Raw genomic sequence first — 72,089 nt, forward strand, 5'->3', positions numbered from 1 at the left:
TTCCCCACTCTCCGATGGGAAAGTGCAAGTCGTGTGTAAAAATAGAGAACGATCGTTCATGGGTTTCTAATTAAATTTTGCCGTCTCATTTGCTAGTCCGAGAGTTAATTAATGTAAAGATTTTTTTCTTTTCATCAGCGGTTATTAATCATTAAATCAATTTGTTTTCAAAGGTATGTTATCCATTTCCATGCACGGTCGTCTGCAATTAAACGTCTTCATGACTTTGTATTACGTGTAATCTGGGTCTTCCTTTTTCTTTTTCGTTATGGAAGGGTCAGACAGGCCATGTAAAACATCATTCAAGTCCGAATTATCACAAATAGTAACGCTGTTTAAGATGTTAAACAGTAGGAAATACATTAATACAAAATGTTTAATCAGTTCATAAACCTTTCGTTAGTATTAATATACGGTACAGTCATTTTACCGGTAACGAATCAGTATGCGGTTTCGTCGTGCATGCGACTATTATTATCGGAATTCCAAATGTTTTTATTTTTCGTTTAAATCACGTTTCTTTGTCCTTCTAAATTCCATTATCAAACTTCCGAAAATATAAAGGATGAATTACGGAGATAGTAATTTCAACACCCCCTCCATTTTCCTAGTTTCGAATACGTTTTCCAGTGTCGAATCAAGCGCTCTCTATCACTTCTGACCGAATATTTTAGGGCGGATTAATTTCAAAAATGCACTATATAGAGGTTCATGTCAACAGACTTATAAATGAAGAAGGATAATAATTGTGGAAATATGTTATTTAAACAAATAATATGATCATTATTTTTATCGTACAGTTTTCCCGTCAAATTAAAGCTGGACTTGAACAGTTTTCATTTTGCGTCACTTTATGTAATTGAATTTCCATGAAAACACTTTATAATAGTACAACGACTGTATCATTTTAGGTGTAGGTTTAGTGGGTTTAATTCGGACACAAAAATTCTGGTTTATTTTTTTTTAATTAAGCAAGTTACGAGCATCCGAGTGCGATCGTTGGTATGTTGAAGTGCAACCTTTAATTACGTATTGATGGAATCATTGGTTACGAAGTAATGTATCCTTGAAACTGCCAGTTGTGCTAAATCCACGAGAGTTGATGACCACAAATATCAACGATACTACAGTAACTTATTGTGTGCTAAATGCAAACCCAAATATTGTACGCGCAAGGCATTTCCAGTGCCCGGAAACGTAAAAGTTTATAATTGAGTTTGTCCACAGTTGGATGAAGGGCAAAGGGTATGTGATCTTAGGCCTAACTTACGTTTAACCTTTTGGTAACGTACTTACATGTATGTCAAGTATCGCCTAAACCCGTAACGAGTTTTAACGTAATTAGTTACATGTACGTTTGCTTAAAGGCCTTAGGGCTCATTCGTCGCGTTTATAAATACTGTTTGGAAGAAAAAAAAACCTTAGCTGTTGTTGCAACTGCGCAGAGAAAAGCAGGTTTACTAGAAAAAGCACAATACATTGAGTTCTAGTCTAGCTCTGGGAATTGGTAATAGGAATTTGAGTATAATATTGGAGATTAGGAGTTGTCTGGAAGAGATAATTGATTTAGATGATCCACTGGCTTAGCTGTTCTGATTTTCTTGTACAAGAATGTGCAGTGAATGTTTTATCGAAATAATTTGATTTGTTTTGGGAATTAAATATTGTTCTTTAACTGTCATAAAATAATGTAAATAAATTTCAATATCAACCAACTCGATCAATATTCGAATTAATGAATGGTCTTTTTTCGGAAAGGGTCTTCGAAAAAAAAAAACTAGAAACATATTGTCTGTGCAATTTCATCATTCAATCTACAGACAAAAAGGCAGATATATTCATCAATTATTATTAATATTCAATCGATATTTGAGATTTTCTTTCTATCCAAATCGGATTCAATGTGGTTTTTCATTGAAATATTGCTTTGGAATGTATTGTTATAATTTTTCTAGAAAAAAAATTACGAAAATGAAATCCTTTTGTGATAGACAATGCATGAATAAACATTGAATTTTTTTAAGGAAAAATCTATATAAGTCGTATTTGTGTGGTAACTCCATGGAAGTTGTTCAATATGCGTGAACTTGTTTCCTAGATTGCTTCACAATATGTTGGATTTGTAACAAGACATGTTTGCATACTAATTGGAAATATTTTTTAGGTTCTTTCTTTCGTTTTCAGCTAAAGATCAATAAAAACACCCTTAATAGGAAAAAAATGGAATAGATATTCTTATACTCTCTCTCTCTCTCTCTCTCTCTCTCTCTCTCTCTCTCTCTCTCTCTCTCTCTCTCTCTCTCTCTCTCTCTCTCTTTCATGCGTCAAAACCCTGATCGGACCGTTATCTGAAGTGCCAGACTCTATATCTGCTAAATATACAATATATACTAGTATCGGATTAAAATTTTAGTGTGATTGGACATTGTTTTCATAGCAGACTGTTCATAAACTCCTGACTTTTTTCAAGATAATTAGTCTATATTGAAAATAAAAGGATACCGTGTTGGTCCTTAAAAGCATTAGTATATTGGGAACGTTTTTGCTTAATACAATGTACGTTAGTTGCAAATAAATGCGATTTGGATAGAAAAGAACTTTCAATAATGCTTATCAAAAATTAATTGTTTTCTATGATAAAAATTATATATTTAGTCAGATATTTTACTATTTTTAATTGATAATATCATTTATTTTAACGTAGAGTCATTAGGCTCATCAGTATTACATACACACATAAAACAATATGTAAGGCACGCAAAATGCTAAGGCTTCAGAGGGTAAATGACCTTGAGCGCGGAACATACACAAGAAACGCTGTCAAGTATCTCAAATGTTCTCAACGGGATACAAAACATCAAATGCAAATATCATTAAAAAAAAAGAAAAGATGAATATTGTGGAGGATGCCTTTTACATCATTAATGGGATTTTTGTTGTTTTGATGATTAGATCAGTTTGTTGTGTTGTTTTAATTCATTCGATACATTAACCATGTCTCCACATCCCGCTTAGCATTAAATTAAAACTTTGCCCTACACTTATTTTCGAAAAGTAATCTAACTTTTAATCAAAATGTTTATACTTTCAGAACTCACTGCGGGCCAAAATATGACAGAAACCGTCGACCTTGTAACCTTAAACAAAAGTACACAAGACATGTACTGATGCAACTTTGGAGTAATTTCTCATTCTTCTCGAGTGTTGCAGTATTGAATGGACTAACTGACCAATTCACTCAATATTTTATATCAATGTATTGGAAAATTTTGTTTTATTCAAATCAGTAATTTACTGTGATGATTTTTCAGATTGATTACTCATAGTTATTATAGGCTGTTTAAAATAAAAAAAAAAATGAAAATCTTTATCAAACTTTGAATTATTCATTGGAAAACATAGAATCTGACATTTCTTAGATCTTTATAAATATCGATTGCTCAACTCCCATGATGTAATCGGTACACCGAATTCGGATGTCTGGCTTTTGAAGATTTCGTGTTAACTCAGAAAAATACTAGTATATATAGCCTGCATCTTCAATAAAACATGCAATCATTTACATAAATACATGTATATCACGAATTAAGTTTCTCTGATCTGGAGAAGGTCTTCTTAGGGGTCGGGGAGAAGCATATATGACGTAATGGGCGCCGACTGAATCAGAACAAAGCATGGCGGTTTTACACGTAAACATGCACGCGCGCACACATAAATACGATATTTTCTTTGTTTTTATATAAAATTTTCTATTCAGTGTTTATCTGATGAATTTTTGAGAAGTGAGATGCGGGGAGGGGGGGGGGGGGTGACCGAGAATTGAGGCGGTTTTTTTTTGGGGGGGGGGGGGGTCATTTCTTGCCATTTCAAACACTGAACTTTTTTCTTACTTTCAAATCAGGTTAAAGTTTACTTTAAAAAAATAATTTGAAATTTGCAGTGTATTTTGTGATCATGCGAAAGTTCACTGTGAATGTTGAACATTCAAGAACCAAACTACAGTTTGCTGGTTATTGTCGTAATAACCAATAAATATGTGAACACACCTCCGATATCATAGTAAATAAAAATAAAGAAATGATTAAACAGCAGTTACATAATGTTCTCCTAAAAACACATTTGTTTCAGATAAATGTATCAACAGAAAGGTTTTTTGTACACATAAGAAAACAAATTAAGGTTCGGAAATACAATGTACTAATAGCTGCTGTTTTTGGGGGATGGCATTTGATGAACATGTTTGTCATCAAAGCATGCAAGAAAATAGTAGATATTGTAGATTATCTTCCTAACAAAATGGCTATAAATGAAAATACTATGTTGTGCACATAACCAAAGAGTTTTGATTAATACAAGTTCTAGTCAAAATTCCCCTATTGTCTGAAAGTTTTACCACTTAAAGTACATAAATTTCGAAAATTGCCTTCTTAAAACGTTGTTAATTACACATTTCTAGCGTCAGTTAATGATAATTGAAAACTCATTTTAAAAAAAGATTAAAATCTTTATAAAAATCTAAACTGCTTCATGATCCTGGACTCATGCAGGTATCTACCTAAAGTACTTGATATGATATTCACATTCAAAAATATTATCGGCCTGGTTTTTTTTTTTCCTTCTAAATTGATCCGACCAAATTCCATAAAACAATTTTAATGCCGCATCATCTTCCCTAAATTGAATCTAAGAATTCAATCATCATGGTTTATAGAAAACACGTTATATTTAATTTGTGCGCAGTGTATATGTTTCAAAGACTTTAAATCCTGACAAGTTTATAAAACCATGTTATTCTTAGAACAGGCGAGAATTCGAAGTAATTATGATGTATTACATAAAATAAAAAATTTGAGTGCATGCATCAAGAAAATATCTCAGTTAGATTCTCAACCACTGTTCTCATCACAAGAAACATCTCTCTCTCTCTCTCTCTCTCTCTCTCTCTCTCTCTCTCTCTCTCTCTCTCTCTCTCTCTCTCTCTCAACACAAAAAATGTCAATATTTAAGTGATGTTTAATCATAAATCAACATTTACAGCATAAATCATGTCAAGCTTTGAGTCAATGAATCAAAACAGTACACACCCAACAATGAAATCAACATCAATGAAGAAACCCACGTAATTATGAATATATCTGTAGAAGGAGATAAAGCAATACATGTAACTATAATTCAAACATCTTACAAAACAACATGAAAACCCTGACCCATATAGGAGAAAAAAATTAGAACAAATATTTCAAAAATTTCTGTCGTAATTAAAATGATTTTACACAGGGAAAAACTTTTCAAAGTTTGACAAAATATGCAATTCTAACTTAAATGAACAAAAAAGTTCACTGAAATTTCAACAATCATGTATACTTTTATATGTTTTTGAGGAAAAAAATGATATGTATAAAAGAAAGGGAAGTGGCAGTTGTTTAAACTTTTAATTTTATTTTTTCCTTGAAAATAAAAACAAATTTGAAAAGTTAACATTTCTCAAATCTCAATCATACCCATTTATTTTAAAAACTGTTAAGTAACTTACATTTTTGAAATTAATTTCCTTTCATATATCCAGCACATACAATGTTGTTGATTTCACAGAACTCCTGAAATTTTATACCAAATTAAAATGGTGTCTTATTTTAGTAGAAATAAAAGTAAACTTACAGAGGTTCACTATCAGGGGAGCTGAATAGGGAGAATACGGTAATACCACAGCCAATGATGTTTCTTTTAAGATGCTATGTATCTTTTCATCCATATTGCAAAGTTATATCAGAGCTATTGTAAGCTATCATATCAAAATTGACTCCAAAATGATGTGTTTTATATATATTGGGTTTACTTTCTCATTTCAAATGTTGAATTTTAAAGCTAGCTAAATTGTATTATCTTTTAAGTTACTGTAGCTTTAGCACTCTTTCAATCACATATTGGACATATCGGTACTTTAGTCAAAATGACTGTAAGTGACAGTCAGTTCGTGTATCCTGGTAATTGGAAAGCTTTCTAAATCCTACATTTCTCTAAGATAGCAAGAAGAAGTACATATATATGTATATGTATATGCTTTGATGCACCAAAAAACATTAAAATCTATTATAGATATACACATTGTACATTGAACATCTGCCTATATTCATACCATATTTGATTAATTTTTCATCGACATTTAATGTTCAATTAAAAGAAGCAAATACCAGTTCCTAAGGTGAATTAAGACATTTCCAAGAAAAAAATTCAATATTGATACTGTTATTATATGCACAGCCAATTTCTTAACTAATCTCTTTGATTCCACATAGGACATTGTCTTAATGGGAAAAATTGATGATAACTAAAAGTTGAGGGGTAGGGGTTGGGAGGGAGGTGTAAGCAAATTATTTAATTGAGAATTTAATGGAAAAGATGAGATATATATTAAAGATATGATCAAAACAAGTACAGTGTATAGTTTGTACAAAACAAAGAAAAAAAAAAGCTATACATGAACAACAAAAAATAAAAATGCAACTGATTACAATGTTAGATTACGTGTACTCTAGCTGTCACAAAAAGCAGATCCACTTAATAGTCTTTTTTTTGGTTGATAGCCAAAAAAAAGGATAATATATAAATGTAAAAAAAAAAAATCAATAAGCATTTTGAATAGCACTATAAAAAGAAACCAAAAGCAATTAAAAAATGAGATTCGAAATATTAGGATCATTTACAATGTACCTTCAATATGAAATCTACATGTATCTACTCAGATCTAAAATTTTATGTATTTTTCCACAACATTTGTTACCTGTAAGTAAGGATACATCAGGTGAATCTTATCAAAAGAGGGATTATTAACAGATTGAAAACAGACATAACTGTTATGAAGAAAACTTTTATTTTTGGGTGTATTGTTATATTTTGTTAATATTATACCCAACAGATAACAAAAAAAAAAAAAATAACAAAAAAAAATTTCACGCAAATTGAAGTTCAAAAATACATTTGTACAATCAACAAGTAAAAAGCACATGAATTTCTATTACCTCAACCTTACTTCACTGCCAGGTACAAATATTTGTACAACAAACACATCCTGAATACTCTACCACACAATCTCCAGAAACAGCCACAATCCTTTAATTAATGGTACATTAACTTAATATGAGCAAACTCCAGTCTAAATCATGGAATGTTCACGAAAGCTACATGTATATGCATGAAGACAGAACTTACTGATATGCTTAGTAGATTAAATATAGCGTATTGCTGGGTCAGGCTGACACTGTATGTTGCAATTAGAAGTGCACATATACATGTTCTTTATAGAAACTACAACACAAACCAATGCCTACTTGTCAGATAATCTCACCAAGAATACAACAACACAATGAGTCTTATGAGTACCATCAATGCAACTTTCAAATTTTTTTTTTGTGTCTTTCCAGAAAAAAATCTTTAAATCTAATAGCAAAATGATATGAAATGAAAACTTAAAAAAATATATAATATAGAAATTAGGATCCTATCCCCCCCCCAAAATAAAAATACCGATAAAAAAAGATGAATGGCTCATACAAATATAAAGAGTTGTTGGTTTACAATCATGAATTTAACTGCTTATATATCAAATTGTGCATAAAATGCATTTTTAATAAACATTTTGTTAAATGTCAAATGAAAAACAATGTAAATTTACAGAATAAGTTCAAACTTCAAAATTAAATGAAAAACAATGTAAATTACAAAATAAGTTCAAACTTGTATCACATGGAGCCCACATGATACAAACTGTCCAATCACAGAAAGAGTCACAGGGTGACAACAAAGACAGAATATCACATGACCTACGACCTCCAACATAGCTCCACCCACTGAGGTCACACATGGCACTTTGTTGATGTTCCATCTCTGTTCATTATGCTATCACAAGAGGCTCATCATCAGAAAACCCCCTTATCATGGGCGAATCTTCCTCTTCACCTAAAATAAAAGCAAAAGTTGCAAGTATCACCCTATATACATGCTCCATTCTGATGATTCTATACTACTTGTAGGGATAATACATATTCATTTAATAAAATATAAAAATGAATATAATATACAAATTCAAGTAAATGCACTATCAAATTCAAATGCAAAGAGCCTAAGCATATATCCATCCTTTCTACCCCCCCCCCCTACCCTTTCCCCTCTAAATCAAGAATGGATAGGAGATCAAGCTGCCATAAATTTGATAAAGCTGCCATAAATTTATACCTATATCATTTGCGGTGAAGGTTGTGGTCCCCGATCTAGAATCATAGTGGCTGTTAGCAAACGCCATGAAGCTTCTCTGGAGTCGCCGGTGTCTTATGATGAAAAAGGCAAGGACAACAACAAGTGCGATGACAACCGTTGTAATGGACACGATGATAGCGATCAGATTAGTTTTAGTCAGTGTCACTGTGGTGCTTTGAGCTGCCGCAAACACCTCTGTCAAAAGATAAAATACAGCATCAGTACTTGAAACATTTTAAATTCGAGAAGTAAGACTGAAAGAAACCAATTAAAGGCAGAAACAAATGTTAATATGGTTCTTGGCTACTGCTGCATGAGGTCAAATGCTGCTTCATTATTCAATCTTATTTTGCAGTGTAGAGAAACCCTAACTCAATTTATCAATTTTGCGTATTAAGAATATGAAGTTTGAGCTTTTCCCCTTCGCAAATCTTGCAATAAAAATTAAAATAAAAATTTTTGGCCTGAAAATCTAAAATTTCATTTTTGGGGGACTAAAAGAACCAGAAACAAGCTAGTCAAATACAAGATGGATATCAAAATCCATATCTATTTCCTTTCATTACCACAAGAAATTAAAATCTGAACATCTCCTATAGATATTTAAACCATTTCTTTGTTCCCCTTTGAAATAAGTCCACTCTTTGAATAAATACAGTATAACAAGCAATCAATACACAGTACCTGAGGACAGAGTGTGGTACTCCTGGCTCCAGGCCCCCCGGTACCCATCATTGGTGACCACCCTGACCCTGAAGTGATAGTCAGAGTCCACCTCGATCTTGAAGTCTGCGGAAGTACCACCCAGGATACCATAGGTCATGAAATTAGTCTGGGAGTGACTGCCCCCTACATGGCTCTTCATGTATTGTAGTTCATATCCCTATAAATAACAATGATTATAACTTAAACATCATTGTAAAATATATACATTATCAGTAATTATGCCACTTTTTTCATATTGGCCAAACACATGACTTCAAGAAATTTGATTCTACTTTCAATATTAAGATTAAGATGAGTATCACATTGCATTGTATTGGAATTCTTTTAGTCTCAGATTTTCTTTATTGTTAGTCCATTTTCCTTGAAACTTTTCAACTAACTACAACTTATCTTCAATACAATTCTAACAGGCTACAACAAATCAAGGTTTCTCCATTTCCAAATACTGTACAAATGTACCTTAAGGTTCTTTGAATCAGGAGCATCCATGATGTTGGGAGTCCAGGACAAGGTGATTTTGTTTTCATCAGACTGTGGGGCTCCAATCAGGTTCAGGGGGCCCCCATAGGGCTCTATAACAAATAACCCAAAATTACAAATTTGGCCATTATAAGCAAAACATATCACTGAAAATGATACATACACAATGTAGGATTTGGTTTGTTATTTTATACTAAGGAATTAGGTATTTCCATGATTTAGTATCAGCTATATTTATTTTTACCACAGAAATACACGTATGTTTAAAATAAAAGGAAATTGCATACCTGTACTTCAACGTAAAAATAGAAAGTTGATCTCAAATATCATGTTTGACACTCTATTATTCTCTCAATTTTCCCCCATAGTAATGGAATAAATACAATTTGACATGTAAAATATGGAATTAAACAGCTTATTGAGTGTTAAGGTCAGACGACACCTTCCTCAATTTTAGAAAACTTTTTCCAGGAATTTGTTAATGGTTAACTACTACTTTGACAAGCTTTCTTGCAAAAAATTAGGGTACCTTACCAGGCATTTCTGCAAAATACCAGAGTATGCAATTTCTCATATAATCTTCTTGAAAATACACTTGAATTGCTGATATAAAAATAAATGCATCTACAGCACAGCGAAATTCACTATATTAGAACTATATCTCCGCTGGGGCGGGGCTTTGAACTCAAGACCTCAAGACTATACATTTCTGACATTGAGCGGCCACGATTCTAACCACTCGGCCATCTAGACATATAACCAAGCCACGTAAATTTTGATCATTTTTAAAGTAATTATAAAATTAGTATTTTTTTATTGGAACTCTTTATTACGAGGAGATACAAAAGAATTCTCGAGGAACGTCTCGTCTGACCTTAAGTTAATCTTATGTTAAAAAATATAATATGATCTTCATTTCAAATGAAAATAGTCGGTTCTGAATTTCACAAAGCATGTGAATTTCATATGAAATGTTCACGTGAAATTCATGTAAATAAATGGCACTTTGAATGACTCATATGAAGTGACTTCACTGTACTTAAAAAAGTTTGGAAGTAAGGTGGCTCACTACACCATAAAATATTATCTCAAATCAGCAGAAAATTACTTGATTTATATTATAGATATCATAATGGATAAGAAGTATTTAAGTCTAATAGGCAAAAAATGTGCAATTTTGGATGAAAAATTACATTTTCAAAAACTTATTTCAGTTAACATGAACAAAAGCTCCAGGCGGGTTCGAACTCATGATCTGCGGTTCAGAAGCCCAATACTTGAACCACTGACTTACGACAATATACAACCCAACTGAACGGTATAAACAGTTTAACAAAATATTTAAATCGCCATCTTGTGACGTAGTGTTACTATAAGTGTAGGTGTAGTGAGGTACCTTAATAAGGAGAGACTTACCTGCATAGATCTTCATGGGATCAGAGGGGCGGGGGTTCCTGGCCCCCTTGACATCTCTCTGAATCACCACTGTGTATACACCCCCTCTCTTGAGGGGACCCAAGATCTGGGAGAGCTTCAGGTCTCTGGTACCATTATATTTCTCTGACCTGTAGCTTTTATTGGTCAGATCCTCAGTTACTATGACAACATATCCCTTGAGAAAGAAAATATTAAATATAATGTATGAAATTTTTAGAATGTTTTCTTAAGGCAATATCACTAAAAATAAAATTAAAATGAATGAAAAACAAAAAATCTTGCAAAAATACGAGGGTTGTCCCAAAATAGCGTAGACAAGTGGCGTTATTCAGTTAATCGAAGACAAAGGAAGATGAAATTTGGGCCACAAAGGGTTCAAGAAATTTGCATTCAAATAATGTTTTAAAATCAAATATTGTTTGAGATTAAATTAGTGAAATGAAAGCATGTTAGATTAGAAATTCGACATGCGGCGCAATGTCAAAAACAAAAAGTTAAAATCAACATAATGAAAAGAAAATTGCGAGGAAAAGTACTTTTCGAATGAAAAAATTCAAATAAAACATACATTGATATTTGATAATAATTCTATTATTTACTCAATAAATGTTATTGGCTATAACAAAACTTTTAAATATTTTATAGCGCATTTTGTGACAAGTTGAAAAGTTAACTCGTAATAAAATGACGATGTCAGCGTTTAAGGCGGCGCAGCAGTAACTGATACAATTTTGTAAAGACCATGAAATAAATCCTAAGCGGCTTTGGAAGTAAATGAAATTAACAAAATCGATTAAAAATGTGTTTTGTGAATAAGTAGTTAAACAACATTAAAAATATTTGAACAAGTATGATAAAAATGAGTGGAAAAAAGAAACCCCGAACGATATCGGTGGACTTCAAAATGCTGAACGATACATTTCGGCAATACGGACGTTAGACAAAAGTAATACAGGCAAGTTTGGAGCCGACAGATCGATTGTACTAAGAAAATATTTAATAAAAAAAAAAACAAAAACAAAAAACCTAGAAATATATGTTGAATGTGCAATCAGGTTGTTCAAAGGTAATATTTTTTCTGAGACATTTTCGGAATTAAAACGTAAATGTTGTCGTAAACGATGTGGAGGGTTTACCAACAACGTAAAACTGGAAATTTTCGATGTCGCACATTGCGCCGCCTGACAAAACTTGTTGTTACTAATTATTCATTTTCTCGAGAAATAAATAAAATACAGATTTGAATTTTTCAGTATTGTTTGCCAAAGGGTCATTGAAGAAAACATAGAAATCTAATGAAATTGCAGTGAACAGATTATAAATTATGTGTCCTGTCTACGCTATTTTGGGACAACCCTCGTATGTTTACCAGTTGTAAGTTGTTAGTCTTATAATATTTTTTAAAAATTGTTATAAAATTATCCTTCAATACAATAATTTTTTCATTAATTTTACTATCAGGCAGAATTTACGATGGGGGAAAATGTGAATCAACCTTTCAAAATACTTGTACATGTATATACGTCTAACATGTCTAAAATAACATCTGGAATTATGTACAAGGTACTAAATATCAAATGAATATCAACATTTTGAAATTTAACCATCTTTCAAAAATAACACACCACAGGCAGGAATTCCTCAGAGCAAGCAGCATCCCAAGTCAAATTCCCTGTTGTCTTACTATCCTTGAAAAACTCAAACTTCAGATTCTCAGGTTGAGCTTCAATATCTGAAAGAAGGGCAATAAAATGAGTACAAGGGTATGATGTGGGCAATATAAGGGTCCATGCAGTGATAATGTGTTGTAGCATGGGCCATCTATCTTTACAAACAGGAGTTTTACCTTCCCCAGTGTGGAAGGTCTCAATATTAGACAGAGGACAAATTCCAGGTGCCGTAACAGCAATCTTTGCGACATAAGACTCGCACGCTCGTAATCCTGCCAACATAACACTTTTCACGTTTCGTCCTGACACGGTAATGTTCTTGGCCTTCGTTCTTGGATCAAAGCCAACCTCTAGGTCGCTCGGGTCATAAGCATAGTACACAGTGTAATTCTACAATGTAGCAGAAGGTAATTCTTCAATATCACTAATTTGTAAAATGGAAAAAAAATAAAAACCTATACCATTTCAAATAATATCATTTTTTTGCTATTTATCCGATCATATCAATATCATTTCAAGTACATGTATAAAGTGAACAAGGATATCTTTTTCCTAATGCTCAATACCTTTATAATAAATAGTGGCAATTAGAAATCAAAGTAAAATCTGTTCCTTGAAAAATAATTGAGCGTTAGCTGCTAAAATCATTGGTAAAATAGCCAGACGGGGGGTGGGGTGGGGGGTGTTTGGGGAGGGGGGTTCTAGACTGATCCCTATCTTATGATGAACCAAAATTATATAACTCACAATTTGTGGTTCCTTGTGTCCAGGAACCACCCAGTCACTGGTCTTGATGCCTGTGGTATTCATTGAGAGCAGAAACTTGGTGTTGTCCTGCATTACTGCATCACTTGGCTTCACCACTGGAGTGGTCCCTACAATCAAAGTACTGACATGTAAGGAATTAATTGGTGAATAGTGATCATATAAGGCTCACCAAATCCAATCATTGAATCACTGAACTGAAATTTCAGAAGCAATCATGGCATACAAATTTTTTTTAACATTGAATGATAAAAAATTAATCTGGATAATTGTACAAAGTAAACTTTACCATTTGTATGAAGGAAAATGGATCTAGATGGGCCATCCCCATGGTTATTAAAAGCAGCTATTTGAACTTCATACTGAAGGCCTGGGCACAGATTAGTGACTGGAATAGAAAAGTACAAAAAGTGCACATGATTCTGAAAAAAAAAATTAAATGTCAAGCATTGCTTTGCCTAAATAATGACTTATTGCAAAAGGCATTTTTTGTCTGGAATCATGGAAAAATGAAATTCTTGTGTAACTGAATTCTAATCAATGTATGTGTAAGTCTAAGTATATATTGCACAAAATTTTCTTGTTCCAATATTCATACAACCTTAGACTAGATTTTTTTGCATGTTTTCTTTAATTTTTGTCTAAAAATAGTCCTGTTGCACATACATTTCGTTTTAACATTACATGTACAAAATGTCCAAGGCATATACATGTAATCATACATGTATAATGAATATATTGATTGGCAAATATGTACATATATCAACATCATTGTCTGTCACAGGTGAAACTCTTTTGAAAACTACTGTGGAATATCAGTAAAATTTGTGGGGGCCATTTTTTGTAGATTGTGGGTATTTTGCTTATTTGTGAGGATGTACAATGTAATTTCATGGATGTGTCGGCTTTCAGTTTCAGTAAGAAAGATAAATCTTTCTAAATTGGTTTTTGTCGTGGATATTAATTCGGATGGGGGGGGGGGGGGGGTACCCACAAATTTCACTAAAAATGGGTCACAATGAATTCTAATGATTTAACAGTAATTGGTATATCCATACATTGTTTTACTATTTAAAAAAAAAAATAATCATTAGGTTTGCACAGGCTCTTAAAGCAATAGTAAATTTAATTCGATACTAATTTTACAAATCTCATCAATGTACTGAAGAAATGTGTGCCTAAAAGTCTGATATTAAAAATTACTTTAAAAATCAATTCATTATTACTTAGTGCTGAGGGTTTCTGTACAGTTATTTTCACAGGAACATGCATGGCATCTAGATATGTGATCCTATAGCCCTGTGCATCAGAGATGCCCATCCAGTGCAGCTTGATGGTGAAGGAGTCCACCATATCCGGTTCAGTGAAGTTAACCTTTGTTATGATTCCGCCATCATCAAATACCAAAGGTTGCTCAGGAACTTTTTTTGATTCTTTTCCTTCTCCTGCTTGATTCACAGCTGTCACCTGTCAATCAAACAAATTATGCTTTGGATAAAATTTAATTAAAACACATTATATCAACACTTAAAAAAATATTTACAATTCTTCTTTTTTTTTGCTACCCCGTACATACACATTCTTATGAAAGGATACTTTGGGTTATATTGTCATTTTGTGTTTTGATGCTTGAAATAAAAAATTCTATGAATCAGTTGTTGGTACTTTTTAGTGTAATCAAGTAGGCATCCTTGTAATGAAGCAGTCAAACACAACACACAAAATTACTGTGAATTATATACAGCTAAATCAAAATATCAAAATCAACTTCAACAAACCATGAAGTTTGTTTTATATTGATTAATACAGACAACAAAGAATACTTATACATGTATATGTATATCAATAAATTAAAATCATTTTTCCATGAGAAACAACCTTTAACCATATCTGGTACCAGTATATATGGAAGTGTTCAAGTGCTAGCTGCTTTCTGAGGAAGGTTATTAGACAATGTGCAACATAAGTTCTGTGGTACGATGGTAATTCCAGTATTTTTGGTGTGGGAATTTGCGAAGGGTAGTAAAGTATATGTACATCTAAGGCCAGGCTGCCTGCATGGTACAATATCTGAGCTGCTCTGTTTTTGGAAAAAAAAATGTGGTTGATCTCTGTTAAATATTATTACTCAGTTTTATTAAATACAGAAAGATTTTCATATAAGCCCATAAAATCTAGAGAATCGTGTTCAGGAAATATAGATCTATGTATGTCAATTCCAGCAAGTAATCTTCTCAATTATTTAAAGCCTTATATATAACATCAAAAATTATTGACTTATATTTGAATTCCTTTACCATGCAACTTAAGCTGACAAATTATCATTGAAAGACACTGAAAGCTTAAGCTTCCTTTTTTTTATTTTCAACAAAATGAGAAAGTATTAGCCTTGGGTATGATATATAAGTGCATGTTGAATTTGGAATGAAAAGCTGCATTATGGTTAATCATGGTCAGGTTTGGTAATTAATTCAGGAAAATGTTAAACTTACATAAGTATAAGAAAACACTGGTACATGTAAATATTCAAAATAGACATTACATATGTACTACTTATTTGTTATCATACAGTAGACTTATGATTAAATCAAAGTCATTTCTCAATATTCAAATTAATATATAATGTACATATTACATTGTATTGTATTACATTTAATCCTTTCGCATTTATTTTGTAGATCAATAAACAAATTGCAGATCAAAATCAAAATGTCAAATCCACAGGCATTGCTTAATAATCATTTCCCAACTAGAATACCCGTGAATAAAGAAATTCGTGATTTCTACGAAAGATCTTACCCTCAACTGGTACCAGGTACATTACATGTAGCGGGTACTTGCTCAGAACTGGTTTTTTTGTCATGTACTTACCCAGAACTGGTACTTTTTCATGTACTCCAGATTCTCCCGACCGAACCTGAAGGAATTGGTAACGCCAGGAACTGAGATCATTGAGGTAACATTGTTTGAAGCAGCTTTCCAGTAAATCTAGAAAAAAAATATCACAATTTTTAAAATTGATCAAAAAATCTAAATACACTATATATATTGTACATGTATGATATGAAATAATCATATACACTATACATAACGGTACCGTATATGAAAATATGAGAAATTCATAAACTGAGACCAATTAAATTTTCACACACATGAAATTGCACATTGTACGATAATCATGAACTGTCTTTGGTTACCAAACATTCACATGTATCTATACCTATAAAAATCAAAATTTTATTCATATGGCAACAGAAAACCATTTCTTCATTATATAGTTTTTTTTTTACATTAAAAAAGAACTCATTAACACCGAAGTTTCTTTTTATTTTACCGGTAGAAATTTGAAAACAGAATCATCCAAATGTAAATAAATACTCTAAAGCCACTTGATACATGCATATGAATGTACAACAAAACTACATGTATACCTTGTATCTGTTGATATCCTGTGGGCGGGAGCCTGGGGGGATTACCCAGGAGAAGATGACAGTCAGGTGGTCAGTGGAATAGCTCACGGTCGGAGACCCAGGGGCAAAAGGCACTGGCAAAATAAACAAAGCCAAACCATACAGAAAAACACAATGACGTGGTCAAGTTTTGAATAGCTTTCATCTAAAACTAGATGGTTTCATTCTAAAATTAAATCACATAATATACATTCATTTTTTTGTTTACCTTACTTAATTGCTTTCATTTCAAAATAGTAAGAAAAAGCTAATGGAGAACTGTCAGATTGAAGTTACATGTATTTTCAATGTCGAGCAGTTGCTCAAAGCTCAATGAATTATCTTCCCTTAGTTTCCAACAAGTAATTGTTACATGTACGGAATCTTAACAAGCAGTTGCATTGTTAAAAAAAATTTAGACTTGTGAAAATAGTTGCTATACATTTAAATTGGTTCCCTTTGCAAGCAATAGTTGTAAAATGTTAAAAAGAACCAAAAAAACATAAGATTTTCTTAACAAGCAGCTGCAGATGTTATATTTTTTAATGAACATGCATCCAGACACAATTAAATCTCACTTTTATGGGAAAAAAAAAAAAATATAATCAAAATGAATTAATCCATTCTAAGCACCTTCTTGTAGGGTTGTCACTTCAATGGGTTCCACGGCAAAGTTGATCGGTTTGTTGGGGCGGATCACGTAGACAGTTATCTCATAGGTGGTCACTGGTCGCACATTCTTCAAGACGTATTGTGTCTGGGTCAAATTCTGTGTTGTATTCACCCAAGTTCTTTCATTGTCTTTTTCTCTGTTATCCAAATACAGTGTAAAAACAGACTTACATGTACAGTCATAATCCTTAATCACGTATTTTAAAAACACCCACATATCACAATGTTCAGCCAGTTAACCACAAAAAGCTATATGTACAGGGGTTTACATTTAAAATGTTTTTGATACTGATGAAGCTGTACTTACAGATAAGATACAATGTACTTCAGCTTTTCATTTCTGTAGTCAGTTGGGGGCTCCCATGAGATGCGTATATTTCCCTCTGAATCAGGCCTGGCTTCCAGTCTTGTCACATTGACTGAAGAATAGACCCATACATGCATAAACTCAAGCTAAAGCTAGAAGACCTTTACTTTTATTTTACAATAACCTGTTAAGGTCTAGTAAATAATTAAAGGACTATGTGTGCGGTATGGTCAAATATCTGCCCCCGATTTTTAACCAATTTTTAAATAGTATCGTAAAAAAATAAAATCTTAACAAATCATCGTAAAGAGGATGCCTATAACTTTAATCTTGATTTTAGTCATCATTGCTCATTCGCTGTTTATCTATGACGTCACCTTAATTACCTAATTCCGGCAAATTTGCAAACAAATGAAAATATTCTCATTTTTGCTCTATATTTTGCATTCGAAAGTATAGAGTGCAGGTCTGCTCAAGTACGATTTAAACACATGTTTTTCTTCAGAAAGTTATACACATTATACTAAAAAATGGTACTTGAGCAAGCCTGCCCTCGATGTTTACCAGTCAAAAAGCCATCGGAAAACACACATATTTTGCTTCAAAACATCAATTTATCAAAATAATGCAATCTTCATGACATCATTTCTACATTATGACGTCACTGTGGTGATAACCTTTTACACCTTTATTTCCAATATGATTTTAACTATCTTTCACCTTATTTTTAAAGCTCTTTCTAAAACTTTGATTTTGGGGGCAAAAAATGCATAAAACCGCACATAGTCTTTTGCAAATAATTTTACTCTATGATTTCCATCCATAATTCAATTATCAAAGACGAAAAATGAGCTGTGTCTAAACTTTTATTGTAATACATGTAAATGGGACTTAATTTTGATTTAATTTATTTTGAAATATATGTTCATGCATGAACAATAAATAGACAACTGAAGAATGTTGTATTTACGAAAAAAAAAAACCCATTCTTGATATACATGTAATATGTATGTGGAGAACAAGGCATTAGATCACACATGTATCACTGTATGTGCGTATGTATATGTTTAATAAGTGTAAAGAGTGTGCAAATAAAATGTTTATCATACCTCTCTTGTTACAAACAGAGACAATAAGATTGTCATATAGATAACAGGGGTTTGTCCAATCACACATATGTAACCACAGTCCACATGTTTCCTGCCCTTGCACATCACATGTGTAATAATTTTTCCGGAATTTTGCAAAATTTTCTTCTCGCAGTTGGGGACAGGTTTTTTTAGGGGCTGTAAAACAGAAAAAAATGCATTGCAGAGAGATAAAATTCTACTGTAATTATTAAAACATAAGGTCTGTAAATATACATTTACATGTATTTTCTGTTTTTCATTTTGGTTTATCCAAAATATTTCTGATTTTAATGTTTTACGATTTCTAAATTAATGATTATATCAATGATATTAAACTTTTTTTATGAATACTTGCAGTTGAGACGATACCGCAGAGGTGAGCAAGAAATAAAATCCCAAACAATAGTCCATTTACATTAAATATTGTACAATTTTTGTGGTTAAAAGTGTGTTTAAAACAAGGGAGGTCACCTGCAGTAGTGGTTACTGGGGTCTTGGGTGTGGATAAGGCACAACCCATCTCATCACTTCTGTCCAGACAGTCGAATTTACCGTCACAGACCTTGGACCGAGGCACACAGCCATCCATGTACAGACACCGGAAATCATTGCTGGCACAGTGCTCTACATCTGTAAACAAGACATTAACAGTCAGACAATCATAATCAATGAACTGACATTTTAAATCATTGCTGGCACAGTGCTCTACATCTGTAAACAAGACATTCACTGTCAGACAATCATAATCATTGAACTGACATTTTAAATCATTGCTGGCACAGTGCTTTACATCTGTAAACAAGACATTAACAGTCAGACAATCATAATCAATGAACAGACATTTTAAATCATTGCTGGCACAGTGCTTTACATCTGTAAACAAGACATTAACAGTCAGACAACCATAATCAATGAACAGACATTTTAAATCATTGCTGGCACAGTGCTCTACATCTGTAAACAAGACATTAACTGTCAGACAATCATAATCAATGAACAGACATTTTAAATCATTGCTGGCACAGTGCTCTACATCTGTAAACAAGGCATTAACTGTCAGACAATCATGATCAATGAACTGACATTTTAAATCATTGCTGGCACAGTGCTCTACATCTGTAAACAAGGCATTAACAGTCAGACAATTATGATCAATGAACTGACATTTTAAATCATTGCTGGCACAGAGCTCTACATCTGTAAACAAGACATTAACAGTCAGACAATCATAATCAATGAACAGACATTTTAAATCATTGCTGGCACAGTGCTCTACATCTGTAAACAAGACATTAACTGTCAGACAATCATAATCATTGAACTGACATTTTAAATCATTGCTGGCACAGTGCTCTACATCTGTAAACAAGACATTAAGTCAGTATCTTAACCTGAGCAATGCAACCATTGATATCAACTTTTATTTTTATTTTTTTTAATAGAGAGAATATAAAAATATACAGTACCGGTATATGTAATATTGCATTTAAAAATACAAGATCAGGTGAACTAAGAACAATATTCACAAAACTGATTAAGATAATACATTCTTTTTTATTTGTAAATATAATGAAACTCATAATAAACAAGAGTTGTTTGTGAAAAACTAATGCCCCCTCTCCCCTTCCTTGGCGACCTCTGTGAAGAAAATGAACGGAAACTGCAAACAGATTTTAAAAATCTTAAATCCAAGGGGCATAACTCTATCAAATATTGCTCGATTGTAACCAAAACTGAACTAATATTATCATGACAAATCTGTATACCAAGTTTCATTTCAGTGTAAGCAACCTCTGCGATGAAAATGAATGGAAACTGCAAGTGGATCAACTGACTGACAGACAGACAACAGCAAAGCAATTTCTCCATCCTTCTTCGAATGAGGGGCATAAAAATCCCTCTGCTTATTAAAATTGAGGAGGGAAAGGAATGTTATATCGCATACCTTTACAAACACTGCTATTCTCGTCCTCCCCGTTCTCACAGTCTGAGGTGTTGTCACAGACCCAGGTCTGCGGGATACACTGGGGGTACACTGTGTGACCTCGATAACAATAAAACTGGTTCTCACTGCAGCCATGAGGAAGTTTCGTGGTAGCAGGAGTGGTAGAGGAGTCACCGGGACCTACAGAATGGAAACAAACCCAGACCAGTTAGATCACAGGCAGGCACTGCGATACAAATGGAACATTAACTCATTAAGCTCACAGACATGGAAAGCTTAACAGTTTTGGCATGTTACAATAAAGTAAAAACTTTTTTTGACTCCTTCTATATTTTTAAGAAACATTTAACTGCCAGTTATGAAAATATAAAAAGAATATTAAAAATTTCTAAAACTATGTTCAATAGTTCAGATAAACACACTATAAGTATATGATCATAACCAAAAAAAAATTGGAAATCTTCCAAATTAAAATAAAATCCAACCATACTTTATTTATCTATAGAAACCATATGGTTAAAGTTTATAGTAAGGTTATATCAATTTTACTAAATATTTGTTACATAATAAAGAGTGCTAAGTTTGTTTTTACAGAAAATTTCATCGGATGAGTCCCAACAGTCCACGATTCCGTCACACCTCTGGCTGTAACCATAGCAACTGCGCATGTCTGAGCAGCGAAGTTCACAGAAGGGGGATGTGGATGGGCCCACGGTGGTGGCTGAAAGTTGAAGTAATATAAATCAGTTCAACATCATTCTGTAGTATTATGAACTAATTGCTCCACATCAAACACATTGGAGTTACATCAATGCAGCATAAGAGTACAATAAAACTTGTTTAGTACAAACATGAATGTATTGAAATCTCAGATATAGCAAAGTTTTTTGGAGTCCCCAGTAAAATTCTTAACAAATCTTTGCAAAATATTTACAGTTATAATGAATTTGGATATAAAGAATTTACAGACATAGTGAACTGATTCTGAGTCGGTTGAAAAAGTTCATAAAAGTTTGAATGAATTCATTTTTCACATAAATTCTTCAATTCTCTATCCAATTATTAAAGGTATAAAAAAAAAAATGTATTTTCATTATAAGCCTCAATTAGCAAATTTTGTAGTCTGGAGAAAGGAAACATGTACATAGTGAATTTGCAATAGTTATTATTACAAATTCGTATCATACGGATATAACGAATTATGGATATAATGAAGTAAATCCATTGGTCCCTAGGACTTCGCTATAACTGAGTTTCACTGTACAAATAGCTGAAATTAGAAGTCATTACACACAATCAATTTAACATCAGAGTCCTGATTCTACATATAATGTTGTCTGTAATTTTAAATAATCTTATAATACTGTAAATTCCTAACTAAACGCAAGCAATTAATATCAGCGTGATGAAAAATCGGTGTTCGCGATTTTATATTCTTGCAATTTGATGCCAAACGATAGAATGGAGAAATTAAGTACTCGCGTAAAATAAGGAATCTACAGTAATATCATACACATCACAAACTTGATCCCTGAAAAGGATATAAATGTATTACATGTAAGTTACATCAGATTCATCAATACATGTGCAGTTGGTTTCGGTTTTGATATGAATCTTAATTTTAAAGGTATAGCTTAAGTATACATTAATTGCTGAACATGGTTTGAACATTCCAGGAAAAGGTCTGAATACAGGGTATATTGTACTCCATCCATTGCTACAGGTTCATTTCTGATACACTGTGTAAGATACAGGGGTATTGCCTATAACAATAGATGATATTCACTTTTGGGTCCAATAACACGTACCGTACAGCAATTGCTAATACATTGTAGCAATAAAATATGGGTGCAAAACTTTCCAGTAACATAGGGATGTGTCATCCATAGAAGCTATAATTATAGGTGGCATTTTCAAAAGATCTGCCTGTGTACCGTATATAGTTTAAATTGAAGCATTGTGTAGTATTCTCTCCACCAGCGCAAATATTCCCTTATGTTAGTATTTTCATGCACATTTCCATGTAACGTATGTTCCCTTGATGCAGATTACTGAATAAAGGTGAATCCATAATAACCAAGGGAGATTTCATTTTTACTACAGGTACTAGTACACTACAGATATATACTGTATTATAAACCCTCGCTATTCTTTGTGTAACATCCCAGTCCCTTTACAAAATCAAAGCACTAGAGGTACATGGGATAACAAACTTAATATAACCAAATCTCACTATTAGATGGAATAGCAGTAGTGCTGTCTGAAACATAAAAAACATTGCAATTATTTTTTTTTAAAAATCCAATTTACCGGTATTGCACCTTGGTCTCTTGGGTGTACCTAGTTTGCAAAATCTGAATCATATAACATCTTGTATTTCTTTTTTTTTTTAATCGATTCTTATGGGCTTTTAAAACATTCCTGATTTACATAGAATTTAAAACAGACAAGAAAGTACATGTCTAAGAAAGTTTATTAATTTGAATTGTGTTTAAGGATAAACTAAAAATAAGCATGCATGTGCAAACTTTTTCACTGAATTCAATTTGTTATAACACATTTTTCACAACTTTAAAAATCCTTCATACTATCTAATGAAAAAAGTTGATGTCTTTACTTAATGTGCTAATTAAGAAAGATAGGGATATTTTCATGCTATATGCACTAAATAAGGATTGATAAATACCCCGAAAAAAAGAAGACTTTTCAAACTCATAAATCACAATATACATGACATATTCACGAAGTACATGATTATATGTACATGTTTACTAAACTCCTTTTTTTCCTACTTATATATTTTGGAATTTAATTAATATTTTATCATATTTTATCATATTTTTGAAAAAAACAAAACACTAGCCATAGCAAAAAGTTGACATAATGCAAAATGATTTTACAAAAAGCTCGCATGCACTTACTAGTTGTAGTACAGTTCTTTTCATCACTGCCGTCATTGCAGTCCTCCTCGCCGTCACATCGCCAGCTGTTGTAGATACACTGGTTACGGTCAGCACACGCCCACTTATAGGACGGACAGCTGGTGGTGTTACAGCGGACCTCATCTGACCCGTCCACGCAGTCGTTGTGACCATCGCACACGGTGGTCATGGGGACACACTTGGGCTGGTGCTTAGCGCAGTGGAATTCCTCTGGACTACAGGTTTCTATAGCAAAAAAAATAAAATATACAAGTCTTAGACTGCTCTTAATTTTGTAGAATTGCTACGCAGCATAGTTGGTTTTCATCACTGTTTGTTCTCAAGCATTTTTGTAAATATTAAAAAATTTACAAATCTGAGAGTACAAATTTGTGGCCAAAAGAATTACTTAAAACAATGTTAAAATGTTACATGACTGTGCATCACATTTTTGACTTTGAATAATTAATGAAAATTTAATTTTGCTGATTTACTTGAGGTACCTCACTACATAAAGACATACTTTTAAAGACATTACCTAACAATATCATCAAAGCTCAATGGTTAAAGTATCAGGTTTGTGAACCATGAGTTTGAATCCACCTGGTGCTTTTACTGAATTTAATTTTTTGAAAATAATAATTTTTTATCCTATTTAATCATGATTATTAACTGTACAACCCTTGTGTTTAACAGAAAATATAATTATAACTATGGTTAGTAAACCTTGGTTATATGAATTTTAGCCGTCTTACCATTGTAATGACAATTCTTTTCATCACTGTTGTCATGGCAATCATCGTCATAATCGCAGGTCCAGTTTCTGGGTATACATCGTTTGTTATCGCAGGAGAACTGTGCACTGGTACACTTGGCATAATCTGTCACAATGCATAATAGAACATTTATAATCACCCCTGAAGCTAAATGTAGACTTAAGCATACCCAATACATTAATGGTAATGATTCTGAGAAAGAAGAGTTAAAGAATGTATAAACTGGTATAAACTGGTAGTTATTATAAATTTATAATGGATCTTAAAGTAGACTTAAACCTAATTTTAAAGGAATAAGGCTATTGGTTTCCAATTGAATTCATTTAAGGAAAAAAATTGGATTTGACAGAAACTTGACATTATTATTATATCTATTCTCAACAGGGTAAAAAAAAGGTAAACATAATTGTTTCAAAAGAATCAGTGAACATTTAAAAACAGTACAACCCTATATCTGTGAGGAAGAAGATGATTGGCTAATGTATAATTACCACAGTTTTCTTCATCACTCCCATCGTCACAGTCGTTGTCATGGTCACAACGCCAGCGATCAGGGATACAGGCTCCAGATTTACACTGGAAGTGGCCCGTCGAACATTCCAAGTAAGCTGAAACAATCATTGTTATATACAAGACCTACAATAAGCACCAACAGTAAAACAACTGTGTGCCAATAATGCATGTGGTGCCAAACACACAGTGCATGTGGTTATTTTATTAAAACATCTCCCCCTTAAATAGGAATACTTTAATGCCATAGTATTCCACATACAGCTACTGCAGTAGATGTACTCTTTTATTTTGATATTATCCCTTGTACATGTACATGCACAATAAACTGTAGATTCCTTATTTATGCAAGAACTTAATTCCCCATCTCAACCATTTTACAACAAATCACGAGAATATAACACTGCGAACAATATTCTTTATCATAGTTTCATTTAGTTTACATCTGTCCAAAAAATAAAAGCGAGATTTTACGTGAATATTAATTCCTTGTGTTTAATTAGGAATCTACAGTATTACACGTGTATTATGATGAATGAAATCCCCAACTAGTGATTCAGAAATATTTAATATTACATTTCTGGTACGTGTTAAACAATCTGCTCACAAAAATATTGATTCAGAAAAAGTTACCCATCAAATACAGTGATACAGATTTTCAAATCATCATCTTGGTTAACTTAATATCTGTATTTTGATTTACACTTTCAAAAGTTTTTCTTAAATAGTCATAAAAAAACTGACCAGTCAGGAAGGGCCCCGCTATGACAATTAATATAGAGAAGTGAAAAAACTTTGAATTCCATCTTCTTTATATTAACAATGATGAAAAATAAATGCCCGGCATAAGATGTAAAGAACTGCAATATATATAAGGTGGTAAAAAAAAAAGATATGAGAATTATAAGGAACAACTGTATTTTTTAAATTTCAAGATAATTCCTGAATGTCCAAAAACTCTAAATAGTAACCTTGTATCTGCGTAAAACAGGGATAACCTCATGTCTTATAAAAAAAACTAAATTAAATGTTTATTTAAAAAAGATTTAAACAGGTGTTTTATAAAATGCAAGCCTTCAGTGAATGCAAATACATTGTATCACCCAGGGTTGACCTCAACTTCAAAACAAACATCAGTTGCAGACAAAGGTGTTCATTAATCTTCATATGACAGATAGAGATAAGCCTCTAATTTTTCTGCAGCAGGCAAGATAATTAATCCCAGGGGATTAATTGTTCTGCTCTCTCATCCTATTCTTCTAAATTTACAATAAAAAATTTTTTTTTCAGAAATGACAGAATGGGGTTATTATCTGATTACCTGTTAAAATTAACAGCTAGCATAAAGGCAGAAAAAAATAAAATTATAATTAAGAAATAAAATAGTGAAAAAGGATATCTTAACATATATGTTGATTTTAGAATTCAATAAAATTATCATAAATCATTGAGTACGGTATTTTAACCAAAATAAAGTATGAATATTATATATTTTAAATCCATATTTCAAAGAATGTACACAATACTACACATCATTCAAAATTGACCTTAACTTCAAAACAAAGTTCATTTGCAGACACAGGCAGTGCAGTAATTAATCTCAATGTGACAGATAAAGATAAAGCTTAGGATTTTCTTCCTGTGGAAGGTTAATTAATCCCAAAGGACAAATATGCACAGCCTTCCAAGTATACAATGGAAACATTCTCAGCAGTTATCTCTCTTTGCCCATTCATTATTATGCATAGTTAAAGCTGAACACCGCTTGTAAATAGGCACTGTCACACAGATACCTGGTATATAAACCCTTCGATTCCGTTACACCCGATTGCACACCTGAACCTCGTGGCCGACATGTAGTATTCCTTTCGTGGTCTTTAGATTTTATGCATTTTTTTCTTATGTTATGTTCATTTTCTGTTCGTAAATAAAGCATTGACCAATTTATTTGATGTTAGTATTCTCCTGGCTTCAAAAAGGTGCGTAAAATTTGATAATTTCATCGTGACCGAGTAACACGGCGAGACAAGATGTGTGTCCACACAGGTGAGACCTCTACAGCAAAGTACTTTGAACTGTTTAGAGGTATGTCCCTTATATAAGGGTTGTAGGAACAGCAGTGATTAAAGAGAAATATGGCGGACAGTGCCTATTTACGAGCGGTGTTCAGCTTTAAGGAATCTACCCCCCACCCCAGCTCCAAACCAGAAGACATAGAGAGCCAAACTTAGCATCAAAATATGTATTTCTGCCTACTGAACTACCATACCAAATTTGAACTTGATTGGGCAACTAGAAAAAAGTTATTAGAAAAAAACAGAAAATTTGTGGACGGAAGAGTGACAGACGGACAGACAGAAGGACGGACAGAGTGATTACTATAGGGCACCCGCAAATCCTTGCGGGGCCCTTATTAATATTCCTTTCTTTTACCACAAGGTAAGTATACATACGACAGTCAAATTCATCAGATCCATCTCTACAATCATCGTCTCTGTCACAAAGCCAGGTAGCTGGGATACAGCGCCCATTGGAGCAGGTGAAGTGAGAGTGTGAGCAGTTGGAGTCTACAATAATACCATTGAATCCCATGTTACAAAATTAATAATTTTATAAAAAAAAATACTTAGAGTTTGCCATTTAAAGAATATGCCGATGAGAAATTGGGAAAACCTCCAAAAGGAATACTGTGGAATTAATTTTTTAATGAATTTCATGTATGTGTACCTCTCATCCTCAAATTTGCAACCTCAAAGAATCATAAAATTTGATCCCTATTTGTTATTCATAGAAATTAAACAATGAAATTACATTCCAATGAACTTGTGAAAAACTGGCTTTCCACCAATAAACGTGCCCTGTGAGTTTAAATAGTTCCACAGTGTACATGTAAAAAAAAACTGCGAGACTACTAACCAACACTGGAGTTTGTAGGCACACAGACGCCATTAATTTTCATGTCTTTTTCTCCACACTTGCAGTGTTCAGAAGACCCCGATTCCCCGGGAATCTTGAAGGAATTTCCGTTACAGGCACAGGTGCGATTCTGCTTGGAGAGTTTGGCTCCTGTGCCATCAAACTGGGGGCGGGGCAGGCATAGCTGAGTGCAGGCTCCATTACCATTTGTGCAAAGAGAATGTGCTGAAAATAAACAATACAAATAAATACAGGACAGAAAATAGAAACAGAGCTGAAACAGAAAATTACAGGTCAATACAGAACACCTCAGATCAGGCAAAAAATGAGCTGAAAAAATCAAATGGATACCCGGTAAGTTCTTAGAACCACAAATGTTGAGTCAATTTCTATACAATATTATGACATAGCAAGTAGGATTGTCTTGACAGCATTTAACTTGCTATGGCCTGTGAAAATGTACATATTATAATCACAGTGTAAGTTAATTTTTATCATACCAAAACTCCAAAATTGAAAGCATAATCTTATCAAAGATTATGAAAAACTTTATAACTTACAGCTCTGGGAGGTTTTCGAGTAGATTTTCAGATCGGACACATGGTAGGTGTTGTTAACAATGTACTCCAGCCCCAGCCCAATGTCTTTGTCTGTAGTCATTATTGTGGTCTTCGACCAGTCAGCCCAATACACATTGTTCTATGAATTAAAAAAGGCCACAGAAATTTATGATTAAAAAATCTTGATAAGCAAAAATATTGTTAACACACAATATATTACACATGTACAGTATCTTAATATTTGCTGTCTTGGAATGTTTTGTAATAACTTAATTTCATACAGATATAAATGACAAAAAACCAACCTTAAACACCCCTATGCTGTATGGGTGAGGAATGTAGTAGCTTCCACTCTTCAGAACCTGTACATGCTGCCCATCAGAGTTAGCGGAGTATATTCCGTGTTTGTAGGCGTCGGTCCAGTAGATCTTGTCCGAGCGGAAGTCAATGGTGATCCCGTTAGGCCAGTGTACTCGGTATCCAGTGACGATCGTCTCATTGTGTGTGCCGTCCATCCAGGCTCGTACAATTCTGGGGTGACTGGCTGACCAATCAGTCCAGTACATGTACCTACAACAGACACCAACATTCAATTGACTGCGGTCAATTTGAAGGGTTCATTTTAAAAATACAATATATACCATAGTTCATCAAACATTATGTACATGATTTCCTTGATATCGAATGCAATTACAAATGCTTAACAATGGTTACTTGGGACTTTACTTGTCAATCATATATGGACTTTATAAACAAGAATTCAAAATATTCTTATACTGTATTAAATAAACTTTCTCACTCAAGTTTCCATGTTGTTTTAATGTTTTTACTAAATTGAAAATTTTACTGTGTTTCAAAAATTCTGCTCTCTACCATTCTTATAATGTTATCGAACATAGATGTTTCTGATGTATATATATGGATAAATTAAAAATGTTTGATAATAATAAACTATTATTTTCTGAAATCTAATAAACATGTACAGTGTACAGTAACTACTCAACATATTCAAATTTTACATGGATTCAAAGAACACAGACAGAGAGAATATGGTGAGACTTTCACTCACCCAAATCTGGGATCAAGAACAAGAGCCCGGGGTCGGTCCAGGTAGGTGGAGTTAAACAGTTCCTTTCGGTACCGCCCATCCTCCCGAGCCACTTCTATCTTTCGTGCCCCGGCATCAACCCAGTACAGATTTTTGCTCGACCAATCAAAAGCCAGAGATTCAATACTCCTAAGTCCAGTAGATATCAGGGGCATGGCTGTTGTTGGTGATGTTGAATTTTCCCCAAAACATACTTTCTGCACAAATTAGACATAGGAAATTTAGTATTGGTACACAGAATACTAGTATGGTTTTGTTAGGAATCTTTTTTTACGATTCAAGCAATTCATCAATGATTGAAAAACTTCAAATATTCTAATACATGTAAAATTCATTTTAATATACATGTACAATTGTTAATAGATGTTTTGTGACGTGCGTTATTATTATATTCTTGTGATTTACAACAAAACAGCAATTGGAATAGTTACTCCCATTTAAAAGAAATCTACAGTATAAAAGCAACATCAACCTGTATTTCGCTCGCCATGCCAACAAACATGCAGTTACTGCTGAGGTCAAATTCTGCCGCTACAATATTGTTGACGGTGTTCGTATAGATGATTTCATCCCTGTTACTGCCCATCATAACCCTGTGTACATGAGTCCCAGCCACATAAATCAGGAACTCTGGCAGCTCTGTCAACAACACAAAGTTTAACAAATATATTACATGTACATTGTATACATTCCTAAACACAGAGGTGGACACTGCAGCTGTAGGATATTGGTACACGTACATAACTGCAGCATCCAACATGTAACAAAGATGATAAAAAGAAGTTGCCCAACTAAGGCCAAAAAATTGACCTTTACGTTCTCCTGCCATAATTTTCAAAAGACAGGAATTAGCTTCTGCAAGATTTTAAAATGGAAATGCTACTTCTTTTTTAAATTACCAGTGTATTACAAAATTGAGTTATTCCCCTTTCAATATCACAATAAAATTATTAAAAGTAGCAGTATTTGACAAAATGTAGCAATGCCTGAGAAACTATAAGCTTTTTGTTCTTTAATCTGCATGTTAAAAGATTGTGGAATTCTGTTAAACAGAAGTTTACTGATAGCTCTTATAACATTATATATATTTCCATTTAAAAACCAAATTCAGGTATTTCCGTAAAAGGAGCATTAAAAATTGTTTATGTGTACCTGCTACAGGACAGGAATACATGAGGGGGTCGTAGCGGTAATCTTCTCCATACTGACAAGTGTCTCCTGGGATTTTCTGATAGCCCCGGGAGTAGGGGTAGAACGTGCCTGGGGGGCAGGGACTTGGGGGTTTGTGTATGTTAATGCCTGAATCAGGGTCCTCAATACACTTCTGGTTAAAGCTGAACAAACTCTCCTCCAGGTGGAAACCAAATGCACTGCAAAGAAAAAATACTGGATTAAAAAAGGAGCATTTGGATGAATATGGTAACCATTAATACAAATACTTTTAACTTTTCATATAGTATGATATATTACAGAATGTAAAAAATAAACAAACAACAATAAAAGAAATCAATGGCATTTGTGTTAATGAGAAAATTCTAATGAGGGGAAAAATCTAAAATTTGAAGGGTGCACAGGTATTCATACATGTATTACAAGTTTCTTAATAACTTCAAGTATTTCAACATTTTAAAAGGAAATTTTTACAATTTTTTTTTTTAAATTTATAATTCACCAATCATTGTCTTGCAGATGCTTACATAAATATGTAGCAACTAAAAAGTATTTTGTTAAAAAGTAAGACCCCTACCATTCATAGTCCTCTCTGGTACATGAGCAGTTTTTCTCTACAATAGTTCTGTCGTAGTTTCTGCCGTTGAAGCAGGCAGCATGGGCTATACGTCTCTCAATCACCAGCTTCTTGCCCAGGATACAGCCCGCAAACGGAGGATTATCAGGGAAAGACCACATCTTGTAGTCATCTTTCTTACAGGTGTATCCTGTCAAACACAACAAATATGTTACTGAATCAAATCTGTTCAACAGAACACCATAACCCTCAATCATTTTAAGTAAATCATCTCTGATTTAACATTGGCAAAATAAATCAAGTCTATAACCTAACTAAGGATAAATGTGTCATATATTTCTTCTATACATTTCTCTATCTTTGTCAAAGTTAAAAAAAGGAAATATTTAACTTGAAATACAAAAATTGGGTTGTTCCCCTTTTCATTTTGCCCATTAAAATTGATTACTGAATATAAGCACTGGTTGCCTTCAAATTGTCCTGTCCTTATTCACCCCCTTAACACTCAAAATCAAAGCTAAATAACATGAAAAACATGTTTCAAACTCATTATACATGTACCGGGTATATAACTATACAGCATTTTTTAAAGTATCAATCTTTATTGTAATTTTGAATTCTTTCAATTGAGAACTATTTTGTAAGAAAATGATCAATTTTCACTGATTTCATCTACGGTAAAAACAGAATTAATCTGTTGTGTCACTAGGATGTTTCACATTCATGTAGCACCAGTATGTCGACACTTACTGAAAACCTTATCCATGTTGACTTGAATGATGAGCCACTTATGGTATCCTAAGTGAGAGCCAAAAATGGAGAAGATAGCAGTTGCCTCCCCTGGCTCCGTAAGTACACCATAGACCCGGATCGTCTCGTTGTGGAAGGTGTAGGAGTTCCAGGTCTCTCCTTCATCCCAGGAGTACCTGTAAACAACATGAACAGTTGACGAGAATCAATAAACAATCATATGTTGAGGAAAGGAGGACCTACATGACAGGTATCTGTGAAGAGACCTAGATATGAGACTGTCCAGAAGCATCCAATACAAAGATTTGAAATGCAATTGGGATTAATAGACAAGAAAGAATTCCAAAATCTGAAAGAGCTGGGAAAAGGTAATTTACCTGTACATTTGTACATGTAAGAAACAGAGTGTGACATACAGAAAATGTGCATGTAGTTTGTAATGCGAATTAAGTCAATATTCCCTGGTTTAAAATATACCCAAATCACAATTGACAATCTGTGACCTAAAATATACATCCTCTCGATCCCCAAATACATGTGTTGACAACAAAACAGAGGAGACTGTAAATAATATTTCTCAACAACATGAGCTGCTCTAGTAATGATAGAGGAACAGTAGGTCATATTTTGATGATAGTACTTACAGCAGGTCTTTGGTATTCTGGAACTGTGGTACTGCAACTAATAGTCCACCGTGGTCACCCATGGCATAAAAGTAGCTCCCCTCCAGTGCCTTCAAACAAAATTTTTGTTTCTTTTAAGTATTTTATCCAGTATTACAAGAAAAGCTTTAATTACAGTAATTCATCTGATGAATTTGACAATTTCATGTGAATGCTCTGATTATTGTGGCGGCAATTTAGAGTCAAATTCCATTTTCATGACCCATATTGTTTTACTCTGTCTGAGAATCAGAATGGAATGATTTGTTTCACAACTTTTGGGAATGTTAATTCGTATATGATGGGTAACATCTGTGAACCTACCGGTCTCCACTGGTAGCCGGCACTAGAAGAGACGTACACATCAGGCCTGTCCTTTAGGTTTTGCCCTATGATCCCTGTAGCCATGATGATACCAGGTGCAGACTCTCTCGACAGGATCGGGACATTTCTGGCTCCTGGATAAAGTCGACTGAACTCTTGAGTCAGGTGGAGAGAGGAGCAGTTCTCCCTCTGAAAGTCACCAGTAGCACACATTGTATATAAAACTTCAGAGAAAAGTTCCTGTAATATTTCTACACACAAATCCAATTTCAACAGAATGAATGAAAAATGATTTCAGGAGTTTTTACTTGATTATTGAAGCTAATTCATTTAAAAGCCATACAAAAATCAGTTTATATTTTATACTTATATTATCTGCATCTCTTATCAGAAGTAGTTTTATGAACAAAAACCAATGAATGATGCATTTTAATAATTAAGTCTATTAATACACACAGATTCATAAAAAATAGATCCATGGAAGACCGTATGTCAAGGGTCCAACTTACTGAATGTGAGGTACAGTTCTTCGTCTTGTTACCGTTGATGTCGTAGGCTGGGGGGTTGATCAGGGACCATTCCCCGCCCTTGTCAAATGTAATCATACTTCTCTGCTCATCTCTCTGGAAGCTGTTGTTCTTGGTCAGCTGACTGGCAATGTACACACCTTTCAGACCTTTTATCTTTGTTAGGTCTACGAATGCATCCTTGGCAAAATGTCTGGAAAAAAATATTCCTCAAATTTTAAAACTTTAAAAAATTCTATATCAACTTGGATCATTTTAGACATGTACGAATGGCATCCTCCTTGCATGAATAACGTTTTTAGCTATACAAAAAGTAGCTTTTTGCCATAAAGATGTGATAAAGATTTAGTAATTGTCATAAATGGACAATAATTTATGCAGTATATGTCTCATGTATACTATGGTTTCATCAATATTCATGATTCAGATATTTCAGTGTAGAGCTTGCACGTGAACCAATTCAAAAGTTATCTGAATAATGAGAATTGAGAACAATAATAAACTGCTGTCTGTGATATTTTCCCCTTTAAAACTGTCAAAACTGTGAAACCCATCAATACATCTATGGATGCTCGCAAACATTAATGAAAGCAGAGTACTCTTTGAATCTGTCAATAAGTTCAAGAGCACTTTTGCCCCTTTTTTTCATATCGGAGGAATCCCTACCTGAGCCAGCTGGTGCTATGAGCTCCCTCTGGATTGAAATACACGATGTTGTCCAGTGTCTTGGAGTACTTGGACCCGGTCACATCAGAGATGTACAGGTTGGAATCCCCCGTGGTCAGGTTGTGAGTGACCACTAGGAAGACCTGCTCTTCTGAGGCATCAGCAACGTAATAATCCTGAGAGAGAGAAAAAGAGACATGGAAAGAGTTCGCCTGATAATGTAGTAATTTTATCTACCTTCATTAGTGAATTGCAAAGCTATATGTTGAATTGTATATAAAATATGCAGGTATATATTATTTGGAAACAAAATTATTACAGGTAAGTATTGAAATGGTTTTAATTTTTCCTTAATTTTTCAGGGTTATCCTTTACACTAAATTTTTATTTCTCAAGACTTGCAATTCTTGAATATCTTAAATAATGGTGTTTTCCAATCTTTAAACTTTAAAAAAAAAACAAGAAAATGAAACAAATGAACTGTACCTCTCTATGTATATTTTCGGAAAACTGAGTATTAACAAAAGGTTGTCTTTTGTATGAAACCCACAGTTGTTTTGTTGGGCCATGACCTCCAAACAAAAAGCTCTACAAAGAAAACCGTAATCAATCATTAAGTTAATTATTGAATTAATTTACACAAATATTCAAAGATGACAGAAAGTAAACAAACAGGAAAAATGTATTGATATCAAATGACTATTGTAAATATATTATTGCTTTAATTTTGAAAGATAATTTGCATTAATTGACTCACACAAAAAGAATCAAATAACATTAATTGACCGGTATGTGGAAACTAAGACTTTAATAATACCTTTCTATTAATGGACAAATACAGGACAATTTAAAATCTTACTGCCAAAGATTTACTGTCTAACAACTACCATTTTGTACAGAATAATATCAAAATTAATTTATGAATTTCAATTGATTTATCTTAATTATCTCTGTACATAACAAATACAAAAAAAAATTTTGTGGCAAAATTTTAAAGACTTAAACCTACCGCTGTTTTAGTGGCAAACATGTACGGCCCCTCCATTTTCAAGTTCTTTCCTCCGTACAGTAAAATTTTGGGGCTGGTTCGGAACAAGTTGTTACTGCTGAGAATCGATCCTCCGTTCATCCAGCTTTCCTGTCTCTCCACGTATATCACAGTCTCATTGTCGTAGGGAGCCTCACCCCTGGGAAATAACCAATCAATTTCAAAGTGAAGTATAGCAGTGTACTTGATACTAAAGATACCTTTCCTAACTGGATTGTAAATTGAAAAATTTTCATGAAAATAAATTCATTCAAACTGTTATGTTTAAAAATGGTAGTCCAAACTTTTAAACTTTAAAGAAATTAGTAATAAAAAGTGCTTAATTTCAGTGTTATTACCTTCTACGGGACACAAAATCAGTTTGCTATATCAGTAAATTTAATATATCCGAATTCGTTATAACCTTATAATTTTGCGAAGATTTGTTAAGAATGTTTATGGGGACTAAAAAAAACTTCGTTACATCTGAGATTTTGCTATATCCTTGTTCTTACTAAACAACTTTTACTGTAATGATACTTACCATTCCACGTTGACCACTCCCTGCTGGACCATCCTCCAGTTGTAACCAAAGTCTTCAGACAAATAAAGCTTTAAAAAAAAGTAAAAAACAAGACTGATTTACACAAAAGGAATTGGATGCAAATAACAGAATACATTTCATTTAATAATAAGTTATTGAGCTCTATTATGACAGTTCTGATAAATTCTGTTTGCTAAATGTTTTAAACTCTAATTAAAATGAAATTGCATGGAAAACGATGAGAGTTTGACCAAAAAAATACAAGAATAACTTTAATAAAAGTACATGTAGTTCTATATTGACTATTTAAATAACAGTCGTACCTTTTTCTCTGTATCATTTTTGTTCATCCCCAGCACCAGGTTTGGATTACTAGCGTGCAGCTTCAGGTCTGTTGGTGTAAACGGAACACTATGGGAGGAAAATGTCCGCCCATAGTCCAGGGTGGTGAAAATGTAATTATGTATTATATCCGTAAATATATACTGAAAGAAAATGAGAAAGAGTTTCAGACTGATGAGTATACATTTAAACAATAAAATGCTTTCTTTGGTGATTCATTTGGGATATGAAGGTAGCGACATTGCAGAAAAAATACATAACCCGCGTTAGCGGGTTATGTTAATTTTTCCTGCAATGATCGCTTCCCTTATAACCCGCATGAATCATCAAAGAAAGCATTTTATTGTTTATATTAACATCTTTCTTTAACTAATTAATAAATTGATTATGAAAAGTTAGTAAAATTCACTAAATTACTGTTAATGAGCTAAAAGAAACAGCCAAATCGTCTCTTGTGAGACTTTGAGTCTGGCATCATCATGATTATTTCATGCAGTCCGTGAGTTTACTTAGGTCGCTGTAGATTCAGACTAATCGATAAACAGAGCGTGTCAATTTCAGTCCTGTCACTTTCAGCCGCTGTAGATTTCGACCAACAAATAAATGGGGCGTGTAAATTTCAGTTTGGCTGTTTCTATAGAGCTATGAATTGACTATATTTTTCCGTAAGAAAAAGAGGATATTATACATGGTAGATGTAAATATATATCAGTACATGTATATAGAGTACTGTACAATACTTGTTTGTAGATACATTTTTCACTTAAAGTATCAGTACTTGTCAGATACATTTTTTACTTGTCAGACACATTATAGAGAATTCAAATTTCATGTTATTGAACATTACATTTGCTAAAGAGAATAAAATGTCTCCCTTTTTTAACATGTTACGACTGAAGTATGGTCACTAAGTAAAAATCATGTATTTTGTTACAGTTTTTTTTAATAAATACATGTGTATGTTTCTATGCATGCATGACTATATGTGTTACAGAGGAAACTTGGTGCTTTCAATTAGCCTTTGGTTGTTTTACATTCATCTGCAGTAAATGGGGACAGATTGGGCCAAAAACACAAAAAGTAAAATGGGGCAACCATTTGTTGTAGGTGGTTATAGGTGGAAATTGCACAAGGTGAAAACAATAAAGTATATAAAAAAACAATAAAATACAAGATAATTCTGATGCAAAGCATTAAATTGGTCGTAAACTTTTCAAAACTATTTCAAAAGTATTAACGTTTTAATAAATGAAATCCGTGTGAATTTCCGCAGAATCTTTCTCTCTCATTCACTCTCTATCTTCCTCCTGAATACTTGATCAAATTAGAAAGTAACAAAAACACTTTAGAATATAGACTGGAAATTTTGAGGGAGAAAAATGTATTATTTGCCACTATTAATCATTGTGTAAGTTTATAATTTGCCATATTTGATAATAGCATTTTTATTGTGACTTAAATTATTTGTTTACATACACAGAATCACACCTGTAAATAGCTGCAAGTCACGTAATGAGCAAAGGGAGGTAAACCCCTATAATCGAAGAAATAATTTAGAATTTTTAAATATGTGCTGTCAATAAAACAATTGTACATGTACATTGAATCAACTTACCCAAATACATGTAGGTTCTTGTAAACTCATGACTATATGGATGTTTATTGTATAACTCAATATGTCATCATTTGTTTGCATAATTCTATTATCTGTCATCTGAAAACTCATGCACATTAACAACGAACGGCTTTTATATTTCGTACACAATTCTCTCTTGGGGATCAATAATTGTAGCCATAAAAATGACTAGAATCTATAATAAATATTTCATAAAAATTAAAAATGATATTGATTTGATATAAACAATTTTGAGATATTTTGTTTATGGCTCTTACAAATGTTATAAACAAAAAGAAATGCTCTATCGAAACGTTATAAATAACGTCTCATTTCCCCATGTGCACTTTCTAACACAACCACAAATCGATCGATCAACTGCTCCTGCAGCCTACAATAATCTAGCTTTGTTGTTAAAAAAACATTAGTTTAAATGAAACACGTACTGCTTGCTTTTTAAATTTGAAATTCAATAAGATAACATCAAATTTTAAACGTAAAAGTAATTTCCATATCCTGTTTTGAGTGTATTTGTATATTATACAAGATTTTTACTGTTTAAGTGCACCTTCAAGAAGGATGCAAACTTTTTTATTATCTTGTTGATGTAGCTAGTTGAAGTACCTGGTAGTTTCAAGAGAATCTTTATATTAATTTTCAAATATATACACACCCTGGAAAATGCAGTAGAAATTGGCAAAGGACAGAAATAGGCGGAAATATTTGCTTAATTTACATGAATTTGAATATTATAAACTGGTTGAAGGTACTTCAAGTACCTTTTTTAACAACTAACCCAATATATATTCTGTGTTTTTGACAAAGACAAATAAGGAACCATAGAGCAAAATGACATAAAAACTGCTACAGTATGTAGTTCTAGTGCATTTATCATGAATACATGTAAGTGTAAAAAAAAATTGTTATGTCAGACAATCATTAATCTTCCTTACACATGTTACAGGTACATGAAAAGTTTGCATATAAATAACTATAAATAGCCCATATTTCAATTTTCTTAATCTCACCATGATCAAAAAGTCATATAAAAGGCTTATTTATTTGTACTGTTGTTGTATTGATTGAATTGCATCATTATTATAAAAAATTAAAGGGCATACATTTGGGATGTATTTAAATTGTACAGACATACCGTACTGTATAGTCAAAATTATTTCAATGCCCATATCTATATATAAACCATGTGATTTGTATTCTCAGGTTTTCTGAATGCAATTCTCAGAATAACCATGATAATCGATTCAAAGTTATAAAACAGATCAGTACAACAAATTCTCACTTACACTTTCCCCTACCTCTTTTTAACAGTCTCTTTTAGCACCCTTTCTTATGTTTTCTTTCATCTCTCTCTCTCTCTCTCTCTCTCTCTCTCTCTCTCTCTCTCTCTCTCTCTCTCTCTCTCTCTCCCCCCCCCACCTGTTACTTACATGTGAGTTGTAGACTCTACTGTTATAGTAATGGTTTATGATGGGCACCATGGAGTGCGGCATGGTCAGTTTATACTGCATGTTCTCAAAGCTGGTCCCGTAGTCGTACGATATAAACAGGTTACTGGTGGAGGAGCTAGAGGGGTGGCTACTGCGTGACAGGGCAATGATGACCTGTGACCCTGCCCCCGCCCAGTGGACGATCATCTGGGTGTGGCTGTCATTCAACTGAACCTGGAAAAAAAAATCCTCCACTATACTGTAATCAAACTTTTACTTGCCAGCGAGAAATTTTCGCGACGTTCACAGTTTTTTTGTTGTGAATGATTCCTTACAGTCCTAAGGTGTCTCTGGTATTTTATTTTTCAGATGATCTATATCTTGATTTAAAAGAATTAGTTGCTGATTTAAAAAATTGGTTGCCGACAACCAGTTTATTTCTGGTAAATCACAAAATAAAGTTGTTGGGAATTACTGTTGGTTTATACATGTAGTAAATCATGCTCAAATATTTTATTTATATTTCAGTATATGAAATTTTACTTAAGTGTGTGATAGTTTGCTTCATGAGTCAGAGCAACAGTCATACACAACATCATGGGATAACTTATCAAAATGAATTCTAAAAATATATAAAATAAGTACAATGTTCTGCACTTTAATAAGTATATTATGTACATTAACTGCCATCTATAATGGCCTAGGAATAATTCTCACCATATACCAGTTTTCCTCCTTGCTATCATCACAGTCAATTTAACATGCAAAAATATAAGTGAGTCAAGAACAGGTACTTAATTGTAAAGAATTGGTCTTAAAATAGGCCAAGAAAGTCCTCTTATTTACTTGATTCACTATAATGTTGAAAACTACAGGCAACTTATATAATTTTTTTTTCACAACAGTACATTATTGATGTCTAGTAGTATAGTTCAATAAAAGTAAGTGTCAGCTGCTACTGATCTGCAGGTCAAGAGTTTGAAACCCACAATTTTCAACTTTTAAATTATATCAACAATTTTTAAGACGCATTGTAAAATATTGTTCATTTTGTAAAATTAGAATACAGAGATTATATCAATTTAAAATATAAGCATATACACTTTCAACAATTTCAAAACAGGGAATATATTTAAAATATAAGAATGATGGGATTGATGTACTTTTATAGTCATGCGTAATCACTCACTGATATTCAAATATGTGTTCCATCTTGTTATTTTGCTTGCATTGAGGAAAAATAGAGTGGTATTTTAATGCATGGGCTTTCAACTTCAACGGTTGCGAAATCAATTAATATGCAGACACACCAAGATAGCATTACCCAAGCATGCTCTTGAAACTCATTGTCTACCAGGAAGTGTATAGTATGACACATGCATCTCATATATCACAACACAATGCAAAATGTAACAAAACTAATTTAACAACACTTATGCCAATGTGTGAAGGTGTGACTTTCATACCAATGTAAAAGTTCTTTTCTCAAATCAAGTACTTTGGGGTTCTTATTAATCAAGCTTGATTCCTGTCTATTAATTTTCATGGTTTCTCCAGTGGCCCCATATGATTCTAAACAGTTGTTTACATGTTTACCAGACCATACAATTCTGAAAATATGTTATAAAACAAGCTTACAGACACAGAGGATGGAGAATTTGTCTTTGATGACGATGTGTCCCTCTTATTTCGCCCTTTTCCTCTCGCAGAAAGAATCTTTGACGGGTCAAAGTTTTGCGCATTACCATTTTCACTTTGGAAATTTTCAGAGTCTATCACAAATGTCCTGCTATCATACTTCAATTTTATTTGTTCCGATGCAAAGCTCGATGACCTTTTCCTTAAAAATTCACTGTCAGTCTCTACAGAATATTCGAAGAAAGCAAACAACGTAAAAACAAAAATATATCTCGACACCGAGTGTCTCATCTTCTCAGTCGCCATCTTTGTTTACTACCAAAGTTACCTCCCTTTGCTCATTTTAAATCTTATTTTTTGGCCAAACACATTAAAATATAATGTTTCCTGCTTCTTTGTATCTTGAGAAAAGGGAAGTTTAATCGAATAGAACAGAAAATGTTTAAAGAATTATAAATGTCCCGGCAGATAGTTTTATTTTTGGCAACGTCGTAACTCAAGCACTCGTGACGGTTGCATAATGTTAAATGTGGCGGATCCAAGCACAGACACGGTGCATTTGGGAAAATTTCTTCTTAATATACCTATATTTCTATGACATGTAACGAATTCCTGTTGAAAAAAATCTGAGAGGCCAAGAGGCCACTTTGAAAGTGCAATGTATATTTTTGTTCACAGATATTCTCTATCACAATTAATTTTACACCCCCACCATACACAAGGAATCCTGTTTTAATTAATTACGGAAGAAAATATTTTAATTACCATTTGTAAAAGTTTCTGAAATTTGTTATATATTTGGTTTTTTAATTTCAATCATAATTTTGATAAGAATTTTAATTAACGTTAGATCATTCGTGTACGCGCCTTTATTTTGATTTTAAAAATCCGAAGAAAAAAAAATAAAACTGACTCAAGAGGGTCAGTGTGTGCACTTCATACATGAACAATGTTTAATTAATTAAATATCATGACCAACTGGTGTCTGGAGTATGAACAATAACAGCATATGCACAGGCACTTGCATGACATTATACATTTTTATTTTTGTAATAGAAATAAATACAGACACGTAGCATCGGGGGGGGGGGGGGGGCAGGCCCCCCCCCCCCATTTTTCTCGCAGCAGCAAATTTTTTAAAATTTACATATAAAAAATGGAATTATCATGGAGTTGCCCCCCCCCCCCCCCACTTTTTTGGGAGTATGTAAAAAATTGATATGAAAAAAAGGAAATGAGGAGTGAAATTGAAGTGATATAGTACGCCAGCACCCCCCCCCCCTTCAAAAATCTTTGCTGATCTCTTTTTTCATATTTTTCATACCTGCCATATTTCATTCAACGATTCATGATCCTATGAGGAAGACAGTAAATACCAACATAAAACCTCACATCAGTATTTACGTGTGGCTTTCAAGAGCCTTCCCTCTTACCTCTCAATGTAAAATTCACCTATAAATAAAACCAAAGAGCCTTATTAAATTATTGCTCCTCATCGGTGGACAGGTGGAACTCAACCCTGGCTCTGTAAAATATCCTTGCGGTATATATGCACCAAGGCAGTTAAAACCGGTCAGCATGGTGTTGTTTGCGACAAGTGCGTCATATGGTATCACACTTCATGCATGTTCATGACCACCCCTGAGTATTTCCATCTTGCAAATACATATACAGTGTGGATCTGCAGTGCCTGTTTCACCCCTAACAGCAGCAAGATCTACAACTCCATCTCAGTAGAAGACAACTCATACAGTAGCCTCTCAACTACCAACCCAGAGGCCCCATGCAGCCCGTGCTCCTCTATAGGAAGCCCGTGCGCCACATCGTCTCCGATTAAGGATCCAGCGCCTCCAAAGGCACAAAAGCGGAAGACTTTGAGATTGATATCTCTTAATTTCCAGAGCATCAAGAACAAAGTCCTGGAGACCGAGGTACTTGTCGAGAACTCAGAACCAGACATCATCTTTGATACAGAGACTTGGCTGAACAACAACATCTTCTCAGCTGAGCTTTTACCCTTAACATACAACATATTCCGACGGGATAGAGCGGACTCTTATGATGGGTTACTCATAGCAGTCAAGAACGACTTGTGGTGCACGCCAGTATTCACCAGCAAAGACCATGAGCTCCTATGTGTTAGACTCCAGCTAACCAGAGAGAAGTCCATTATCATTGGACCATACTACCGACCGCCAAACACCACGTGCGAAGACAACGCACGCATGGCTGTAGCAGAGATGAGCAAGGTCCGATCAGATAATCCAAAATCTGACTTTTGGTTGACTGGCGACTTCAACCTCCCAGATATAGACTGGCCCGGCACCCTGTCAGTCAACTCTCATCTCTACCCAAGCAAAATGTCAGCAGAGTACACCAACATACCTGGTGACTGTGGAGTACAACACCTTGTGAACACACCCACACGGGGAGACAAGATACTAGACCCGTTTTTCACAAAAAACCCTTCTTTTGTACAACGTTGCAAAGTAATCCCAGGAGTAGGCGACCACGAGGCAGTGCTAATAGACTCATTAATACAACCACTTAGAAGCAAACCAGTCAGTAGGGAAATATACTCATGGGACAAGGCAGACATAATGTTGTTGCGCCAAGAAGTGTCCAACTTTGTACAAGATTTCATCGCCAGGCCTTTTACATCTGTCAACACCCACTGGGGGCTCTTCAGAGACGCTGTACTAGACATCATCAACAAGCATGCCCCCCACAAGAGTACCAGATCCAGAACAACAAACCCTCGGATTGACACAACCAGCAGGCGCGCAGAAAACAAGCGAGACCAACGTAGATACTTGTCTCTTAAGTCATGATGCCTACCAACAATACATCGATGACATCGTAACTCCTAGTGCCTCAGAGAACCCTAAGAAGTTCTGGTCATTTATAAAGAGTAAGAAGCAAGAAGCCTCTGGCGTGGCACCATAACGAAACTCAGATGGACTTATAACCACCGACCCACAATCCAAGGCTAACATCCTAAATGAACAGTTTAGATCCGTATTTACTGCAGAGGACATTAGCCAAACCCCAGACAAGGGTCCCAGTCCATTCCCAACAATGGACAATATAGTCACCAGTCAACGTGGCGCACACAAGCTTTTGAGCAACCTCAATGCACACAAGGCAACAGGACCAGATGCCATATCGGCACGCTTTCTGAAGGAACTAGCAGAAGAGATCACACCAGCTTTGACCTTTTTCTTTCAGATGTCATTAGAAGGTGGCGAAGTACTAGATGACTGGAGGATAGCCTACATCCCAATTTTCAAGAAAGGCGACAAGAGTACGGCAGTCAACTATCGCCCCGTATCTCTAACGTCGATCTGTTCCAAAATGTTGTAACATATCCTCCATTCCAACATCATGGACCACTTTGAAAGGAACTCCATCCTCACACCAGCCCAGCACGGATTCCGTAGTAAAAGATCATGTGAAACCCAGCTTATAGCCACAGTACAAGACCTGACCAGTAGCCTGTCAAACGACAACCAGATTGACATACTGCTTGACTTTGCCAAAGCCTTCGACAAGGTACCACATCGGCGCCTGCTTCACAAGCTGAACTTCTATGGGATCCGAGGCTGCACTCTACAATGGATTGAGAGCTGCCTTACTGACAGAAAACAGAGAGTGCTGGTCGAAGGATTGTCCTCTAACATCGTAGACGTCAACTCAGGAGTTCCCAAAGGCACAGTAATGGGACCCCTACTATTCCTGGCCTATATCAACGATCTCCCTGAAGTTGTCCAGTCCAACGTAAAGCTTTTTGCGGATGACTGCCTCGTCTACAGAACGATTTGTTCAACCAGCGATACAGTCCAACTCCAGCAGGACTTATCAGCACTCGAGAAGTGGGAGAGGGATTGGCAGATAGCTTTCCACCCCCAGAAATGTACAACCATCCACATTTCAAGGAAACGCCATCCCATCAAGGTTTCATACCATCTACATGGCTGGCCACACCCTGGAAGAGGTCCCAAGTGGTAAATACCTCGGAGTCACCATCAGCGAGGACCTATCTTGGCGTAAACACATCAACGCAACCTCGGCCAAAGTCACACGATCAGTTGGATTTCTCAAGAGCAACCTCAGAAATTGCCCGAAGAGCATCCGAAGCCAGGCATTTACAACTCTTGTGCGTCTACTACTGGAATATGCATCGGTTGGGTGGGATCGCTACCAACAACAACTGATCAGTCGGCTAGAGAACGTTCAGCGCCAAGCAGCCAGATTTGCCACCGGGGACTACACGTCTAGGGACCCAGGCAGTATGTCTAGCATGTTACGTCAGCTAGGATGGGAACCACTGAAGCACCGGAGAGCTAGGAACCGCACCATCATGCTCTACAAAATACTACACCACATTGTAGAGGTCCCGGTTCTCCACCTACTGCATACTAACATTAGTAGAACACGTGGTTCCACCGCCAACAACATCCGGCAGATCAGCACCAGGATAGATGTTTACAAGTATTCCAGCAACGATTGTGGCATGGAACAAAATCCCAGCCACAATCAGAAATTCTCCATCTAGATCTGTGGACACCTTTAGACACGCCATCAACACCATTAGCGTGTCTACTATCCTGCACCATTAGACAGCTCGCTTTTAACTTTTACCTTTTATCTGTGTAAACAAGTTGTTTTAATCTGCTCACCATGGAATCTCGAGCACTGGAGTCAAGACACTCAAAGCTGAGTTTACTCCATAATGGGAAGAAAAAGAAGAGACGTGGTCCGATCGAAACAGCTGACGTTTCCTGGCCTTTTTAAGGATTTTGGTATTTTACTGTTTTCCTGGCAAGTAAAATATCAAAATCGTTAAAAAGGCCAGGAAAACGTAAGATATTTCGGACTATAAGAAGGCGAGGTGATTCAAATGACCGCTGCTATCACCTTTGAAGCATTTGGTTCAGGTGAACTATATTGATCACATGTAGGACAGTCCGATAATTACGTATCATATGCTGGGGATTAACATGCGATGGACCGGTGTCCATCCAGCTAGGGGAGTCAAATTATTTTCTTATCCGCTCAGTACCACAGAAACATGAGTAATATGTAAGCCTTATGCGCCTTTATGTTTTGCAAACTTACTCAGGTGAGCTACAATGTATAAATCATTTAAAAATGTATATTGAAACTTATAGGGCAAACTTGCACGATTTCTCTTCGATGCCGGGATTTTCTTCTCGTGAATTACATCAATTATCTATAAACTGGTATACATACTGGTAAAAACCGAGAAGACTTAATTTAATGACACATGGGTATAGATATATATTAAAAAAACAATAATAAACTTATTTTATTAACAAATAATCTCCCAAAATTTTTTCTACAGGAAACGGAGTTGTCTCTCTTTCTCAGTATGATTTATTGTCCATTGTAATTCGACTATGTGAAGCACAGAAAACACATCCCTGCAAATGTGTTCGGAATGTTTTCTTTATCGTTAATTGCTAAGTATATAATAAATCCAGAAGTTCACGAGACTTCCCCAAGATTTGTTCAGTTCCTGTGAAATTTCGAGCGGAAGTATAAGTGTTCGGATAACATTCTCAAAATACGTAAGTACTGGTCGTTTTTCATATCATATCCTACTTTGATTTATGTTAAAACATGAAAATAGATTAAGATATATGTCTTATTTCATCATCTAGCGGTTATTTAAACTTAAGAATGGTATTCAGAACAGAGTTATCGTTCGTGTTCAACCACTCTAAACGTGGTTGAAAATATAGATATTGGGTTGCTTAATAAAATCATAGTCATGTTTGATGTTTTTGGTTAGATTATCGTGCTTTTTAAAAAATGAATGGGTGTCTGAGCCAATTTCAAGGAACATTCTGCATAAAATAGTATAGTCTGTTTCACTATTGATGCTATTACTAGGCCAGGCGCGGATCGAAAATGAATCTTTAGGGCGGGGTCGCTACTATAAGCATGTTAATTGTTGCAAAAGCTTGAAAAACCTATAAATTCTATTGTCACATTTATTTCTAGAACTCATTTTATCCACCAATTAATGGAGATAAAGTTTAAAGGGGCTTGGACACGATTTGAGATCAAACATTTTTTTTTGATTTCTTATATATAAAATGATTTACTGGAGCATTTTAAATGATTGACCAAAATACTGAATGTTAAAGTCAAGTTACAAGCGAGATACAGAGATAAGAATTGTTTGTTATGTAAACAAAGCTCGAGTCTTATAGTTGTTTACCAAAATGTAATGTAGAGAATTACCACTTCTTAGACAAAATAACATGTAAAAAACAATTTAAACTAACCCAATATCTTCATAAATAATAATATCAACAAAAGAAAGATACATTTGATTGAAACTTGTATTCTATTGAACACCAATACAACACATATGTAAAAAATGACAATATTCGAGCTTTGTTTACAAAACAAAGAACTATGAACTCTGTATCTTGCTTATAACTTGATATTTGACTCTCAAATTTGGACATAGCATTACAAACTTCTATATCTATCAGTATAAACATTGAAAATGGAAAAAAAAAATGAAAATATTAAGTCAAATTGTGTTCAAGTCCCTTTAAAATCAATAAACGTCTAGATTTTATATTTGACCACAAGTACCTAGATTCTAGGAAATAGACTATAAACACGAGGCACAATTTTACTGCGAAACTGAAAAGGTCAAATAAAATAACCACGTGGTCTAAATTTAAATGACAATAACATTCGCAAGGGTGAAACAGCGAACACTTTGTTCGAACTTTAACTGGAACTGCAAATGCTTGTACGTATTATATACATGTATTTGACCTTTTCCTGGCCCTTGTAACGATTTTGATATTATACTGTCTTCCTGGCAAGAAAACTTATCAATATTGTTAAAAAAAGCCAGGAAAACGTCAGATATTTCGGACTTTAAGAGACGGAGAAGGCGAGGTAATTCAAATGGCGGCTGCAATCACTTTTGAAGCCTTCGGGTCAGGTGAGCTATGATTTTTTTTTTACGTGATTTATTTAGCAATGTTCATTAATGGGGAATGTTCTCCTTTGACTGCACAAGTGAAGTAATTATGATAATCAACAGTTTTAACATAATATATACTGTCAAGTTTTCGAAGTTGTTGAAAGTAGGTATTGACATGTATATAAGTAAAAGCTTCTGTACAACCAGAAAACAGTTCTACAACAACAACAAAAATATTATAATAAACAACAATTTTATTTGTTATTAGAATGATTCGTTCTGCAGTACTTTGTGGAAAGCGGTTTTTTTTTTCATACGACCCGAAATTTTTTCTCTAATAATGCAATTATATATATCGCGTATAGTTTTAAGCTAGGACGAATAAATAAATCATAAAGATGACAAAAAGTTTCCTGACCTTCTTATTAATTTCTTGTATTCTCTTCTTAACCTGTTATTTCGTGACTTGAAAAAAAAAGAATTAATTCCTTAAAAAATGATCGGTACTTCGTAATTCTAGATTCATCGGCCGTGTTTTCAAGTCAGATCAAGGATTCGGACAGTTACTTTGGAACAGACGTTTTAACATGTGTACCAATCCAGAAATCATACAGTATCGGATATAACATGACTTGCATTACGCTATATCCTGCATGCATCTCAAATGTGAGTTTTCTTAAAGCAGGGCATAAAATTTGTGATGGAGAACAAAAAGTGCAATTTGCTTCTAAAAGTCGGACCTAACTGCTTCAAAAATTTACTCTGCTATAAAATTCAACCTGCTTCAAAAGGTTTAAGTTAAAAATGTTGAATGAAAATGCAGATTGTTATTGTCTGACTTAGTATTATAAAACCCTAAATCCCCAGTCATATGGATGTAACCTCTATAAAGTATAAAACTCTTTGAAAATATTTTTAAATCACTGTGAGCAATGTCATAGTTAACACGTCAATTATTTAAAACGCAAACGTTATTAATCAATGTCTTTGTGTTTTTGCTACTTTTCGATTGAGGCGTTCTAAAGTAAGAAATATAAATATCTTTATTTGTTTCTATTTCAGACCATTCCCAAGGCTGTTGGCAATTTGTTCCACGGAAGCAGGTACAATAAATGCAACGGTTAAAGTGTTATTACATTTGCATGACCCCACTTTCAATGATTTGGGGTATGAAAATTCACAATTATTTGAATGATATATCTTGTAAACATCGGTAAAGAGAGTTTGAAACAATACAGCACTGCACATTTCACTTTGTAAACCTTGCAAAATACGCAAGTCTATTTAACCTTGAGACAAACGAGTCCTTATAAATGCACAGCATTGGTTATAATTTGGTATTATTTTTTATTCTCTCATTAAACGTATCCAACCTAGTGCAATCATTTTAAAAAGGGTGCATTCACATTATATCAGCAAGATACTGTTTCGAGAGTTTAACGATGTGTTGTCTACTTAATCCCTGGACCCAAAGAAACAATTTTGATTTCTATTTTCTATTAAATTCTACTAATGTGCTATATACGTGATACGGTATTTAGTGGTAAATTGATATAAAATATAAAAGATAAGCTTGAGCACACGTACGTCTAGGTATTTGTAAAAAAAAAAAATCAAAATGTTCAAACTTAATTACCCTGCAGCTTCAGTGTTCTCCTTGTTTGACTTATACAATCCGTGTAAAATAAAACAGTTGCAATTGTCTTAACGTTTTAAATTCAAAATCTGTAGTTAAAACAAATATACAATATATATTTTTAGCTGCTATAAACTATGCTCTTTTCGGTTCTCCAGCTGTAGCAAACATATCTGGATTTAATTTTTTATTGCGTCGTCTGTATTTCTGCTTTTCTATTGTTGCCTGACATCACAAAGACAGTCAGACAGGCTGGCATGGCGATCCCCTGGAACATGATATAACACCCACGTGCACGTACCCCATTTTTTTCTTCGTGTTTCATTCTACAGAGCCTAGAGGACCTCCTCCCTCTCTTCGTCTTTTGATTCTTTATAAAATAGACAACAGTCCGATGTCAGTCCGGTGATTTATGTCAGAAGTGTCTGGAGAAAAAAATGGTCTTTGTCAAGAGTCCATCGTCATGTCACATGTACTATATAGCTAGTATATAAATTGTATTGATACAGCTTCCATCTAGAATAATTTTGTTTGATTTAATGTCCAACAGCCGATGAAAGCAACTTCATCCCTCTTTGACGACGTTAAATCAAAACAAGCTGTCAAATAATGAATTCCTTCGGGCTTAATTAGATTTGACCACACCCTGACCAAAAATATCACCTCATAATATTTAAAGAATGATTCCTTATTACTTAAGAAGACCCCGACTTAATTAAATCGGAGTTTGTCAGGTACTGCCCAAAGTCCAAGCTATTGTTAAAACGGCTCTAAACATTTCCCAACTTCAGATTTTGGGATGGAGTGTTGGAGATGAGGTTGTCTCAGTTAATTGATGTTCTTGGGTGCCATGGAGATTCTTTGAATTCCCAGCGTTTTATAAGCTTCTAATAAAGTGTCATTCCTTTGTGTCGAACCAGTATTGTCTTTATAGACTCAAGAATCCATTTCTTTCAAAGGCATTTTGTTTATAATGCCACATTTGATTTGATATACCAGCCACAGTATACAAGCAGAAGACAAACTGGTTTCCATGTTGTCGATTCAATGGAACCTTTTATCCCCCGTGCTTCTTTGATAGGTTGACTCTATTTTATTCATTTGCAGTAAAGATTAAGTGACAGTAAAGGTGGATGATATTAGACTACCGCAAAGATCAACTACAGAAAAATTGAACACGGTATTTATTTAATTAATTTAAAAAAACATCTGATGCCCTAGAAAAGTCGATCGCAATATTCTTCAGAAAAATAGTTTTCTATAAATCTCAATCTATTAACTTGGACTCCTTTGCATCTTTACTGTCATACAATCCTGGGTATTGTCTTAGAAGACAATATATTATTTTCAAAGAGTCGCAATATGTCTACACTAAAAATGTCATCATATTATTATATGTACAGTGCCTTTTTATTAATTACAGTAAACACGGTTATAGCGAACACGTTTATTATGACTGACGCCTACAGCGAAGTGATTTTCATTCCCCGTGACGCTATTACCCGTTTAAAACTTCACGGATGTAACGAATTACAAATATATCGAAGTTAAATCGCCTATCCCTGGCACTTCGTTATAAGCGTGTTTTACCGTAATTTTACTAATCAAAATCTCCAAACTTTTGTTAAAATGGTTTTAATGTGGTAGCTACCATAGTCCCTCATTATAATTACATTACAAATCCACCCAACTATAAGGAGTCCTCTTTGGGACTTTTTCTTTTAAGTCTTCATAGTCAAGACGCAAATTCATCAAAGGTTAAACATACATCCTATTGATTGGCGAAAGCACCATAAATACAGTGTTCCTCTAAAAACGCTCATCTTTATCAATCTAAGCCAAAGACGAGTACGTACCTTACTTTCCAATCCATGTTGATTTATATACTTATACGTATATATGTATATATATTTCTGAATAAAATATTTCTTAAACTAAAAGTACCTCACATCACGACCACTTTTGCAATATTGTCCGTTTTTTTTTAAAGAATAATTTTTAAGTACAATTTTTCTGACTTCTATTTTGTCTGAAAAAGGTTGTTTTTTAGGTGATTCGAATTATTTTCTTTTACACTGTGGATGTTTTAGTCGTCTGGTGAATTCGTTGAAGAAAAGTTTAAACATTGTACTATGGAATTGAATAAATTTACATATATCTATACATGTGAAAATGGTTTAATTTGTATTCACTGGTGTAGAGTGGCATTGATCCAAGCGAATCCAATGTCAACATTACTCCACCAGAGATCTGTAAATCTCATATGTAACAGTAAAACATAATTATATTTGTTTTTAAATTCATTGACTAAATCAGAAACAAGGCAAATTATATCGTAGGCCACGCTGCCGCCATCTATTCGACTTGGCGCAACTGTCACATCGCCAATATATTTGAATCGGTCTATAAAATGTAAAGACCAAAAAAATCTCTACTCTTTGCCACCTTTAGTTTCAACAGCAAATAGGCCCAGAAGTTGCACGGATCTACATGTAAGAGTTGAGAGGCGTGTCAATTTGGTTTTAGTGCAGATTTGTCATCCAATGAAATTGCATAATATAAATGTCATTGTATTACGTATTTATTAATATCACCAATTTTGATTTAACAAAGTACACAATTTATGACAATTAAAGTAGCTTTTAAAAATCGAAAAGAATCTTGCAGTCGATGAAAACAGAATGATTAGACCTTGGAATTTGCATAATCAACAGTTCGTTTGTTTGTTCATCGACAGTTATTCGTTATTTATGGGGTTTGATATGAAAATTTTTTATAAATTCTGTATAATTCAGAAGATTAGATAAACAAAATGATAAATGATAATAAAAAATGAAGAGTTGAATTCTCTAGATAACTACATGCATATGCACTGAGGAATTAGGGTCTCTGCGTTCTATGTCCAACGAAACGGTTGTCTTTTTCTTGAATGCTTTTAAACTGAATTAACCAAGGCAATGTATGATCAAGCACCGCACTTCAATACATGGCTGCTTTAGGACATTTGAAAAGAGAATTAATCAATGAAATCATAGACAACAGGAAGCGAATAAGATTTAGAACCTTTAGGATATCGACTGTCCGGATTGTCATCTTGACAGCGTAAATTAGGAAATCGAAGAGTCCCTTGCTAGATAAAACTTTTGTTTTATTATTTGCAACAAAAAAGGTTTTTCCCAGAATTCAGAAATGAATTGATTTCTCGACGAAAGTGCAATCTGAAAAACAAACATTCTGCTGAAGTCCACTTTTTGTCAAAATCAAATATTGATTCCAAATATGTTTATTCAACCATCTTCGAAATCAGACACAACGATTGTTCACGCTGTGACGGTAAACGGTGTTTTTACTTCAATAATTGACTGACTATTACTGGACATGCGTTGAAAACAATCAGATATTAGTCTAGGGGACGTTGGGAAAGACAATTGACCCAGACAATTGAGTCTGGAGGCTGCGAGTTCACCAAGTGCTAGGCTTACCTTCCTGCTTGTTATGATAAAGTCCTTGTTTCTTTGCCATTAATTTTTGTTGGCTTAATAGAGCTAACAATGTGGAATTTTGTGTAACAACGTTAATGCGAAAGATGCGTTATTCAATTTGTCTGTAAAGCGCGTTAAAAATTCGCAAGGCCGTCTTTTCTCAAATCGTTAACTCTATAAATTGCTGACATATGCATATGCATTCCTCTCATGTAAAGAGTGGATACCCATAAATCACATTATAATTATCAGAAGATGAGCTGTTATGTTGCAACAAATTATACTGATGGAAGCACTAAAATGTTGTCGCCTTTTAAAACAAAAATAATGACTAATGTTAAATTTTGGTACGAACTTTTGAAATTAACTCAGTAATGCTTGAACGATTACGTTTGAACAATACAAAAGACAAACATTTAATTATTGTGCATACTATGAGATTTAACTAAGTACAAACTATAGAAAACCGTTCACCATCTGGTATTGGACAGTTCAGTTATATACATCTGTTTGGTGGCATATCTCTGCCTCCTGTGTGCAAGTTATTTTTCTATCAAATATTTTTTGAGATTTTTTTTTTTATAAATCTTGATTGCATTTTTCTTGCATGTCAACAGAGTTATGTTGCATGTTGACATAATTATCTTGCATGTCAACATTTTATCTTGCATGTCGACATAATTGATAGAAAAATAACTTGCACACAAGGGGCAGAAATATGCCACCATACATCTGTATCAGTTATCAGAAGTTTATACTATTATGCCTCTGTAAATTGAATAATGAGTATTGTTATGTTTTCCATAAATGTTGTTCTGGCCTCGAGATCATGAAGCATTTTTAGAATTAAGTCCAAATTTCAATCCTCCATTAAATCAAAAAAACATCGTAAGATAACGCTTAACATTTGTAATTGTCAACGTCATATAGAGACACATCATAAGAGCATTTCATTTTACGATGTTTTCTATCACAAGACAACAAGTTAGTTTGCAAAGTTTGACTTAAGTCTAAGACTGCTTCATGGTCCTCATAACCACGGCTTTTCAGTGTATACATTCACCCTGGTTCTTTTTTCCAGGAACAAAATCGTCCCCATTGTCACATACATGTACATGATGCTGTCCCCTAAGGTGCTGTATTTATCTTTCGGAATCTGTTGTAATAAACTGCCTTGAGAGAGTTTGGAAATGGATTGTTCAGCATGCTTTATGATTGTGTAAATATTGGTTCAAGAGCAATAGGACGTGCCATTATAAACGATGAAAAATTGTGCATTAAACAATGTAAGCAGTTCTCTTAACCCCTCTAGTGCAATTCAAGATCGATTAATTGGAAGAGACAATGTTGATGGGATTTCCGATTTTCTTTACTGTTTCCCTGAGAAACATATACTTATCTTTACTGCCATTCTGTTAGAATTGTTTTCTGACATTTTGCAATGTTACAAGAGCGTTCATCAATCAAAAATGTCCTTATGAATCGTCAAAAAATCTTCTTCCTTTATGGTAGCAGTTGAACTACATGACTTGGTCTTGATTTTGAGAATGAAGGTTATTGGACCAGCATGCAGCTTCTATCAAATTATGTAATAATATTCTTAGAAGAGTATCGTTATAATCAGACAAAATTGCGTCTACAAAAAACCTTAGGTGTATTTAGTTTCTATATTGGGCTCTCTTGTGACGTCACAGCCTGGTTTTCATCGTAATCAGGATAAATGGGGGTAAAAAACCAGCCCATGTCAAGTTGGGAGACAATGTGCAAAGTATCCAGAATCAATTAAAAAACCAAGTCTGAGAATGGGTTGAATTAAAAGGGACACTTTAGCAAATGACTACTCGTTTAAAATCCATAAACGTTACGTAATGAAACAAGAAATCAGACGATCTCACAGATAAATATGGGGAATGTAGCTGTGCAATTTGTCGTTTTGCCTTGAATATTTCATAAACATTTGGACAAGGTTTGTTTTTCTACTCACATTAATTTAAACAATGTTTGACAATCAGTTCGATTTTTTCCTTAATTGAAGTGTCGGATTTTGAAATGTTGCGATACGGGGAAATTTTTGTTGCAACCTGCAGCCTACAATGAACATAATTATACACTAAGTCTAGAAACCAACGGATATCCAGCAGGTATCAGTATTATTATCTTAGTAATACTTCCAAAGCAACAACGATAAAGCGCCCACAGAGAAACTCGACCCTTTCGATGCAAAGTGATTCAAAGATTTGATAAAAGTGCGTTTATAGTATTTTGGCGATTGAATGAAGAAAATTGCATGTACTTTAATACAAAGTATGTGGGAAAGCGCCTTTTATCTGAAAGCAAAGGAACACTTTCTACTCATTGAAATAGACATTTTAAGTCTTAAAGGCCTATCATTGACTTCTTTCTATATCTAAGTAAAAGAAATCCAGAAAAGTTACTCGTAGACAGTTCTGCTTCCTCGCGATTTTAAACGTCTGATGTTGATTTAAACCCCAACGCAATCAAACTATAAAGAAACCACATGATAAACATTCTTCTTTGACAGAATATGAACAACTGAAGAATCACTTCAAGCTGTTGTCTGTAAATTCTTTCACCGCGGATTGTACTTATCCGGAATTTTGTTTATTGGCAAACTAATAATAAAATTAGGTCTTTTACCCATGACCTGGATATGAAATACAAAAAACACGAAAAACTTCTATTAAGAATTGACCTGTACCCCCCCCCCCCCAAAAAAAAAACAAAACCAAAAAAACCCACACAAAACGAGAACTCTAAATATAGACGAAAAATAAAAAAAATTCCATTTGTTTTGCTTCTCCCAAATAAAACTTTTCGTAGTGCTAGCCTCCTACGCGGCGATCCATCATTGAATCCAACAACAATAGTTGGAATCAGAAAGGCATCAAAATTCGTTCGGTGCCTCATAGATCAACCCTACTCCGACTTATGAAAAGAATTACACTAACTCAACGAGGTTAAATCAATATGAAAAGAATAGTAGTACCCAAGTCAGTTGAGTATAATGAGGTTTTCTAGGCTCCCACTATTCCCAATTTAGAAGAGATATATGTCAGAACTATATGGACATTTCAAAGAAATATAACAATGCTAGGAATACTTGTAATTTGTTTCTGTTCTAGTCATTTAGTAGTTTACGAATTGTACGGTGTGATAAAAATTATGGACTAGTGCATCGAGGAAGAAATATAGTGAAAGGGGCGAATCATAAAATGATTAGTAACAGCAAATATATTGTAGGGTTAGCAATATTGCATTGCTGATAAATCTTTTTACAGAATTCGTATTAGAAACGGGTAGAATAGTTTTCTCTTTTGTTTGCCGTAATGCTAAGTTAAATTCACATGTGCACTTAAAAACGAAATATGTACGATTTAACCGCACACGTATTTGTAGTAAGCATAAACTTTTCTTTTCAATGGACTTTGAGAAATCTGAGATAATATCAAACATATATATACCGTTTGCTACAATTTATGCATTAAAATTCACTATCTTTTTTGTGTACATGTAGAATTATATTTATTTCGTTTCTCAGAATCTGTAAATCTTTCATATATTAACAAACAATGACAAACCAGGTCACATACAATTCTAATGACCATATTTGAAGAAGAAAAATATCCACATCGTGAAATTTTGCTTTCAGACATTCTTAATCGATCCTCCTTTTGAAAAAAAACCCCATAAATTTCGTCACTTAGTCAACGGTTATCTTGCCTTTCGTACAGAATTTCTCAGAAGTTTCATGCGTTCGATAAGACACGAACCGAAGAATTTCCTTCTCATTTATTTTGGGTGTAGAATACATGACAATCCCTTGATGCGTTCTAAACAATTCCTACTCAGTTCCAGCAAATTCACATTTGTGTCAGCCTGTCCAACCTTGATTCAGTGAGTAGTTTTCTCTTCCTTTCAAACAATTCACCTGCACTTACCGAGTGAACCCCTAAAGCGAGCGTCTGGAATGTGATCTTGTGCCAATTAAGTGATAATCATTCAAAATGAATTACATGAAATCGCCATGAGCTCCATTGCCTCTTATTATTGGCTTTCGTTCAGCATCTGGGGTTCAATTTTTACTCAGGACAACTTGGTGCGTTTCATATCATATCATAGCTATTTTCAATCCTGTTTTCTCCTATCCCGTTGCTTATATACTGAAAATGATATTCTTTTTCATATTTTATTGCAACTTGCTTAATACCAAATTCAGAATTTATTGTGCTATCTTGTTGTTACATGTTAAATGGATGTTGATAAAAGTTAAATGGTGACATTTGTATGTAATAGCTTTAAGAGAAGATTGCCCTAAAAAGATAGGAAAACTGTCTTAATTAGTCGACAGTACGTTAACGAGAATTCTGAAATTCTACTGAAATCTGCCCCAGAAGCAAAATGTAATGGAACAACTGTAAAATATGTTACCGTGAAATACTTTCAATAGATTAGAAAAAATGACGAATCCCTATTCCCTACAATTATGAGATTTTCGATTTTTGGATAGCATCAAAGAACTGAAAGTAATAACCCAGACGCAACATCGACGGCAGAACATTATCATGCTTGTTTATTGTTACATTTCCTGATTTTTCATTTAAAAACTCCTATTTGAACGATATATTGAATACACATGGGGGCGAAAACAAGCGTTATCTCTTATAAATAGCCATAAGGCTCATAAAGAAAAGCGAGTTTCATCGGACATTTTCCTGGTAATTCAAAATTTTTAATAAAAAGCAAAGGAAACCCAATTTGGTTGTTTCAGCGAATGATATGTGCTGGATATGATGCATAAATCAGTTTATAATACATAAAGCAGTGATTTCGGATTGGTCATTTAGTGGAATCGATAACCTTCACCTGACAAGGGGAGCGTTGACACTGGAACGTCTCGCTGTCTCAGACTCCGCAACGAACGCGCACCTGCTGGCATCCCGGCGATCCCGTATTCCTATATATAACGGTCGAATCGACTCTTGTCGAGGCACAAGCAACTCGGTGAATGAAATGTGTTGTGTCTGATTGTCTTCTCAGTATCTTATAGACAGACAGACAGGTTCTAATACCATTCTTGACCAATTGTTTTTACGCCATCTTATTGAATAAATTTATTTGAATATGGCTGGATTACAACAATTTGTCGGGTCATGGCAAGAAACGGAAAAAGAAGGTTTTGAGGAAATGGCCACTGCCTTAGGTAAGTCAAATTTAAGCTTTTTAAAATCATTTTCCCCATTAAATTTGTCTCATTTTTACAAAAAATAAATAAAATCTAAAACTTTTATCTTACTTTTTGCCCAGCAAGTCAAGTCAACAAGTTTTGAGACTCTTTACTAAGAGAGTAACAATAGTGAAAAAGAATTTGTTGTTTGTCTGTTGTTCATTCCTCGTAAAAGGTTTGTAGAACACACTCTGGAAGCGATTGAGGATGACAGTAACTGTATATTGTTATATATTATCTGTTGCATAGGCGAGATAGCAGGAATAGCGAGGAAATCTTTGATTCACGCCTTCCTTCTTAGAACACAGAAATTACAATATTAATCCGATGTTATGTAAAGCATCAACGATAGACCGATGAAGCCAGAATTAACTTGTAAAGCGCACACCGCAGTAATGTTTAAGAAGAGAGAGAAAACGCACGCCTTGCAGTAAATATTTAAGGGAGGGGTAGAGAAAGATGATGTAATAAATTGACGACTTATGAAAATTATGATTGCCAAAAAAATTACTTGGTTTATATTGAAAGTAATATAAGCACATTGTGAAAATAAAAAAAAAATGAATGTAAAGGAGTGTTTGAAATTTGAATCCATAGCTCTTTGGTATTGAAGTATTTTCATAATTGAGATGTGTAAGCCGAAGGTTTCCGTAATCTCATTTTCAAAACACAATAATCATTAGTTTCAGGGATTTCCTTTCTAAATGGAATGAAGGGTTTATCATATCTTATTTATTATACAGCTAGTTAGCTTAAAATTAAATGAATTCAGATTTAATTGTATCGGGCCACAGTTTTCACTCTGATATCAAAAGTCTTATGTAAATCGCAATTTATGAAATTGCTTTTTGACAGATTATGCCCTACTCAACTTTTTGTTTGCTAGGGTGTGCTTAATGATCCAATAAGAAGCGTTGATTGAATATGTCTCTTAAATATTAAATATCGTTTACTAGCAGCCTGTCTGAGCATCTATTTTGGGTGGACTTTTTGGGAATGTAAAATTTAAAATCACGCCGATGTTTCCGAAAATGTCTTCAATAAAAACTCTTTATAAATGATTCAATACTAAATTGCAGGTACTTTACTTTTAATATTAATTTATATTACTAGTACATAATATAAAAATCAAACGAGGGTATTTCCACAATAGTAATGCAGTGTAATTCTTTGATCGATACATTCGTATATCCAAATCTCTTAATAGTGGACTTTGCGACTCGTGTAATAAATATGAATTGAAATAAAATTCATCAAATGATAACTTATCGCTGCAGTGTTTTGATTTTGATTTAAAATACAAAACCCTACCTGAAATAATGCCAGAATCTATGCATAATTTTATATATCGGGCCGTAAAGCAATATCACGTTCGTTTCCGAGAGATATTTTTGGACAATGCAATGTTTTATAAAAAACAAAAGTGAGAAGATTGAATGCCGTAAACATGTCGGGCAGATACCACGGGACCTGTGTCACTCCATTCCAGCAGATAACCATCGCTTTTTTGTCTATTAGGTTACCAAATTACGACATTAACCGAATTCCGGCATTCCATCCCTTGCGGGATCGATCATCACTGGGAATATTCGGGGCTCAGTGTAGAAAGCCGTAGTCCTGTATCGTAAGGATTGAAGGCCATTTATCTTAAATTAAAATCCATATTTAGCAAACCTCTGCTCCCCAAAAATAAAATCCTTAAAGCGTCTATTCCCCCCCCCCCCCTCCTTCTACATCTCTCTCCAAGCGATTTATAACCCCTCTCCTCCCCCCCCCCCCCCCCGATAACACCCCCTCCCCAATAATAATAAAATATTGTAACACAAAGGTATGAAGTTTGAAACAGTCTCTACTTCGAGACATGGATAACTTTGAGACAGCATCGCTTCCCTTAGGACATTCCGGAAATATTGCTTGTACTTTGTCGGAAAAGTCTGTCGACTCATTTAACGCTAATCACCATTTCAGTGTCATTGTCCTGAGATCGATATCGAGACATTTTGCCGAGGAAGACCGATTGTCTCGATTTTTAATTTTTTTTATCTTACCCCAGAGGGCATCATCGTCACAAATGCAGACAATATGGCATATTTTTAAAAACTCATCGACTGTTGTTTACTAGTTTTATTGTAAAACGGCTATATGACTTATTTTGAGGAAGTTTTTACTTTTGGTCGAGATAAAATTTAATCTTCTAAGAATGCATCTGCAACGCAGGAAGAGAATTGCATTTGGCGGATTAGTATATAAAAGAAAACCGTTCCCAGAGGAATGGTGGATACCGAACAAAGTTATAGTAGGATTAAGACAATAGCTGATTAAATACATTAGACAAGACTGTTTATAAAGTACAAACAAATTAATCACAAGATAACAAAAGTTTGTTACTATGTAATTGAATGAAATTCTATAAAATCATATTACTAATGAAATAATAGTGTCATTAAATAATACGCCAACTTTGAAAAATAAAATAATAATCGTTAATGTCGTAACTAATGGCACAAAAAAGAAAAAAAAATGCATGCAAATATTGTGAATTAAAACTCTTAACTTTTGTGATAGCGAAAATCTGCTGCGATGGAATACGCCACTGCAGAATAATGTGAATCATAACTATGATCGATAAAGTCTGAAATAAACTTGGGCAGTTTGCCTTTCTCCTCTTTCGTATAGATTTTTCGGGGAAATGCGATAACAAAATCTAAATATGGAGACCTATTCTTTATCTTGAATAAAGAAAAGGGACGTTTAATGGCTACAAATAAATCATTTGCACGGCCATACTGCTCGAAATCCTGGGTTTTTTTTAGTTAAATGAATTGCATGCGGTTCAGACTTCGGCTGATGATGAATTTTGTGATGGGAATATCCCGGAAGTAATTTTGATAAAAAAGTGTTTCTTTTTTTTAATCCAGACCAGCAAATACTGCTACCGATAATTTAGGAATGTCTAAAGAACTATGATTTACATAGTGTAAATAACGACCAATAGCATTTTATTAAGTTCCGTTTATAATTATATACAAACACACATGACTGAACAATATTAAAATGACTATTAAACAATTATTTCATTTTATTGCATTACCTTTGCACAGTCAAAAAGTTTGCCAAAAATATAACATGAAATATCCTATTACATATATATGGTTTGTTTCTATATTCATGACTTAAGAGTTGTCCAGAGACTCATTTAAGATATTCCGCAGTGTATCATTTCGACCAGAGTCCCTTAAAAATCGCCTCTACAAACCTTTACTGCACAAAATTAATCGTTAATTAGGAGAAGAAATTAATACTTCACCTCAAAAGTACTTGGATTTCTTCAGAAAAACTGAAAAATACAGTGCAATTGAAATTCCACATCGTTTTCATGTTCATAAGATAAAAATGTATTTACTCATTAACTCTTGTAGCAATGCAGTGACTCAGTAGACAGTACCGAATGCATCTATCGGTCTTAACCCCGAAATGTGGGCATGTACCTAATTAACATGCAATATTACACGTGACATGCTCTAAGCTTTATGCCAAAATTCGGTTCTCAGTTATGTTCAGAAGTCTGTTTACAAATTATTTGCTTCATTTTATAATTCTCTCTCATTCATTTATCTTTTACGAAGAGTGCAAACCTCCTCTCCAAAGTAAGTGAAAGAGTTTAGAGCTCTCCAAGAAAAAACAATATGCACTCCAATCCTTCTTTGTTTTTGTGCACATAACTATTAGATGCACAAGTCTGCAGACTCGTGAATTTCTCACCGTTAAGTATAGGACCACACATTTACTGTGAATCATACTTGACCGAATTGTAGAACAAGTACCTTGGGATGACATCAATGCTTTGAGAAGAATGACCCGACTCGTCTCTTTTGTATAATATTGAAGAAAGTAGAAGTAGTATAGAAAGATAGCTTTTAAATTAAAAGAATGGTTGAAAGTTGTCTGTCAAAGTAATGCGAGGCACATTGCGTGCGCAGATAGTAAAATTTGCCGGATGCCTAATACGGACACAACTGTGATGTGATCGACCGAAGCCGATCACAATAAATATACATATATATACCGGAAGGACTGGGTAATCATCCATGTTCGTGTTGCTACTTTTCGTGAAATTCGTGGATACCATCATCTACGAATTAACGTCCTCAACGAAGCGGATTTATTCTCACCCTTTGATTCATTCACAGGTCTCGCTGCTGACAAGAAACAAATGTATCATGACGCAAGGACCGCCATATCGTACGCCGTATCCGGGGACACTGTGACCATCAATGTGGGTCTGGTAGGGGCCCCCGGCGGCCGGGAATTTACCTTCAAGTTAGGAGAGCACTACGACTCGGCTGACCTAGATGGATCTCCAATGAAGGTAACTGTTCTCGCATTGGTTCTTATTCAACAATATGTCCACATTTTCTTGTTCTCTGTATCATTCTGACGGCCTCAAGGATTTTGAAATTTTTGAATAGTTGGCTTTGTTTGAAATCTACACCAAAGTACACGAAGTCCATCATTTTTTTAAAAAAGTTAATTTTTGGTGATTTTCAATTCGTCACCGGAATTGGTACATTCGTCTTATCATATTGATAGTACATGACTGCAAGAGTTATCGTGATTAAGAAATCTTGATTATGTTTATTATTTTTTATCTACATGTACCTATAGTATAGGTAAACTGTTAAAGAATGCCATTATGAATCAGCTGAACTTAAAATAAACATATACTATGGCAGTGATGGAGCTGTATCAAGTTTGATAAACGAAGCCTAAATGCATGATGTGCACATTTCGATAACAGTGTAACATATCTGACTTCTTTCTTTTTCTTTCAGAGTCTGGTCAATTTAGAAGGTGACAAACTGGTAGAGAAACACACAAATCAAAACTTACACGGCGCAGAAATGAACATAACACGGTGGATAGAAGGGGATAAAATGATGGTTGTACGTATCTGAATTATTCATGATGAGAACAATGACTATGTTTGTTATCATTTTTATTTTACTCTATATTATGTCTACATTAAAATGAATTTGGATATAGATATATAAAAATTATGATCATTAAAGAAACGTAAGAGACATTAGTTACTTTCTTATTTTTTTCATTTTACAGCAAACTACATGTAACGGATTGTCTATGATGTCCAAATACAGTAAAGCCGATTGACCAATCATCCAATTGCTTACATTATTGCCATCAACCAATCGCAGGTCGTGTTACGACAGTTTTCAGAGCTATTCCTTTTTAGTAGCTGTTGTGTTGTGTTATGCAACGTTGGGTGTTCATCGCTTCATTTTCATCGAAAAATGAGGGAAAGGGTCGGGACATTCTTTGTTCAGTGTATGCTTCAAGCACCTTTTGTTTACTGAATGTCATTTATTTTCAATAAATGGTATGTGATACCACTAAAGTTTCTTGTTTGTTTCTCCCATTAAAAATACATTAACAATAATAGTATACGTCTACGTTATTCTATTTAGTTCTTATGATGGTCGTAAAATAATGGCTAATATTTCATTTGTCTAATTTTATCGTCTTTTTGTGAGTTATGCACATTTAATTAAAAGGACTACATCCAGGTACAAATGTAAGAATAAAATTTTCAAAAGGTTTTAGACAAATAGAATGTAAACTATAGAGGGTAATCGTGTTCAAAAATCCAGACATGTAAACTTGTAAATCCGAATATGCAATCGTGTTGATGTGTGAGCCTGAGCATGAATATGTGTGATTCTGATCGTGTAACCTATAAAACTCGGGTATAAACACGTGTAAGATTTGACTCAGTTCCTTCGCATGATGCACATTTTGCAACTTTATTGTTTACATTAGTTAATTAAACCTTCAACTTTGCACATTTTCAATCCGTAGTTTCTGCGTTTGTAACTTCAGGCTCGGCAATAGCACATCTGACATGATACAAATTGACAAATGTAAAGTCTACAAGCTTGTCGAATTTTGACATGACCTTAAATGGAAACAATGACGTCACTGACAGAAAAAGGCTAGCTGCAGGTAAAGGCATGCCGTAATCGCCGGAATAGGGACGGAATAAATAAAAAAAAAATATTAGGTAAGCCTATAATCATATTATCTCTGGATAACAACATTTCATAGAGTATTATTTTTCGGAAAATTAGATTAAGAGATTGGTGTACATTTTATCAAGAGAATGTATAAAAGATGCGAGTAAAGAATTCGATCGGCTTCAGATATCCTCATAGAACTGAAAAAATTACATTAAATGACTTTGTTTGAATACACGTGTATAAAGATATATACGCATTTTTATTAATAGGCGTCTGAACCGGGGGGGGGGGGGGGGGGGGGCTAAACATACTTTTTTGCCAAGTTAGACCTAACCATTAGGAACATAGCAACAGAGAGGATTCAACCAACCAACCCCCCCCCCCCCCACCCCTACTTTTTCCTCGCAACAAACAAAATTGTTCCTTAAAAGACCTTAAAGAGAATGAAATATTAATAGTGATATTGAAAATTAGAGTCATATTAGGTATACTAGCACACCCCCCCCCCCCACCACCACCACGGATTAGGAATTTCATGATTTGGGGGGGGGGGGGTTGGGCAGGTAAGATTGAAGTTATTGGTATACCCTCCCCCACGGATTAGAATTTTCATGATTATGGGAATTCTTGTCAATATTTTTCATGATTAGTTTAGCCCCCCCCCCCCCCATTTCAATTTGCTTCCGACGCCACTGTTATTAGAGTACATGCAACAAATTGTTAAAGTATAGGCCTCGGCTGAATTAAGAAAATATCGCTACCACAAAGTTGTGACAAGACCCCCCCCCCCCCCCCACGCGAAAAATTACACGGGGTCTGTCAGCTGAGTTGCAAAGTTATCGATAAGAAAAACAAACTATTTAAATACATTGGTTTTGAGATTGTGATTACCTGGTAATATGAGACATAAGAAGCGACACCCTCTTTAAAAAAATGAATAAAAATTCCAAAGATAAGGTTAACTGTCGCGAAATTAAAATGTGTATAAATTATTTTAAGAAATGTTTCTTTGCATTGTCAGCAATATATAGGAAAAAAAGCCTATCATGCAGGTAAAAATTGACATTTCTTAAAAATTATTTTAAGCAATTATTACGGGATTGAGTATGACGTCCTGAATGTCGGTTCAATACAGACTCACTTTGTGAAGTTGGCTGATAAAAATTTTCTGGAGAGCTAGTAAAAGAACAACTTCCTATCTTGAAAACTGTTCGCGGAGTTATCGGTACAATAAGGGTACCATTTTGACAGCCCGTCTGCAATTTTTACTATTTCAATAATCGGAAAACCGGTTAAAAATTCACTCTCAAAATTCTTAGAATTCAGAAGCAATGGAGTTACATGTACATGGGACCTCACGGCGATCTTCGAACCCCATGCCGCTCAAAATATATTAATTTTTTTACCCCCTTAGGAAATTTCTTGATCCGTCTCATTTCTAGAAAAGAGTACGCATTTACTTATATTCCAGTTTAAATTACATGTCAATTTTTTTTTAGAGATATAAGATATTAGGCATTTCCTTTTATAATACCACGAGAATTATATTACGGGAATTGACGCATTCGTCACATCGGCAACGATTTTTTTTCTACATGAACCTCTTCCTGTTTGGTCCAGTTTCAAACATACCTCAATTTTTTTTTCTAAAAATAATACCGGTGTTTTCGATAGAAAAGATGTCGTTCATTAAAAGCTTATTGCAACAGTTTAGCTGAATATTATGTTTATTTTTCGTTCGAATTCATTCCGGTCCGGCGGTTACGGCATGCCTTTTCCCGCAGCAAGGCAGTTGCCATATAAGGTCATGTCAAAATTCGACAAACTTGTAGACTTTGTTTCAAGTCAGATGTGCTATTGCGGAGCCTGAAGTTACAAACGCAGAAACTACGGATTGAAAGTGTGCAAAGTTGAAGGTTTAATTAACTAATGTGAACAATAAAGTTGCAAAATGTGCATCATGCGAAGGAACTGAGTCAAATCTTACACGTGTTTATGCCCGAGTTTTATAGGTTACACGATCAGAATTACACATATTCATGCTCAGGCTCACACATCAACACGATTGCATATTCGGATGTCTGGATTTTTGAACACGATTACCCTCCATAGTAAACTACATATATGATAAGATTGATTTCAAGAAAATTTCATATGTTAAAGCAGAAAAAACATTATGCAGATGGATCTTACGAATGAACATTGTGGTTATTCTAGGAAGGCATCTAAGAACATGGGGGAAATGGACCACATCGCTCACCTGAATAACAGTCGAAATGTATTCAGCATTCAAGACATCTCAGGCACCACATGCAGTAAACCTTTTCATCCCAAAATGATACATGTACTTTTTAGATTTCGATTTCACTATTTAACCTTTTTGTTTAACTTTGCACTGCTCAAAAATCACTTTCATTAGAAGAAAATTAACAATTTGAACAAATTTAAATATACCTGTATATTGATTTGTGCAACTAGCTTTCCTGTATAAAACAATTTAACACTGTCTTTCTTTTGAGGTAGATTTCCAAAGGTTTTCCTCTTTGTCCCTGATCCTTATAATTAATCAAAGAGTTACAGTTTATGTACTTTCTTGATTTCTTTAATTGTAATATTATCATGTGATGTTTTTTGGTTATTTATCAAATAATATTTATTGGTTATCCCCTCAAATATTTTGATACACTCAACCAATAGGTTCAATGTTACAGTTTAAACTAATAATGTTACAAACGTTTACAAATACAGTCGCTAAGAGAAGGACTTTTGATCTGCACTGTATAAAAATGTTTCATTAGTAATGTTACAAACATTGGCAAAAAACAGTCGCTAACAAGAGGCCTTTTGATATTCACTGTATAAAGATGTTTCACTAATAATGTTACAGAATAGTCAAAAACAGTCGTTAAGAAGATGATTTTTATTTTGATATATTCACTGTATAAAGATGGTTCACTAAATTGTTCCAAACATTCGCAAAAAAAAAAAAACCAAAAAAAATACCCCTCCAAAAAACAGTGGCTATGAGGACTTTGCAGGACCTGAACCAAATGGACAGTTTGATTGACTTTGAAAAGTCTCAAAATTTTAAGAAAACTTTGATTTTATTTTCCCAGTGTTTTTTTTAATTTGTGAAACACCTCGTACATGTAGTATTTATCATATTAGCTCAATAATTTTTTTTTTGAAAAGAGTATATACAAATTTGATTTTTTTAAATAGGGATGCATTGGGCCGATAAATTTTTGGTTAAATTGGTTAAAATTTTAATCGTTAATTAAAAAAGGAAAACTTACCCTATACGCTTACATTACATGACAATGCTAAACAATGGACAGCAGGGTATGCATAAAATTAACAAAATAATAATTATATAGGGTCATTTTTCCCTAATAAATTGGTACATCAAAATTCAATGCAGCGATTCAAGAGAGAGTTCTGCAAACAAATTAAAACATGGGTAATCAAACATTACAAAGCTCACTGAGATGAGGCATCACCTTTATGAGATTACCTTTATCATATTATATGAAAATCACAGTTACTAATCTTTATTAACATATTGTATATTTTTGTGTGGTTTGACACGATATCATATAATAACACGTTACAATATATCTTCATATTTACATTTTGCAGTGCCCTTGCCTGTGATAACACTACAAATTGATTATGTAATGCATAGTTCAATGTGATGACAGAACCAGTAGAAACAGTAGATATGGCCTTCAAAGGACATATGCCCCATAACTTAACCTCATCCAGCATACGAATCCTATGGCTCAGATTCAGTATTCAAGCCTGTTAAATGTATTAGTAACGAGACGTACCATCCATTAAAGCATGGTGAAGTTAGGACCAGTAAGATATAGTCATCGAAAGGCACCTGCTCCAAACACTTAAGCCAGCTCTAAAAACATAAACAGCATCTATCATCCGAAACCTTTGACTCGGATTCAGTATTCACGCCTGTCAAGTGCTTAAGTTTCATAAGTCGCACCATCCATATACGTTTGGTGAAGACAGGACCAGTAGTCACTTAGATATGGCTATCAAAGTTAAAACTTTAAACCACTCTAAAAACCTGAACCTTCTTAAGCATCTGATATTCATGGCCCAGATTCAGCATCATCCAAGTGTTTTAAGTCCATACGTAGGTCCAGATGCACCATCCATGCAAGTTTGGGGAAGGAACTTCACGGACAAGTAATAACTTAGATACAACACCTGCTCCAAAAACTTCAACCAGGTCTGGACGCCTTGGCCGACGACGGGGGTATGGCATAAGGTATAGCATAAAGTCTTCCGATGTTGTCGCGATGAGCTTAAAAGGACGGATTGACTAACGGGTGAGTAAAAACATTATACCCTCTCCCTCAAATTCTTGCATGTGGTTTAACTGCATGTATTTATGCTTGAATTAGGTGACATTTTTCTTGCACTTTTCGAGCTTCCTTTAAACAGTCATCACACATCAAGCCATTCTCGGAGAGATAGTTCAGCATCCTGTTATATCCCTCATTGTCTGAATACAGCAAGTTCTGTAAAGCCCCTTTAATAAGCCCTATTTGGTGACTATAATATTCTCCCGTTTCACACCAGTTGGCAAAATGCTCGCAGTTGTCAGCGGCGATATCAAAGTGTGTGTCATCTCTTCCCACTTCTGCACGAGCTCGTCTAATAATTTTCGAACGTGTGAAAGGTTTGTTTTTATATTGGATAATGTACACATGATCCTTTTTCATATTAAATTTCACGTTTTCCTCACGCAAATAAGCTATGTTTCCATACTGGCCAATGGTGATCATGCACAACAATATTCCTTTGACAACTGTCTTCGCATGCGCACTGCGATGAATTACTCTAAGAAGTCCCCGTGTGTTGTCCTCTGAACTAGGATGTACCTCGATTACAATAGCATGATGTTCGTATCCAGCAACGCGGTGGATTGCAATATGATCCCCCGGGGTCAGATCATCAAACTTTTGGACCCTCTGTTTATTGAAACATTGGAAACAAACCCGTTTGCATTCGTTAGGATTAATAATGCTCCAACTACCGCCAAGGCTGGAATAGATCGAGCATCGCATGGAATGGAGAGCTAGCTGTTCGTCGGTACAGGAGAAGAACATTGTTTGTTCAGGTTGCACGACTCTGGATCTCTTTCCCGATACTGACAGTACCAGCTGATTTGATTTTATATCTAATGATTCTTCATTTGGTTTCCAGAATTTTTTGGAAAATTTTTTGGAAAATTTCTTCTCCAATTTGCTATCATTTGTAGCATATATAAGTCCATAATTGATATCTTTTACATCGTCAGCCATGTTTGGGGAAGTTATGAATGTAAAAACTTCCTGAATGCTGGTTAAAATCAAGTCAATTCTGAAATAAAAGAACAATACAAACATACTTTAATAATCATTTTAATGTAACACTGTATGTTATTTTGTCAATCATTTCCTTATAACTTACAGTAATGACTTTCGTGAAATAAAAAAAATATCTAGCGTATTTCGTCGTGCAATTTTTAAAGAAAATCCCTATTAAAGGTGTCCAACATCGACTTTATTACAGTTTCTTTTTAAGTTTGGTAGAGAGAATAGGCTGTCAGTATCTAGCATGCGATGAAAATCTCCAAATTCTCTAAAAAATCTTCATTCAAAGTTGTAGACCGTTTAAGGTGGTATGGTACACCTCTCTATTGTGACGTACCTCTGATCAAAATAAACAATTAAGTCAAAAATAACTTTGTTTTCTTTAACGAAATGGTTACCTAACAGCGTAGCGCAATGACTCAGAGCGTTTACTACGAATCTCTATAAGTCATGAGTTAGAATCCCAATAGGGCTTTTATTATTTTTTTACCTTACCAAAAACGTTTTGAAAAATATTTTGGGCATAAAATTTGAAAATTTTAAACCCACAAGAGTATTTTGGTTTCAATGTTCAAAATTCATGTTAACTATCAATCAATCTTACCTTATTCAAAGAGTATGTCCTTTCAACTGGTTACTGAAGAAGGACTGAAGAAGGACAGAGAAGGTTTTGTCCCATACACCGCAGTTTGATTTCCTGGTTTTTTAATAATAATATTACAAAAGCATTTGAAGTAGACAAAAGAAAAGCATTATGTTTCCAATTTTCCTTGTTCCACTAATATTTAACTTCCTGGTTTGCTTATTCAACTTTACGTAAGTGAAAGATCGTTATAAAAACTAATTATGTCATAAGACTGACTGAATCGGTACAATTTTTAATGATAGTGGAAAAAGAGAGAAACCCACCTTCGTCATATTTAGGAGTTGATTTTGGTCCACAACACCTTCTATGCACGTATTATAATAATAAATCCGCGACGAAAAATAGTTCTTTGAAAACATGAGAAGACTAACTGCTGATCAGTGAAAAAAAACAAAAAAACAGCTACGTAAAAAAAAAATGAAAATGATATATTTACAGCCTTTAAATTCCACAACAAGGCTTCTTAGCACTTGGAGAATCTTTTTTAAAAACTTAACTTAAAAAACTTTAAAGAAGTTATTGACACAATAGGTGTAATGATACCTGAATCAGAATTGTTTTCAGACAGATCCAGTTATTATCTTGGGGTGGGGGTTACAAATACATCTGTGCTGGGGACAACTATTCGCTCAGTAATTTTTTTTTTCATTTCACTACTAGTAATCGGGTCTATCGAGAGTTACTTTGGTGTCTTTGAATATTTGCTTTTTTCAAGAGCAACAGGTTGAAGGTGAAATCTTATTATACTTTCTCAGAGACTGTCACCACATCAACTGTATAAAACTGACAATGAATCACCAATATTCTGACATTCCTACAAAATTCGAAGCCATCCTCTTAATTAGTGTTTTACAAAAACTTTAAACACTGTTGTGTTGCCGGTATCTGTTTTTTAAAGTATAAAATTTATCTTTTAAAGGGGTATGGTCACGATTTTAGTCAAAAATTGTTTTTCCGATTTTAATGTTTACAGTGCTTCAGTAAGGCTTTTTTAATAGGCAACCAAAATGTGAGTATCATTTGTTTAGTTTTAAGCAAGTTGAAGTTAAAATTCCAGTTTAGACATAAAATGAATGTGTTAAACGTTAAAAACTGTTCATTTATACTTAGAATAAATAAGAAGATAGACAAATCAGCTTGAATTTTTTTTTTACTGATATATTGAATCTATGTAAACAAAAATTGGGCAAAACAAAGAAGTGTGAGCCTTGTATCTTGCTCATAACTCTACGACTGACTCTCACATTTCACTTGATCATTAAAAATACATTCATAAAGCATTGTTAATAATAAAAATAGCACAATGGAATTTGACCAAAATCGTGACCACGCCCCTTTAAGGTTGTCAGTATCAGTATAATATTAACAAATAACTGGGAATGATATCTTTGGAATTAATACTGTCTCAAGTACTTAAAAGGTGGAATAACACATCATCACAAAATGGCTGACCGCTGATCGAAACGACATTTCGTTTTCTTGAAAGGATTTTATGGACCGAAACATGTAACTTACTCTATAGCCGAGTGGATGAAGTATTCGACTTGATATCCATACATCCCGAGTTCGAATCCCGCGGGGTCTTTTGTTGTTACTAACTGGAAACATTATTTTAGATATTCATTTTTTATCCCCAAACATCAAATGTTTCCTTTATTTGACAATTGAACAGTTTATTTATCATTATATCTTTCATTATCAAAACAATTCCTGTTAATTTGAGTGACTTTTTCCACCTTAACAAATCACGTCTGTACAAAGATAATAGGAGAGATTTTC

General features: G+C 34.1%; 4 protein-coding genes across 7 annotated transcripts; 2 read left to right on the top strand and 2 right to left on the bottom strand.

The window, feature by feature from the left end:
• Positions 1-4,993: 4,993 nt before the first annotated feature.
• LOC128192271 (sortilin-related receptor-like) lies at positions 4,994-41,282 on the bottom strand. Of its 3 annotated transcripts, XR_008244522.1 has the most exons (42): positions 40,916-41,282; positions 39,278-39,511; positions 36,196-36,357; positions 35,873-35,940; positions 35,311-35,488; positions 34,788-34,889; positions 34,302-34,477; positions 33,618-33,828; positions 33,109-33,297; positions 32,767-32,855; positions 32,123-32,298; positions 31,373-31,562; positions 30,778-30,995; positions 30,098-30,264; positions 29,587-29,822; positions 28,823-29,087; positions 28,518-28,656; positions 27,958-28,182; positions 27,495-27,608; positions 25,023-25,139; positions 24,511-24,636; positions 23,756-24,001; positions 23,068-23,094; positions 21,427-21,555; positions 20,835-21,014; positions 19,361-19,519; positions 18,869-19,045; positions 17,760-17,871; positions 17,414-17,589; positions 16,763-16,875; positions 16,203-16,319; positions 14,558-14,798; positions 13,621-13,719; positions 13,314-13,441; positions 12,743-12,956; positions 12,522-12,628; positions 10,876-11,071; positions 9,439-9,551; positions 8,938-9,136; positions 8,233-8,448; positions 7,735-7,956; positions 4,994-7,686 (listed from the first exon to the last, which is right to left on the bottom strand). XR_008244522.1 is itself a non-coding variant. In XM_052864838.1 (41 exons), exons 1-41 carry the CDS (start codon positions 41,219-41,221, stop codon positions 7,892-7,894), a joined length of 6,702 nt encoding a protein of 2,233 aa, XP_052720798.1. In that variant the 5' UTR covers positions 41,222-41,282; the 3' UTR covers positions 4,994-7,891. The 3 variants fall into 3 exon arrangements, 2 of the variants coding, with proteins under 2 accessions (XP_052720798.1, XP_052720800.1); XM_052864838.1 differs by having other exon boundaries at positions 4,994-7,956; XM_052864840.1 differs by lacking the exon at positions 23,068-23,094 and having other exon boundaries at positions 4,994-7,956; positions 40,916-41,280.
• Positions 41,283-47,687: 6,405 nt separating this feature from the next.
• LOC128191629 (uncharacterized) lies at positions 47,688-54,415 on the top strand. Its single transcript, XM_052863803.1, has 4 exons — positions 47,688-47,909; positions 48,412-48,557; positions 48,954-48,994; positions 54,091-54,415. The coding sequence occupies exons 1-4, from the start codon at positions 47,873-47,875 to the stop codon at positions 54,185-54,187; spliced, it is 321 nt and encodes a 106-aa protein (XP_052719763.1). The 5' UTR covers positions 47,688-47,872; the 3' UTR covers positions 54,188-54,415.
• Positions 54,416-57,911: 3,496 nt separating this feature from the next.
• On the top strand, positions 57,912-63,671 carry LOC128191576 (fatty acid-binding protein, brain-like). Its single transcript, XM_052863707.1, has 4 exons — positions 57,912-58,230; positions 62,445-62,623; positions 63,087-63,197; positions 63,370-63,671. The coding sequence occupies exons 1-4, from the start codon at positions 58,152-58,154 to the stop codon at positions 63,421-63,423; spliced, it is 423 nt and encodes a 140-aa protein (XP_052719667.1). The 5' UTR covers positions 57,912-58,151; the 3' UTR covers positions 63,424-63,671.
• Positions 63,672-67,053: 3,382 nt separating this feature from the next.
• LOC128155712 (uncharacterized) lies at positions 67,054-70,398 on the bottom strand. 2 transcript variants are annotated; one of them, XM_052817560.1, is made up of 2 exons: positions 70,269-70,372; positions 67,054-69,643 (listed from the first exon to the last, which is right to left on the bottom strand). In XM_052817560.1, exon 2 carries the CDS (start codon positions 69,611-69,613, stop codon positions 68,696-68,698), a length of 918 nt encoding a protein of 305 aa, XP_052673520.1. In that variant the 5' UTR covers positions 69,614-69,643; positions 70,269-70,372; the 3' UTR covers positions 67,054-68,695. The 2 variants fall into 2 exon arrangements, with proteins under 2 accessions (XP_052673520.1, XP_052673518.1); XM_052817558.1 differs by having other exon boundaries at positions 67,055-69,671; positions 70,269-70,398.
• Positions 70,399-72,089: the final 1,691 nt, after the last annotated feature.

This window comes from Crassostrea angulata, chromosome 7, assembly GCF_025612915.1.
Source record: "Crassostrea angulata isolate pt1a10 chromosome 7, ASM2561291v2, whole genome shotgun sequence".
Lineage (NCBI taxonomy): Eukaryota > Metazoa > Mollusca > Bivalvia > Ostreida > Ostreidae > Magallana > Magallana angulata.

What these genes read in the sequence shown, in the direction of transcription:
- LOC128192271 (XM_052864838.1), bottom strand. Translation starts at nt 41,221, where the DNA reads ATGGCGACTGAGAAGATGAGACACTCGGTGTCGAGATATATTTTTGTT. An exon ending in GTAGAGTCTACAACTCACAT is followed by an intron (nt 36,358 to 39,277) that starts GTAAGTAACAGG and finishes ATTTTCTTTCAG; the next exon opens with TATATATTTACGGATATAAT. An exon ending in GTACCACACTCTGTCCTCAG is followed by an intron (nt 8,449 to 8,937) that starts GTACTGTGTATT and finishes ATCTTTTGACAG; the next exon opens with AGGTGTTTGCGGCAGCTCAA.
- LOC128191629 (XM_052863803.1), top strand. Translation starts at nt 47,873, where the DNA reads ATGGCGGCTGCAATCACTTTTGAAGCCTTCGGGTCAG. An exon ending in TTTTGAAGCCTTCGGGTCAG is followed by an intron (nt 47,910 to 48,411) that starts GTGAGCTATGAT and finishes TCGTAATTCTAG; the next exon opens with ATTCATCGGCCGTGTTTTCA. An exon ending in ATCCTGCATGCATCTCAAAT is followed by an intron (nt 48,558 to 48,953) that starts GTGAGTTTTCTT and finishes TTTCTATTTCAG; the next exon opens with ACCATTCCCAAGGCTGTTGG.
- LOC128191576 (XM_052863707.1), top strand. Translation starts at nt 58,152, where the DNA reads ATGGCTGGATTACAACAATTTGTCGGGTCATGGCAAGAAACGGAAAAA. An exon ending in GGAAATGGCCACTGCCTTAG is followed by an intron (nt 58,231 to 62,444) that starts GTAAGTCAAATT and finishes ATTCATTCACAG; the next exon opens with GTCTCGCTGCTGACAAGAAA. An exon ending in TAGATGGATCTCCAATGAAG is followed by an intron (nt 62,624 to 63,086) that starts GTAACTGTTCTC and finishes TTTTTCTTTCAG; the next exon opens with AGTCTGGTCAATTTAGAAGG.
- LOC128155712 (XM_052817560.1), bottom strand. Translation starts at nt 69,613, where the DNA reads ATGGCTGACGATGTAAAAGATATCAATTATGGACTTATATATGCTACA.